Source organism: Hemibagrus wyckioides, linkage group LG06 (genome assembly GCF_019097595.1).
Source record: "Hemibagrus wyckioides isolate EC202008001 linkage group LG06, SWU_Hwy_1.0, whole genome shotgun sequence".
NCBI classification, from domain to species: Eukaryota; Metazoa; Chordata; class Actinopteri; order Siluriformes; family Bagridae; genus Hemibagrus; species Hemibagrus wyckioides.
The window spans coordinates 5436704-5508792 of record NC_080715.1 but is presented as its reverse complement, the minus strand read 5'-3'; the positions used below and the strand labels follow the sequence as shown (position 1 = coordinate 5508792).

Here is a 72089-nt window from a genome sequence, read left to right as displayed (position 1 = left end):
TCCTCAAATCTGACAGAAAGTATTAAAAGTTCAAGGTAAGAATGTGTGCGTTTGGAGAATAACTAGCAGTGGGATTGGGCAAATTTTGTATTAAAAAAATTAAGTAAAAAAAATGTTGTTGTTGTTCTTTTGGCTGCTTCCTGGAAGGGTTGCCACAGTGGATCATTTGGGCCACACCTTACGATTTGGCACAGGTTTTATGCCGGATGCCCTTCCTGACACAACCCTCCCATTTAACCTGGGCTTAGGACTGGCAGTGAGAGTTAACTCTTCAGTGGCTGGGTTGGCTCCGTGCCCGGGAATCGAACCCGGGCCATGGCAATGAGAGCACTGGATCCTGCTGCTGGACAACCAGGAGGCTATTATTAGATTAAAATAATAATAATAAAAAAACTGTAATTAAAAAGAGACCAATGGACCCTTTTCCCAAAAATCTGGTTCTACGTCGAACCCTTGAAGAGCGATGAATTTTTTCTAGTAAATGCTTCTACGACTCAAAGAATGCCTAAGGTGAAATCATTGGGTGCCAATACTTTTTTTTCCCGAATTGTATTTCTACGTAGATGTTTTGAAATGACGTTTCTGATTTTAGAAAAGACGAAAGCTGATTAAATTGGTGAAATAATTCAAAGTGAAACGATGAACCACTTCACTCAGATGGGGGAGCTTTGCTTTTATCAACACTATAGACTGTTTGTTTTTGTTGAGATAAATTTGTTCTGTGTTTGCTGTATTTTCTTGTCTAAATTTGTGTATAATAATAATAATAATAATAATAATAATAATAATAATAATAATAATAATTTTGTTGTGATTCATATCTTAGAGAATTTGTATTTATTTTTATTACACATTATTATAAATAAATAAATAAATAAATAATCATTTTATTGCTCTTAAAATCTTATGGAATTTTTTAATTCTATTTTGATTCCATTTTTATGACAAATGCCCTGCTGAAAAAAAAATGATTTGGGTTGTGATGTCATAACTTACACCACATGTATTAAATGCTGCTTTAAGTCACTGTTTCTATAGTAACAGCCCATTCATAGGGACTCTTATAGTGGACACTTCTGGTAAACAGATAAAACAATAACAATGACAAAAACATGTGCAGTTGTTTAAGATTTAAGGTCAGTGTCAGCACTTTGTAAGTCAGTTTTCCACCATCTTTGTCTGTATTGTTGCCTTTTTTTTGTCCTAACATCAGGATAAAGAACAGCAATGATGTAAGTGATATTAAGTAAAAGGTAATTAGAATGATGTACCTTTCAATAATTAATAAATTGATTGCTTAAAACATAAGGACATGCAGTCACAGGAAAATAAGAATGCTAAGAGTGAATCTGCTTCGTCCCACTATGTCATTGGTGATTAATTTCTTTTGCCAGCACTTACTTAAGAATTACAGAAGAATCGGATGTATTAAATGTTCCAGGAAATCTGGGTATATGGAATCAGAAGGGTTACACAAAAATCTTAAAATAAATACAAAAAAAATTGAAATAAATAAATAAATATAGTATAAATAAACATAAATAATATGCAAGAAAAAAACAAACAAACAAAAATAAATTCAAAATATAAAGACATAAAAGAAATAAACGAAATAAAATTAGATTTTTCAGATCTGACTCCTACTCACCTGCAGTCTACTGCAGTCTTTTTTTTTTTTATTACCAAACATGAAAATACCAAATTTTGCCACAGAGCATTCATAACATCAGATAAGAAAACATGATTAATCTTTCGTATCATCTTCCCCAAAAAAATTTATTTTATGTGATTACGAAAAACCATGAAAATAAGTATTATTTAAATCACTTTAGATTAATAGGCGTATTCCATCGTCAGACGCAAGACTATGAGAGCAAAACAAACATGACTATAAATATTTAATGCTTGAAACGTGTAACAATGTCTAGAATTTTAATAACTATTTTAATGTTTGGGTTATTATAATCTAATAGGAAATAAATGAGATAAATAATGATTAAAAACTAAATATTTTTATTTCTGATCTGTTTTTTTTTATAGTGTTTCAAATAATGACAGTATGACATATGTTAAAACATCACTATTGAACCATTTATCATTAGTTTATTCCAAATAACTTCTAAACAAAAATGCTAAAGATAATTTCATAGTCTCGCTATTTTCTAGAAACGCTTGTGTTAGACATAAAAACGCCACCACTCAAATACCGGACGTTCTATGTAACAATTTCTACACTGAAAATATTAAACGTATCAAAAAAGATAAATATTTTCAGCTATTTAATGAGGGCAAAAGTAATGGCACCCTATAACATTAGGGAGAGTTAGTGTGTCTCTTCGGTCTGAGGTTTGCTGCAGTGGCTGAGCTGCATTCCTGTGATTTAACACACATCTTTAATACACTTAGGAGGCGCTGTTCAATGTTTAGTTGCCATTTTATTGCTGGAGCGTTGCCTTTTATGGAGTTTTGTGGGCAGGGCGAAATGTAAATCAGCTCTGCTTTGAAACACACGTTCAAATCATATTTCCAATATTACAAAAACAGCCTTCTTCCATCTTAGAAATATTGCCAAGCGTAGGAACATCTTATCTGTATCTGATGCAGAAAAACTAGGTACATTCAAGGCTCTAATTGGTTTAGCTCCCACGTATCTAGCCAGTCTTCTAACACGTTACAATCCACCAGGCTCTTTAAGATCACAAAATTCCCAACTTCTAGTAGTTTCCAGAATATTAAAGTCCACAAAAGGGGGTAGAGCGTTTTCGTATTTAGTTCCAAAACTTTGGAAAAGTCTTCCTGACAGTGTTCAGGGCTCAGACACAGTCTCCCAGTTTAAACGTAGACTAAAGACTTATCTCTTTAGCCAGGCATACATCTAACACTTCCCATGACCTTGTACTCCAGTACATCCGATTAAAAGCACATTATCATCTAGTACTGCTAATATTATGAACAGCAGCTACGCTAATGCTGTTCCATTGTTTCCCTCCTTCTACCCATCCCGAGGCATACAGAGACTGTGTCGGCTCCAGTGGCATCCGGAGATGGACCGGCTCCAGCCGGGTTCTGCTTGTGAGGATTGGGATATTCAAGCAGCACCATGGACAACAACCTCCTTATTGATTTACATAACATTCTACTCATGCTGTATCGGCATCACACAATTGTCACCCAAATGAGGATGGGTTCCCTTTTGAGTCTGGTTCCTCTCAAGGTTTCTTCCTCTTACCATCTAAGGGAGTTTTTCCTCACCACAGTCGCCTCAGTCACCTCAGGCTTGCTCACTTGGGATAACATCTAGGACTGTCTGTCTGTTTGTCTGTTTATATGTTTGTTGTTTTCTTATGTTGTTTCTCATGTAAAGCTGCTTTGAGACAATGCTCTTTGTTAAAAGCGCTATACAAATAAAATTGAATTGAATTGAATTTACGAATACAGAATATATATACGAATATCTTCATGTCTGTATACCAGCTGTATCCTGGGAAAATAAAGTAGGTTTTGAGCTGTTTAGAATTTATTTCTTTAAAAAATAGCTTTCTGTAAAAGTAAATGTATAAATAAGTCTAATAACTGCGTCACAATAGATGTGCTACACACTACACACTTACACTACATGCTCTTATGTCCAGTGTACGAATGTTGGAAAGGTTTTTTTTTTTTAAACAGTATAAGCCACTTCACAGTCGATGGCAAAGGCTAGTTTTAGCAAAATACAGTGAATTTTTTAAAAATGTTTAAAAAATGACAACTTGGACTAAATTAAAAGACCTCTTTACACCGGTTTGTCGTCAGCCATTTTTACATTTTTATTTTATTTTATTTTTGTCAGTGCCTGGTAGTCCCGCCCTTTTTGTGTTTATCTGGGTGAATAAATGCGTCCTCCAGGTACATGAAATGCACTTTTTCTTAATATTGTAGAAGTATGAAATTTGCAAAAGGATTCTCCTTTTGTCTCTACAGTGAAAAGAGAACTCTTTTAGATCTTAAATGCCACTTAAAGAAAAAAATGGCACTTATTTATAAAATAATTTGGCCCGGGCTAATAAAAAAACAAACAAATTTTACAAATGTGGCTGTAACCCATACCCCCCCCCCCAAAGAAAACGTATAATAATGTGTTATAAGTATTATAATTCCTAGCTTGCTAGCTAAATGAGTTTTAAAGTGCTATAGCAACATGTAAGCATGAGGATTTGCAACTTTTTTATGATTATCTGCGATTCACCGTACGTTGTTAAATGTAAATTTTAATTTAGCATCCTGAATGACGTTTACCTGAGGAAGAGGAGATTAATGTGGAAGATGATTATGATCCCAGTGATTTGGCATAGTGTTCTTCTTCTATCTCCTTTAACCCTTTTTACCACTACACTAATGTTCCAGTCTGCCAGTGGAATGCAAATGGACTTATGGGATGTTTTCAATCAGTGTAAAGAAATGAATGATGTTGTGTCTGTGAGTCTGATCTAAACTGAGTCTGTTGACTTTCAGTGTGTTTTAGTCGTGTTAGTCTGTTGGAGAACCTTCCACAGAATTTTACTGGTTGAAGATAAAATTTGAGCGGCTTTTTAGATGAATGAGCGTTCTGAGCATCTCAGAGAAAAGAAATGGGTTTGATATCAACATTTACTGTGGAGAAACATTTGCATGAAATTAAACATATTGAAGACCCTTCTATGAATACGGTTCAGAAATACTTCTGAAACACTACAAATTCTTAAAGTCCTGAGTGTCTACTTTCATATGAGCTTCATATTAACCTCTACTGTGGAGTGGGACATGACAAAGACGTTCAATCATCAACATGGACACAACAAAAACAGGATGAAATAACATTTTTGGCTTCTGGGGAAAAAGATTTAGATGCAGTGAGTGCATTTCTATTATTTTTTGACGTAGTACATGTTAAATGCAAATTGCACCAAAATACACCTTTTTATTTTGGAAATATGTAGAAATCATGTATCCTAAATCAGTACTTTCAGTGCAGGAAAGTTTGTAGGTTTCTAAACTATATTTAGTAGAAAATGTTTTGAATGCTGCTTTGCATTCTTCCTTGAAGGTCGTGCGTGTATCCTGTGTGTATCCTGTGTAACCTTTCTATAAACAGTTTTCCCATGAGGGACAAACAGACCATGCTAGAACCTTTGTTCTCTCACAGACCCTGAAGACGTTTTAAATAATTTTGTTGTGTCCAAATGTTGCATTTATTAAACCTAATATTGTCCAGATGAACATCAGGATAACCCAAAACCTTATACACACCTCCCTGTAAAGCAGATCTTCTTCTTAAAACCTCAAACAACATTTAAAATAACAATAATGATAATATTATTAATAATTGCATCATTCTATGAGGTTTGTCAAACTCTGTCCTCTGCTGGATAGTTGGGGTATCAACACAAAAAAATTTGGAAAACTAAATGCAACATTTACAGGATTCATGATCAACATCTCTGAAATAAAAATAATTCTTTTAGCTCTTTAGGTATTTATTTAAGAAAATGACATCTGTGCCTGAATATATGGGATTAATTTTTGCAGTTAATCCCAAGACATTTCAGTGGGTCCAGATTTACAAAAGTATTATACTTATTTATTTATATTGATTTTTATTTATTTATTTATTTAATTTAATTTTTTCACTCAAACCCTGAACATCTACATTAACGTCTATGAACATTTTATTGTTATTGCATTAAAAAAATTTAAATAAAGAAAATAATAATAATAATAATAACAATAATAATAATAATAATAATAATAATAAATAACACTAATAATTGTTCAAATTAAATCTCAGATTAGCTGACTATATCTTAAGCTGCAAATAAAAAAATAAAAAATTCTAGCTTTTAGATTTTATATATATATACAGTATATGTTCAACTCTATTGAATATAATTCTACAGCATTTCATAGATTTTTTAAAATGAATTCATTTTTTTTTTTATTAGAGGACGACTAAATTTAGGACTGATCAGCAGCATGCCATGGTGAGAAGAACAGAGATTCAGGTTTATACCTACTATTTTATTTTCTGTCATGCAAGGTACGTTCTGCTTGGTACATGAGTGTTAAGTATCTAAACCAGCAGTTGTATGACTCAAGCAGTTTACCTCTGAGTAATTCATCTTCTCAACCACACATCAGTGGTCGCCTTGTGAAGGACAGTGTGTTCACACTCACATGACATCGAAAGTCACAGTGCAGTCCCGGGCGGGTGACGTATCTGACACATTTCTCTCACTGGGCCTTATCTCCCACACTATAACACGCTTTATTTATTCACAAATCATTTATCTGAAATGTGCTATTTGAAAAAAATAAAATAAAAAAGTTTCATAACTTATGTTCAGTTCTGAGTTTGTGTTAATATCCATGTAAGGTGTCATTTATTCACAGAAAGTGATCCAAAACAAAGCCATAAATTAACAGCAACTATTCGGTTAGTACAAAAGTAATGGCACCCGATAAAAGGTGAAGGATGTCTGTATTAGCTGTAACGCCACCATGGATGAGCTGTATTCCTGGACGGTTTAGGGCACGCCATGCTTAGGAGGCGCTCTTTCTCTGTTTAATTATCATTTTGTTATTTTCAGCTCTCTGAAAATAGAGTTTTGTGGACGTGGCTTAAAGTTGATCAGCTGTGATGTGACTACTTGTAGTTTCTGGCTGATTGACAATTATTACATTAGTACGAAGAGAAAACTTCAGATGAAATCATTAGCAAAGATCCGGTTTACGTAAACATTTAATGAAGTTTACTGAAAGGCCGATAAACATTCGAACTCGAAATTTTTAGGATTTCTTTTTAGCGTTCAGCGGATTCCTTGTCGAAAGCGTGGAACAAAGCGACTCTTCGATAGAGTCTCGTACTCTCTTTCTCTCTCCTCAGTGAGAAACTGTGGTTTCGTTCTGCTGACCTTTTCCGTCCGAAGCATTCAAGCGCCTCTTCAGGATGTGAGATTGTGAAGAGAGTGAGCGAGAAGTTCACGCCTGCATGCTGAGGCCGGCTGCGTGGTGCACACGTGAAGACAATGTGCAATAACACTAAATGCCTTGTACATGGTGTGCTTGTTTATTTGCATCTTCTAGTCGCAGCAGGTTGGAGTTCACACTCGCATGCACTGTTGAACCTGCTCTAAAATCCCTCTGCATCCCAGAGGCCTAAAATACCTTCTTGTCTTTGTCATATGGGTGTCAGATGCGTTGGGAGATGTCATCTTCACTCGTTTCCTGTTTTCACTTCAGTTATTGACAGCTGCATACCCATTTTTACCAAACCACTGTTTCACTGTTTTCCTCTGGTTCTCAATCCTTCCTCCCACACCTCTCCTCAACTACTGTCCTCTATCTATATATCTCTTTCTCTCTTCTATCTTTCTTCTCCATGCCACATTGCAGATGCGGCCTTTTCCACACATCTCCTTTCACTCTTTCAGCCTCCAGGTGCAGGCACATCCTCCAGAACGTTTTTCTTTTTTCTCATTTATTACTTGTAAAAAGATTTTTTTTTCCAAAGCATGTCTCAACTCCTTGACCCTTCTCTCCGGTTTTATGAGAGAAGCTAAAAGTGTGGTAGATGTTAAATGATGGATGGTAGTTTCCCCCTTGGCCGTGGCTCTGAGTCTGGTGAGCCGTAGGAAGAGAAGTGGAAGCCCCCCTTTGCTTCTCCTTCCTCCTCTCGCTTTAGATTGCGACCTAGCTCTCCGAACTGCCTAACCACAAACCTGATAGTTCAGTACCCAGAGGTCTTTGCAGCAGTCTTTTCTCTCTCTCTCTCTCCCTCTTTCACACTCAGAACAGGAAGTCGCCAAAATTGTTCGAGGGGGTGCTTGATAGCATCCCCTTTCTGCACATTCGAATCAGGCCAGTGTAAGTGTGAAACTCAGAGAAAAAAAAATAGAAATGTGTCTTTTGTTCTTGGTGTTCTGAACACAACTGTACCGCTGCTACTGTTGGCTTTTGGTTTGTGTGTAACAAAAGTAGGCGAACAATGTGCTGTCAACACGACCCCCCTCGTCCTGATCTACCGAGCGTGGGTAGGATTACAGAGCTCGGTTCTCCTTGGCTTTCCAACACCACTGGAGTTTGGATGGTCTTGAACCATGCAACCCTTCACATATCCCTTAACTCTTTTTACCCCACTGCAGAGCAATTTGGCTTTTTATGTCACAGCATAGCAAATCAGCCATCCGAGGTAATGCTTCAAAAATAAGGAAGTTCTCAGAAAGGCTTTTTCACATGAGGCAAGATTCATGATGCGTTTACTACAGAAGCGTCTAGGCTACAGGTCACATTATATTTAGCCTTTGTTCTGAGAATAATCTATGTGCAAATACATCACTTTTTTTAGTTCATAGCGTGCCTGTGTGTTGGCTTGTACCACCAGTGGATGCATTGGCCTTGTTCTCCTGCGTGAACAAGATCATTTCTGTGGTCAGTTGAGGAAAAGCCGCTCAAACAAATGGAGCTGGATGGGTGTGAGAGTTCAACCATAACCACATATACCTCCATTTGACCATGCTGCCTGCCATTTTGAGAACTGTTCAGATCAAACACAAAGCAGAAGCACATTAGAAATAATAGGAAGTCAACAAAAAAGCTTTTCAACTTCAAAGATTCAAGATTTGTGACATGTTCAGTGCAAAAGGAGAGAGTTGAAATCTGAAGTGTGTAATTTTGAATCACTTTATAGTTCTTTTTTCTCCTGTGCCTGTGCATCTTTTCTGTCAAATATTATCACCACTGGATGGAGCGGCCTTGTTCTCCAGATGGAGAGATTTCTCTGGTCAGATGCGGAAAAGCAACACACACCCCAGTGAAGCTGGATAGGATTTGAAAATGCCTCCATTAAAGAAACCCTCTTGCCTTTTTGTGTACTATTTCGCTCACCATTTTGACTTTTGAGGTCAGGGCAAATCAATGAGGTAGCACTAGAAAATAAGGAAGTTGGTAAACTGGTGAGGCTTATGATGTTTTCACCACAAAAGGAGAGTCAGGAAGCCAAGCTTAGAATTAAGGTCACTTTCTTCTTTAGGAGATACTCATCTCTGAATTCTCAGAGATCACTACCCTTTTTTTTCAGTATCTCACTTCTGCCAGGCTCAACATGTCTCTTTCCAAATCTCCTGAATCTTGTAGGATTACGTCGTCTAAAACCGCCACTTCATGGAGTGTGTTACTTCCCTGAGGCTTCCTGTCTGTGTTAAAGACTAGTATTGCTGGAAAGGCCTGAAAGCACATACCCATCAGCACATACCCCTGATTTTACTGCTTTGTGTACCATTTCTTCACACTAAGTAGGCTTTTCAGGTCATGGCAAAACAGCATGAAGAGGTAGCATGCTTCTTTTTCAGGGTGTGTCCTCTCCAGTGGTTCAAAAGGCCAGAAGAGACAAACCCCCATGCCACCAGACAGGAAAAACTGGAATAAGCCTCATTTGCTGTTGCACAATAGTCCTGGAGAAATCTCTGGTGCCAAATAACAATCAACAGAGCAACAGCTGTGAAAAAATGAGCATGCCCTTGTGTAGGAAACTTGCCCCGTTTGATAAGTTCAGGCATAGACTCACAGCTCTGTGTGGCACTTTAGTGTAACTGACAGAACTCTTTGGCAAATGATCAAGGACTTTGTGACCTGAATCAGGTCTAGGTCTGAAGAAAAAAAAAAACCTCTGCAAATGCAGATCACCTCTTGTTAGCCTTGGTATGAAATGCAGAGTATTTTTAAGGCAGGCAAAGATGTTGCTTTGAAGATTCAGGCTTATACAATTCTTTGGAAACATTCAGAATTTAAAAAAGGAAGAAGAAACCCAGAAGTGCAGGAAAGACTTACGTTCTTTGCAGTGTTTTAATATTTAGCCTTTTTTTTTTTTTGCTGTATATTTCTGCTACATGGACTATTTTCAACCATTTTGAAGAATTTGCTGAATTTCACAAAGCTGAAGCAATCTTTAATAGACCCTAAAATAATTATTAAGTTCAATTCAATCCTTGATAACTACTACTAAATAAATAAATAAATAAATAAATAAATAAATAAATAAATAAACAAACAAACAAACAAACAAACAAACATGCTCTAGGAGACTTCAATGAAGAGTTTATGAACATCTTCATGGGAAAGTCTCTGCATTTGCTGTCCAATTAAACATATATGAAGTTCACAGAACTTTAGTTTTTGTCCATTTATTTGCCTGAGAGATAGTGGTTAGAATAAGGAAGTTATCAAAAAAAGAGGCTTCTTCACATCAGTTGAGGCTCATGACACATTTACCGCAGAAGGAGAGCCGTGAAGCCAGAAGCCCCTTTCAAGTTTTGTCTACAGGTCACTTTATATTTAACCCTGTTTCTGAGAAAGGACTAATATTTGAATGCATCGTCTCTCCATTATCCCATGTCTCTAGAAACCATGTTTCTAGCAAACTTCAATTTTTTAAAAAAAAATATTTTTAAAAAATAAAAAATAAACATTTTTTTGTGCTTTTAAATTAATTTCCCATTGCACAGGACAAATCCAAGCTGTGGATTAAATGTCAAATCTGCCCATGTTCGACAGCTGTGCGAGACCAGAGCAGAGCCAGCATATGGGTCGACCTCCGACAAAATCAAAGCGTAGCAAAAGAAACAGTTAAAAAGATAAACTTCACCAAACCAGGATGTGAGTCATGTGCATGCTCCATCAGCTCAGCTAAGTCTAGAAAACAAAAGAAGAGCGTCTCAAGCAAGCTCAGAAAACAAGAAAGAGGGTAGTGCAGGAGATACAATTGCACAAGTCACATCTTATCTTAACCATCGCAACCCCTTTTAATGCAGAAACAATGTGCATTTCACATAACGCTGTGCATGCAGGTTTCTCCAAGGGGCTTCAGAAAGAGCACAGGCAGCACTTCAGAAGAGATCTTAGCATCATATGGGGGGCAAAGGGGGATGCCAAGCTTTACAAACAAGACACAGATCGAGGAGATACCCATAGTGTGGCATTTGTGTGTAGTGTAGGGACCATAAGCGCATGAAAAGGTCAGTGAAGGAAGCCACCATGATGTTGTTGTTATAGAAAGAAAGCTATTGTTCTGAGATGTAAAGCACTGCGACAACCGGGGTACTTAATAAATACACAAAGCACATTTAGTTAACAATCTTAAACACGATCCATTTTGATAGAACAAAAAGCTTTCTAAAAAGTTCCTCGGTCATTCCTTAATGTTCGATCTGATTCAGGTTTATGCAAATTAGCAATACAGATTTACAAGCACATATTGCAATTTATGTTAAAAATAATTAAGTTACGGGCTCTTTATTAAGTGTAAATCAAACATGGCCTTCCGAATCCATAGTGTAGAAACTTCAGACAGTCCATTATCAAAAAAAAAAAAAACAGGGACGAGGACAGAAACCGGATTTACGTGAACCTAAAGAACAAGAGATTCAGAAACATAGAGGTACATTATATAAGAGACCACAAAACAAAGAAGCAGGAGATGAACAAATGAAAGGTGAAACTAGAAACAGGTTCAGACATTCAGGAAACGAGCAAGGACAGGACAAAGGTGGAAACATAAGCAAAAACCAAAACTAAAGCATCTAAATGTGTCCTGAGATGAGCGAAGCACAGTTTTCATGATACAGCAACAGTTACAGAGTTAACATAGTTCTTAAGAAACAACACATCTTCCACAGAGGGACAAAATTAAAGCAGCCTTTAGAGTTCTAGATTTAACCTGAATTTGACTCATGCCTTGACTCAAGCATGCAACTTCCGTGCATTTGAGCTAAAACTATGTTTGTCTTTTTTTTTAGAAACAAGCTAGCCAGCTAACTGTGATGAACAAACCATTCTGGAGGAGTATGCGACCACAATTTGTTCGAACATTGTACCTTAAAGAAGGCGGTGTCATCTATAAGGATAACACACAATAAAACTGGCAACAGTGTGGTTTGATGAACATTGATGACCACTGGCCTGCACCAGTCACCAGATCTGAAGATTACTGAGCCATTTTGGGGTGTTTTGGGGGAAAGATTCAAGAAACAAAATCCCCAAATTTTTCTGGCCAGTGTGCAGGACTGGTATCTGTTAAGATGACCTGATGCTACATTGGCTGTGAAAGGAGGCCCTATAATCACACTAATAAATTATTGTGGTCTAAAGGCAGGTTTTTCAGTTTAAATGCCCAACCCTGTACTTGTATATATAGTGTAAGCTATATAAAGATAAAGATAAAGCTTACCGTAGATGCCATGAGCTGCCATTTTGATTACATGTCACTCCTTGACCTCGAAGTTGAAGAAATGATCTGGAATTCTGAGCTGAGATGCGTATTCTTTGTTTTTTCCTGGTCAAAGTTCTTCTGACTTCTGTTTGAATAGTGGATTATTCCTTTAGCTGATGCTATTATTGAACGTGACTGACAATTAAAGACGTGGAGATTTTACAACATACAGCACAGTTGTTCAGTTGATGGTTAAGGTTCTTCCTCAAAAACCAGCCCTGTCTTTTGGTAAAATCTTAGGAGTTTTCAGTGACAACTCAAAGCCTCACTGAGCTGCTACTGTATTCAAATTATAATAATACTATTTTTTCCAAGTTTAGTCATTATCAGTTGCTGACTACAAGCCTGTTCTTCTCGATACAAACAGCTAGCCATCCAAAATGTTGAGGCCAAACACATGCTTACTAAACGATGCCACGTTTTGATCAACACTAACTGATTATAGATCTCTGTAGCTCACAAACATCCTCAGCATAATCCAAATAGCAAGCATGAAGATGCTAGTTTGTTTTTTTGTGAGCATGCTCTGGAAATGCTTCTAAAGCTGAGTAAATAAACACAAATAAACTACTAACGTTTTAATGTTAGAAAAAATTTAGCTTTGTGCTTCATTAACAGTTTAGCAAAGCAAGCTATCTCGTACTAGATACACACACTAAACAAAGATACACACACTAAACAAAACACAATCTCTGCTACTTCCTTCCAAACTTCTTCATAGTTTTTTTTTTTTTTTTTTTTTTTGCAGATTTGAGACTCAAAGAAATAATTGCATGTAGGAACAAAAGTGAAATTAATTAAACATCGCTCCACATTGGATCTGAGGGCCAACTAGATTTGGTGCACAGAAGTGGGGGGGGGGGGATCACTTCACAAGTCAGGAAATATGGTCACTACCTTCTCGAGCAGCCCTTAGGTGAAGAGCCGTTAAATAGCCGGAGTGCTAACAAGCTCCAGGTGAGAAGGATTAGTAACCATGGCAACGAGTGAGCCGCAAAACCTCTGCAGGACAAGAGAGATTCAACAAATGATAAAGTGGTTTTAAGTAAACCTATTCACACTTAAGCACTATTAGAACAGAAATTATGATCGAGTTATGATGTCAGAGATGGGCGTGTCTTCACCATGTACACAAAATACCTGGCCTACTTCATACACCTCTTCCATCTGTTCTCTACACTGGGTCATGGGAAACTTGGAGCCTGGAGCCTATTCTCAGGACACAAGGCAGGGTAACGGCAGTCTACTGTAGGGCAGTCACATACATACAACTCATTTCAATTAGAGTCTATTATAAGAGCTTGTTAAGGGGCAAGGGTGGTGGTGGTGTAGGGTTAGGGGTCATTTATCAGAAGCTAAAATATGCTGAAATCTTTCACTGTATGTAATTACCTTCCTGTGGGATTCAGACAGGACTAGGTCATACTCAAGGGAGATGTTGTCATGTAGGCAAATTGGCAGACTGTTCATTCCTTTAACACTAGTGGCACAATCTCAATGATTAAATAGCTGTTTTGTGTGACTTCTGGCTGCTCTGAGCACATGTGATGTTCATGGTGTGGTTTACATACACCATGTTGGCAAAAGTTTTGGGACACCCCTCCAAATCATTGAATTCAGGTGTTGTTTTTCAGGGTTTGGGCTTGTCCCCTTAGTTCCAGTGAAAGGAACTCTTAGTGCTTCAGCTTCATACCAAGACATTTTGGACAATTTCATGACCCCAACTTTGTGTGAACATTTTGGGGATGACCCCTCCCTGTTCTAACATGACTGCACACCAGTGTACAAAGCAAGGTCCATAAAGACATGGATGAGTGAGTTTGGTGTGGAGGAACTTGACTGACCTGCACAGAGTCCTGACCTCAACCCCATAGAACACCTTTGGGATGAATTAGAGCAGAGACTGTGAGCCAGACCAAAACTGGGTGCCTTTACATGCACATGAATGTAATATGGAGTTGTCCCGCCCTTTGCAGCTATAACCGCATAAACTCTTCTTGGAAGGCTTTCCACAAGGTTTAGGAGTGTGTTTATGGGAATTTTTTACCATTCCTCTAGAAGCGCATTTGTGAGGTCAGGCACTGATGTTGGACGAGAAGTTCTGGCTCACAGTCTTCACTCTAATTCATCCCAAAGGTGTTCTATCAGGTTGAGGTCAGGACTCTGTGCAGGCACTGAGGTTTTTAAAACTGAAATCCAATGTTAAGTTAAATGTAGCCTTGAGATAAAGCACACATCAGTTTGGGGCAAGTTGACACGTGGCAGCGCAGTAACGTAGCCCTTGTATACTGTATAAATTGACTTGGCATATAAACAATCGTATATTCTCGAATCTGATTGATCAGAAGCTCACACGAAGCCCCACAACATTTAAATCTAACGTTAGCTCTTTAAGATGTGAGATGTGTCATGTGGTAATAAATTAAAGCTTGTAATTGTTGGCAAATCGCTGTGGTGTAAGCGGAACGAAAGAGGTGGTTATGTGGTTATTATTTCTGTATAACATTACAGTCTGTTGTGCGTTATTCTGAACATATAATATACAGTTATATAAGTATAAGTATAAGTATATTTAAGTATATATAAGTATATAAAATATATAAGTATATTTTTATCTTACACGTATCTACTAAGCTGGGGTGTACATATATGGTCTATTAACACTTGTCGGAGGGGTATATCACACACTTCACACACACACACAGACACACAGACACACACACACACAAACACACACACACACACACACACAAATATGCCACCCACCCTTCCTGCTCAGGCCCTGTTGCTTCTGATGAGGCAAACTGTTACAAGTGCAATCTCTCTTAACTAACTTATCTAACTAAAACCACTTACGGAAATAAGATATGACGATAATAATAAATATAAAATATTTTCCTGAGACTTCATGCTTTTATTTCGTATGACATTCATGCAGAATGTGTGTAGGAAAATGTGAAAAATGTGCCTGGGTCTAATATTACACTCTCCCTGATTGACAATCAATGAATCAAGGAATCGGCGAATCGACAAATCAGTGGATCAACGAATCGATGGATCTGTGGATTAATGAATCAGTGAATGAAACTTATCTTTCATTTTCAAGAACAAGAGATGAGTGCAAAAGTTTGTACACCCTTTAAGAAATTTGTTATATATATTTTTTAGTATTATTTTAAAATAGCAAATGAGAAGTTTCGTTTTTATTACTTTTGCACTAATACATGAAGTGAATAAATGAGCAGACAAAAGAAGATAGATAGATAGATAGATAGATAGATAGATAGATAGATAGATAGATAGATAGATAGATAGATAGATAGATAGGTCCACATTCACACCCACACACACCACAAACAATAGTAACTGATGAGAGACATGTCGAAACACGTCCACAAATATAAACGAAAGGCAAGAAAGAAAGAAAAGAAAAGAACACAGATGCCACGACACGCTGAGAGTTTAAAGGTATTTAATGCAGAAAAAGTCCATGCTTTAAAATCCAACACCTTACATCTTTCCTTCAGAGGGTTAAACGTTTCACACGTTGTAAAAAAAAAAGAAAAACCCTCCTTTTTCTCATAAAAAAATCACGTTCTACTGTATCAGTTCGTTAAGATGCCACTTTTTCTAGGCATCTTGGCAACACAATACCTGAGAAGGCCCAAAAAGTTTAAACACGCACACAGAAAAAAATCAACTGGTTTAACTTCTGTACCAAAATATACTGCATTTCATTTATACATTTAGTCACTATATATATATATATATATATATATATATATATATAAATGGATGTGTATATATATATATATATATATATATATATATATATATATAAATATATATATATATATATATATATATATATATATATATATACATAGATATACATATAGATATATACACTGCAAGGCCTTGTTTTTGCTGATTGTAAGGCCCATAGTCATTAAAAAAACACTTCTTTCACAAAAATATATATATTTACAGTAATGTTAAACCCCATACACATAAATGTAAAAACAAGCAAGACTCGGAGTGCCACTGATTTAACTTCAAGTACGTTCCACTGATCCCAAAGTGTAGATTTAATAAACGAACACTCGTGTGCTTGTGACTGTAAACATAGTCTTTACGTCGATGCGTCCTTCACCTCCTTCTTTGGGTCCATTTTTATATCCTTTTTTGTTCTTTTTTTTTTTTCTTTTCCTACATAATATTTTCTTTTAAAACACAAGCCAGACAGTAAGCCATCATGATATGTAACAAATCTCCAGATTCATTTTTACAAGTAATCTACAATTATCCAGGTAAGCTACAGTGCACAAAATGGACAGAAAAGATGATTCCAATAAAATACATACAACTGGTCATTTCATTTCTGAGTTTCAATACTTGTGTTTGTTCAAAAAAAAAACAAAAAACATTTTAACTGCACATTACACACGTAACTCTGCTCTATGTAAAAAAAAAAGAAGAAAAAATTAAAGGAATGTGTAAGTTCGATCAGTGCTACGACTCACGGCCTCGAGATCATTCACAGTTTTTACCCATAATCCATTTGGTAAAGGAGAGAAAATGTGAAAAGCAACATGATGCTAACACTGATCACCATGCAGACGGAAAAACACCCCAAAGTGAGAAAGAATGTTCGAAGCACTAAAGAAACAGGAAGCAATAAGGCTATAAGTGTTAGACCGCCTAGACTTGTTCAAGGTATCCAGGCTGTAGATTTCCTACGCTTAGAAGAGTAACGAAAAAAATCAAAAATCAAAACCTTTTTAGCAGAAACACTGATGGATAATTCTGTCTAAATTTCAAAACGACAATGAAGTAAGGAATAAAACCGTTGATGGCATGCTGTTCAAGGAAAATAATAAATGACAAGGTGTTTATTATTACCAGAAAGTTGATTCATTTCCCTTTACAGCACATCCTGGAGTGTTTTATTCCTCTACACAGCAGTTTGCTAACGTTTAATGACCTGGAACGTCCAGGAGGCACGTTATAGCAGCTACAAACGCTCGTTTCCCTTTCTCAGATCTCTTTTTAAAAAAATGCGGCTTGTCATGTTAGAGAGAAACATCTGACTTATTCCACAATTGTTGAAAAAAAAAACCGTTAAAATAAGGAGCTTTCACTTAACACAACAAGCACATTATTATTATTACTATTAAAATGAATAATAATAATAATAATAATAATAATAATAATAATAATAATAATAATAATAATAATAATAAACAATGACTGGTCATGTAACAGGATAAACTTTTATAGAAATTAAATCTGACCAATCAAATTAGAGAATTTAACCAAGCTGTGGTATCGGATTAGATGGCATAATTAAAGATTTCGCTTTTAAAATTGATTTCCAGGGTCAAGAATGTATAATATTTGGTCTGAGAAATGCAAGGAGGGCATGTGCTATATGATAAAGAGCTAAAACTTAAAAAATGAAAAAACATATATGTAATATTAATCATTTTTAGCGCATTACAGGCTTCTCTGGTGTATTCAGGTCTGTTTCAGGCCCAATTTTAGGTCCATGCAAACAGCGGATCGGATTTATCTCAACTAAATCTACAATATTACAGAGACCTGCTTTTTTTTATTTAAAAGTAAGAAGTTAATTAAAAAAAATCCTGAGGTGTAAGAAAACAAGCTAATACCCAGCTCTGTAGCCTAGAGCTTTTGTACTGTAATAACCAGCATCATAAAGCAGCGTAATAAAGTGCGAGCTGTGATCGTTACCTGCTGAGTGAGTGGGTTAGTGACAGAGAAGCTACACCGACAAACGGATAAGACATCGTGCTACTGGCGCAATGGAGAGGCTCGTTAAAGTGTGCGCAAATGCAGAAAGGAAGAAAGAAAGAAAGAAAGAAAGAAAGAAAGAAAGAAAGAAAGAAAGAAAGAAAGAAAGAGAAAGAAAGAAAGAAACCTGTCATAAATTGGTGCTTGGTGGTTTATTAATGTGGCTACGAAGCTACATCACAATGCCAGCATGGGAAGCGTAGTAGTTGTAGTACACAAGCATGACGGGGAGAGTGTGATCCTGTGTACTCATGGTGAAATAAAACAAAAAATAAAAATAAATAAAATTTAAAAAAAAAAAAAAAAAATCTAATGCTAAGGCTATAATAATATGACATGGTCTATAAAGATGATGGAAAAAAGGCAAGCTCTAAATCATAACAGTCCAAACATCGGCAAGGCACTGAGAAAACACAGCAGCACAAAAAAAAAAACATTTATTAGTCTTTTCCCTATTCCCCTGAAGGTCCCTTGTGTGCAAGCGCACTTTGTTCCTGATACTCTCATATGGCGACATCTATAAAATCTCTTAAAGTCCTTTAGTGACAGGAATGACAGCAAGAAAAGACTCACTAAAGATCAAACCCACACACACACACACACACACACACACACATACACACACACACACACAAAAAAAAACCCTTCATGACGTTTAAGGTAATATAGCTGCTCTGTTTTTTTTGGATGGTGCAGGTAAAAAAAAAAAAAAAAAATCAGTAATAAAAGAGTGAGTGTCTGTCTATGCAGAGAAAAATTCGATTCATTCACATCATCTACATGTTTAAACTAAAACCCTCTCCCAAATATATCGCCTTCAGAATCAAAATCATAACCTGCTGGAGTAAAACCTTCATATACGTATTTGCTAATGTGTGTGTATATATTTATATATCGCGGTGTCTCGTATCTCCATCGAGTCCCCTTAACGAAAGGTGTGCACTCCGCGGACGATGTGCGAGGAGAACTCGTAGCGATCTTTGCAGCAATGGCCGCAGATGTTACACTCGAGGGGGTCTCTGTAGCCATGGCAACCCATGTGGATGGTGTACATGACGTGATCTAAAAAAAGGACGCGGCAGTGCTCACACTGGAACACTCGCACCTCGTTTCCTTCTGGGCCGAACACTCGGATCCCGTCTCTGCCGCCTGGCTGATGGGCGCCCTCGTCCGGCCGTGCTAGCGCCGCCCTGACGCCGGCATTTGTCTGATTCACGAGTTTGTCTCGTGGGCTGCTGCGAGCCGAGTCGGCCGAATCGTGCCCGCTGTTGCTCGGAGAGCGATCGCGCCCGTCGTGCACCTCCCCTCGCATTGCCTGGGAGGTTTTGGGCCGCGTGAGTGCGATTGCACCATTGGCGCGGGTGGAAAACTCCGGTTGGTGGGACGGATGGTGGGGCAGATGGAGAGACTCGCGGCTGCTCGGCCGCTCCAGGCGCGGGCCGAGAGGGTAGACGGAGTGGAACAGGGGGTTCACCATGGGCACCACCTCGGGCATGGCCAACGACGGGTGAGATATTATGGGACGCAGAGTCTCTGTGTTCATATAAGAGATGGAGTTACTGAGAGCCTGGTCCATCATGTGAGCCTGCATGATCTCTGCTTCCTTTTCGTACTTGAGGCCTAAATCAAAGTTCAGGTCGGGGTAGGAGTAGCGCATCATCTTCTCTCCTGCACAACACATCAACAAACGTTTGAAACCAGTACATTTTCAAAAGCCACGCTGGCTTGTATAAAACATTGGCCTTAAACAATTAAATCTATCAACAGTAAGTTCTGGTTGCTAAGCAACAAAAAGGCTGAAAGAATAAGATTATTTAGCCTCCAAAAACACAATCAACACAAATCCAGTGTTAGATCTTTGGTTTCCCTCGTCTCGGGGTTCAATCCGTACGTGTGTCACATTTATACAGAGTAATGTTTAATGGCTGTGATGTGGTCACGTGTGTTTATCGAGCGTTTGCTTTATAACGGCTTTGAACGCAGATCAGATTTCAGAACTGAAACTGTTTTTCAAACTTGTTTGGGTCTAAATTACATTCTTTAAATATGCACTAAAGCGCAACAGCAGCAGCAGCAGCAGCAGCAACACCAGAAACAATAACAGGATATTGTACATTCTTGGTTGAATGTTTAATTTCATCAGCCTCAGGTCTAACACCGAGTTCTATTAAGAAATTAAAAACCAAAGTGAAAATATATCTTACATATTTGATATATTTTAAAATGTATTTATTTTCATATTTTTTAAGTCATAGAAGTTTGTCCAAATTACAAAAAGTCTGATTTAATTCAGGCTTAAGTTCAGGTTCTGGATTTGAGCATTGAATCCTTGATTTTTATTTATTTTGCTTTGTGTTTAAAGTCATTGAAAATAATGTCCTTGTAAATACGAAACAAAACAATGTTTTCAGTCAGTGTTACATTTCTGGTCTTTTATTATAAACTCTCATGCAGCTGCTATAGGAAACTTTGTGATTTTCAATTTGTCACATATACATTTCTGTACAGTGAAATTCTTTTTTTGCATATCCCATCCTTGGGGGTTGGGGTCAGAGCACAGGTTCAGCCATGATGCAGCACCCCTGGAGCAGGATGGGTTGGGGGCCTTGGTCAAGGGCCCAACAGTGGCAGCTTGGCAGGGTGCTGGGGCTTGAACCCTGACCTTCTGGTCAATGACTCAGTGCCTTAACCACTTGAGTTACCACTGCCCCTGTTTGGTGTGTCTACATTAATTATGTTGCTATTATAATATAATTCTGGAATCTGATTGGTCGGAAGTTGTTGATGAAGGATCTCTAACAGCAGCTCTGACACAGGTTTACATTAACACACGGTAATCTTCAGATCTTTTGTGTTTTGTTTAAGTTTCTCTGTGGATGTTTATTTAACATTTACGGAAGGGTTTGTGTTTTTTCCCAGAATTACGTTTGTTATGTTTATTCTTTACATATCTGAGATGAAGTTCTGGTTACATGCTTATTAATGAATATATTAATAAATTCCTAACTATTCAGTTATGTAATTATAAATTTTGGTTAATTTTAGTACTACAAAATAATTAATACAAAAAATCGCAACATTCAAAGTTCAACACCATTTTCCACCAGACACGGACATTGCGATGAAAAAATGAAGCTGATATATTTTTTGAGTTTCGATCATTCTTGTGTTTTCATGTTTTTTTGCTCTGAATAAAGTTGGAAAGCCCCGTGTGAAGAGATGGGTGAGCGAATTTAACCCCTGACTAACGTGGATGTGGTGAGCGCATTGCTCGATTTACAGGTGTGAAAAAACCACAAGGGGAAAAAACATCTCCAGTCTGTAGCAAATTAGGCTCACTCTCTCTTTCGCTTTCCTGCAGTGTTTGGATTTAGCAAACACTTTCACCCCAAGACCACACTGCACCAAACATTTTACATGAGGATTTGCATAATGTGCGCATCGTAGGACCCGGAATATTGTAGAAGAAGAAGAAAATGCATATATATAGAGAGAGAGATTTTATTAGTCATTATCGACCTGGCTACTGTTTACCGATTTTCATATTTTCAAGTCGAGTACGAAACCTGTTTTGGCTCTAAGCCCATTTTACTGACATTATGATCTCTGCCTCGAAAGGAAATATTTGTGGTTATATTTAGCAATCAGTTCTCATTTTGACTAAGGCTACAGTATTTCCATTGGTGAGGTGACTGCTCTCAAACCTTTGTCATATTACCAGTGCATGCATACATGTTATTAACTCTGTAAGCATTTATGGAGAACGGATACTCACCAACAAATTTTTGCGGCGTGGTGCTCTTCCTCTTGGCCACGTTAGCCTGCAGTCGCTCGATGACGGGTGGCCGTTCGAAAGGCGCTAGGTTGGGGACCTCTCCCAGAGATCTCGGCTCTTTAGGAACCTCTGCTGTAGAGAAATGAGGAATGTCATGCAGGTATGCTATGAAGCAAGCTACAGTCAGCTAAATATTGGCGTTAACGATGTGCAGGTTCATCCATAAGCATACTACGCTGCAGGGATTAAGATTAGCATCGATTGTGGGGATGAAATTAATGGAAATTAAACCGATTTGTTGGTATCGAGTTGTGAAATAATATTGGTGGAAGATGGTAAATGACAGAAGACAAGTCTACTGAGGTTGTGACCCATTTTGGGCCCCTTTCACCTGCCTAAAGGAACATTAGGGGCGGGGTTTAATTTAACATCAAAAACTACAATACCTGACTATATCTCAAAACAAGGTACTGCGTAAAGTTTTTAATGAGCATCAGTGCAACAGTTTATTTGTCATATACAATTTGCTTAAAGGTGTCTGAGACCAACAGCATGACTCAGATTAAGATGGAGTTGTATGACGCTGCCATGAAAGAAGGGCTTGTGAAATCTAATCAAAAGAGAGATTGAGGTCAGACATTTAGGTGTCCTAGTTATATCATGTGAAACAGGCCTGTAACACAGACTAACCAACATGGACAAGCATGTGGCTTTACTCAGTACAGATCGAAGAATATATATATATATAAAAAATCTGCAATTGATGTAAGTCTTTTATATATTCTTATTAACCTAATCTGAATTTCATTTATGTAATGCTCAGATAAAAGTGTTAGAGTGGCATTGTTTGAACCTTTTTTCATAAATCTAAAGATGGATGAATGGATGGATGGATGGACTGATGCACTGACAGGTGAATGGACAGATGGATGGATGCATGGATGGGCAGGTAGATAGATAGATAGATAGATAGATAGATAGATAGATGGGTGGATGGATGGACAGATAGATAGATAGATAGATAGATAGATAGATAGATAGATAGATAGATAGATAGATAGATAGATAGATAGATAGATAGATAGATAGATAGATGATTAACGGATGGTTGTAAGGAAGCCATATCTATCAAGATAAAAGACCTACAGTGGTGTACAGATGGATGGACAGACAAATGGATGGATGGATAAATAAAAAGACATTCATACTGTCAGACAGATGAACAGATGGGTAAAAGCTATTATCCACTAGATAACAGCATGATTCTTATGGCCTTCAACAGTGTAGAGATGGATGGATGGAGGGAGAGATAGACAGAGGAAAGGATGGAGGGATCGAATATAAATCTCAATCTTTGCCAGATTTTCTTTTTTTATATTTCATTTTCTTTTATTAATATTGAAACTTTTTATAAAAAAGGACATTCATTAATCTAAATAAGGATTGCTCTAATAAAATATAGATACATTTGCATATATTATATATATATAGATATTTTAAATATATCTTTTATTTTTATATATTTCTGTCTAACGAGTGAAATACATTTTAATTCCTTTAACTTATTTCCTTTCCAACGTTATGCATATGCAATTAGATGGATCCTCATTTGCATAAATGAATACACATGTATGAAAACATTGAAATATATATAAAAATATGTTAATGGCTTATATTTTTAAAAACAGTTTAATGCACATGATAAGACTTCAGTATAAATAATTAGATTTTAATAATACAATGTGATTTCTTAGCATACATTGTGGTCTATTAGAAATGCAAATGGACACACGCCGGTCATAACAACAACTACGCTGTTTAGTAGCTTTTCAGTGGCATGCGACACTTTGCTTCATCAAAGTTGCAAAATTTAAGAAATTAGACATAGAATAGAATTAAGCATATTACTTCTAAGCTTCAATTACTTCAATTACTTCATTATAAGTGTATATGTGGATTAAACACTGATTATCGAATGCATTGGATGGCGGTTGTGACTCTATCTCTCTCTCTATGGTCAGAGGACCTGGTTTGTGGGCAGGGCTTATTTTACTAAACTAATTTAAATAGAATTTATTCATAATAAATACAAAGACTGTAGGACCCAAGATGCTTTTTTTCTGTGTTGGCACTTGGACTTGTCTCAGTTTTGCGTATTAGTCTTAATATTCATGATCTTGGTCTTGATGAGCGTTTATAAAAATAATTTTTGTCGCTTCTGTCCCTGGATGAAGCCATAAACGAGTAGGCATGGCCTCGAATAACGTGTTTCTAACTAGACCTTAAACCCCTTGCTTAGTCCTGGTCTTAGACTTGACAAACGGTCATCATGACTACATCCCTAATGACTAAAATTGCTAACGGATAAAATTCCCGAACCACTCACCTGAATACGGACCCGGATTAGGGGCGGAGTCCATGCCTCCGCTCTGCAGGTAATTATGGCACCTCTCTTTGTGCTCCTCCAATGACGTGCGCTGCTTGTAGCTCCGCCCACAGTAGTTACACTTGTGTGGTTTACCCACTAAAAAAGAGAGAGGACATCAAAGGAGAGAAATGTGTCTATTAGTAATACTACGATGCAAGTCATTCAGACTGTACGCACAAGAGCAGTTTCGCTTTTTGAGGTAGTAACCAAGAGAGTGGGCATGTTCTCGTGATGATGCAACTCAATATGTCTGAGATGGGTCAGCAGAAAAAAAAAAGAAAAAAAGGGTGAAGCTCAGAGTGGAATAAATCCCACACAGAAATAAAAACACTACGCTTACACTCACAACGTAAAAGCTAGTCTCTCCATGAGGTTGGCGTAAGACGTGCAGCCTGTCACACACCCAGTCATAAAATCAGTGCCATGGAACAAATGATATCATTTCAGAAGCGTAGAAGAGAACACTTTTATTATTTAATCAGAAACTTTTACACCTTCCATTTTGATTTCTCAGCAGAAACACCGGCATTAAAGCGTATTTTCATCAGAGCTTCACGCAGGGATGTAGGAGTTGAGCCGGAAGCCAAACGACACAATTAAAAAATAAATGTACCAAATATAGATATATATTTCCAAAATTTTCTAACATCTCCATTCGGGTTATGCAACTTATTCTGAATTATATATTAATCATTTTTTTATTATATCTTATGTAATTATAGTTCACATCTCCCGCATGATTTTTCTTGAATAGAGGAGACGGAGTCTGGGATTTTCAAGAAAAACTGGGATTTTTTCCTTTGATGGCAACCATAATAATAACGATATGACTTGATCAGAAGCCAAATGACACATTAAAAAAAAGGACTATATAAAGATATATCTCCAATATATCTAACCTCTCCATTCGGGTTCTTAATTATAGTTATTAGTATATCTTATTAAATTATTGTTCACACCTCCACCTGATTATTCTTGCATAGAAGTCTGGGATGTTCAATAAAAACAGGGATTTTTTCCTTTGCTGGCAACCATATGATAATATGATATGATGTGATCAGATGTGCAATAAAAACAAGAGGTAGCTTAATGATAAAAATGAAAATATATAGTGAAAATTAAAACTGCCTATATCTATTTATTGAATTCAAACTGTAATCTTAAAATTATACATAAATATATATATTTTGGATAAACAGCTAATTGTGCACACAACGTAACAAAGCCAGGAAATTACAATTAAAGCATGTTGGTTATTCTGTCATTCTTTTACTCTTCACTATTTCGACTTAAGTAAATAATAAATAATAAGCATTATTATTTATTAAAATAATAGCATTTGGTTTCCTTCGTTAATTCGATTTTAAGGACTCCTTTGAAGGATAAGCTAACTGAACCTTCATCTGCTGTACTGTTAATGTTAAATTAAAAATATATTTCAGGTTTTAACGTACAGCGATACAAATTAATATCCGATTAAGACACTGTGTCTTTCATGCAAAAACTAACTAACTAACTAACTAACTAACTAACTAACTAAATAAATAAATAAATAAATAAATGAATAAAAAAAACCCCAATGATAAACCACTAGAAAATTTTGAAGATTAAATATTTTAAAGATTATTAAGGAACAATGTTATTAATAGTGCCATATTTAGGTGTTTTGGAGGGTTTTTAGAGACAAAAACATGCATTTCAGCATGACACATAGATCATCTGACATCACTGAAGTTTCTGTATGATCAATATATTTTAAAAAACTGTATATATATATATAGTGCTTAAAACATAAGAAATACTATAGAGACTGCGTACATTTATTCATTTTCTACTTCATTAAGTATGACGGAAAAATCACTTAAAAAAATGTAAACGTTTCACTTTAATATACAATATTATAACAAATTTGAGTCTTATTCAAAGAGTGGAATTAGTTGTGACAGCCCGAGCCACAGGAACACGGGCTTCATCACACACAACACCCACACTCGTGTAGTAGCTGGAAAATCGCTCAGAGCAGCAGAAAGGAACAGAGGGAGGTTTTTTTTTCTGCTTAGCCAGAGCAGGTGTGAGGTGAATCATTGTCTCAGTTCCACTGACACTAAGCCTCCATACACACACACACACACACACTAGGATGACACACACACCAGCCCAAACAGCCCAGTGTTCCAGTGTGGGCCAGCACAGCAGGATGAAAAGGAAGAGGAGGATGAGGAGGAGGATGAGGAGGAGGAGGAAGAGGAGGATCCAGTGCCTCCAGGAACACGTCATGTTCCATGAATCCACGCAAGCTTCATTCATTGTTTTTGTTGAGTCATTCATTAACCCATACACTTTCTTTCATTCATTCACATGCGAAGCTTTGCAGGCGCAATAAGGCCAACGAGTTGAGTCAGCCAAAAGCGTTTCCAATTTGAAGGCCCGCTTCAGCCTCTGTGGTGTCAGGCACTTTCAGTATTGTTCATCAAAAGCCGCTCGACTGTGAGAATACGGACCTGCACGTGAGAACGTATTCTGAACAAAAAAAAAAAAAAAAACCTGCCACCTGTTACGATCAGACTCGTGCCATTACCTGTAAAGAGCGTGGATTATGAAAACACCACTGACGCATTTCAGGAAGGGCGCAGTGAAGCTGATAGTGAAAGCGAGACGGCGGAGGGATGAGACGAGGCTGAGGCGACTTTTCACAGATGAAAATCTGCACCGACTTTGTCATCTAACACCGTGAGAAAAGATGGATCAGGATGTGTGTGAATCAGAGACTGAACCCAAGTGTGTTTGTCTTCCACAAGGGCGTGATCAACTGATCATGAGTGAAATGGAGAAAAGAAAACTAAAAGAGAAATAAACAGCACTTCTGACCAGAGGTGACAGGATTCTGCTTGTGCTGTTCAACAACACACATGTACGACACACGCGTTCTTCTTCTTAATTAAAATGTCCTGATTTTAATGAAAAATGTCATGTTGAACTGTATAATAAAATATTTTTACTCATGGTGATAAAAAGAAACTATAAACCATACATACAATACTCTAAATACCAGAAGTTTATAGTGCTTTATAGAACTAGTGCTTTCTTTCTGCCTGAATATGTATTTGTTCCTGAGATTATTGGATAAATGAGATACGAGAGACAATTTTTTTCCAACCTTACAGGTATAATAAGTAAAATTTATTCTTTTCCTAAGATACATGAAAGTATTTTTTCTCAGAGAGTATTCTACTCCTGAGGTAAAACAGAATATTTTTCTCCTGAGATAAATGAGAGTATTTCTTTCTCCTGAGATAAATCAGTGTTTTTTCTCCTTAGATAAATGAGAGTATTTTTGTCTCCTGAGATTAAGGAAGGTTTTTTTCTGAGATTAAAGAGAGTATTTATTTCACCTGAGATAAAGGAAAATATATTTTTCTCCTGAGATAACGGAGAATATTTTTTTTCTCCTGAGATTACGGAGAGCTTTTTTTTCCTGAGATAAAGTAGAATATTTCTTGCTCCTGAGATAAATGAGAGTATTTCTTTCTCCTGAGATAAATCAGTGTTTTTTCTCCTTAGATAAATGAGAGTATTTTTGTCTCCTGAGATTAAGGAAGGTTTTTTTCTGAGATTAAAGAGAGTATTTATTTCACCTGAGATAAAGGAAAATATATTTTTCTCCTGAGATAACGGAGAATATTTTTTTTCTCCTGAGATTACGGAGAGCTTTGTTTTCCTGAGATAAAGTAGAATATTTTTTGCTCCTGAGATAAAGGAGAGTGTATTTTTTCCTGAGATCGATGAGAGTATTTTTTTTTCTTTTTTTTCCTCAGTTAAATGAGAGTATTTTTTTCTCCCGAGACAAATGAGAGTTTTTTTTTCCTGAGGTAAAGGACAGTATTTTTTTTTCTCCTGAGGTAATGGAGAGTATTTTTTTTCTAAAATAAATGAGAGGATTTTTTCCTGAGATAAATGAAAGTATTTTTTCCTGAGATAAAGGAGAATGTTTTTTGCTCCTGTGATGAAGGAGAATATTTTTTCCTGAGATCTATGAGAGTATTTTTTTCCTCAGTTAAATAAGAGTATTTTTTTCTCCTGAGATAAAGGAGAGTTTTATTTCTGAGATAAAGGAGAGTACTTTTTTCTCCTGAGATAAAGGAGAGTATTTTTTTTCTAAAATAACTGAGAGTATTTTTTCCTGAGATAAATGAAAGTATTTCTTCCTGAGATAAACGGCAGTATTTATCCTGAGACAGTTGGCCCCGTTTAATAAATGTGTGTGGAAATGTTCGTGTAACGAAACTGAACTAAAAACGTCTTCTGGATTTGAATCACCTGTAAAGAGCCAGGTGTGTGTATGTTACAGCTGATTTGCATTTGTTGACGCCCACAAAATTCCATATAAGGTATAGCAGCTGAAATGATGAGTGAAAGACAAAATGGCAGAAGTGAAAGTTTTTATTTTCACATCTATCTATCTCTATATATCTGCTGTACCGAGAAAGATGTGAACAGCGAGCACACTGCACAGTTAATTGTCTTTTTTTCCAAACTGATGCATTTTAGAGACTCTCAGGCGGAAATCCCTCGCTCCCTCACCGATACTGTGTTAGAAAAGCAGAAGGGTTTTTGTCTGCAGGAAGTAGATGATCCACAGCACACTAGGGAGCATACAGTATGTTAAAGTTTGAGACAGACCGGATCGGTCACTCATCAGTCACTCAGCGCTAGCGTTAAAGGAAAGTGTTGAGATTTATAAAGTGCCTCAGTGCATCCTCTTTCAGACAGACAGACAGATAGATGGGCAGACAGACAAAGAGACAGACAGAAAGGCAGACAGACAAACAGGTAGACAGACAGAGAGACAGATGGACAGACAGAAAAAAAAAGACAGGCAGGAAGACAAATAGATGGACAAACAGATGATAAATGAAAAATATATGGAATGGTAATAAGTGGTATAAATGGAAATAAACAAATAAGTAAACACATGAGTAAATAAATAAGTGGATAAATAAATAAATAAACACTAAAAAGAAATAAAAATGAATAAGGCAATAATAAAAAAGTTCATTATTAAATGGAAATATAATTAATAAATGGAATAAACACCAACAGATAGATAGATAGATAGATAGATAGATAGATAGATAGATAGATAGATAGATAGATAGATAGATAGATAGATAGATAGATAGATAGATAGACATCTTTAAGTTCGGATGAAAATAAAGGCCTTTAAAAACCCAGGCGAATGTTGAGCTGGTAGCCGCTGACGTCAGAGACTGACGTGTCATCAGATCAGTGTTTGGAAAACTGAGAGATATGAGTGGGTCATGATGACGATACTCCTGTCTGGTTCTGTCACACTTTCAGTCTTTGTACAACAGGAGGATTTTTACACACAATTCGATCATTACAGTAAATGGGAGTGTAAAGTGGCAGCTTGCGGCCGTCTCTGAGGAGATTCCGTCTCCACACTCAGAAATGCACTGCACCACAAAATGGAAATGAGAAGAAAGGCAGTGGTTTGGTCCAGTGAACTGGGACAGCACCTGCACACTGAGTGTGTGTGTTGGGGTAAAACATATGAGTGTCTATTGCAGACCTGTATGTGCATGACTTGTACAAAAAAAAGTTGAAACTAAAGTGGTGAAATGTTACTGTTGCTACTCGACATCCAATCAGACGACGGCGTGATGTTGGATGTGTGAAAAAAATCCCTGCATCAGCGTCTATTCTTGATATGCAAATGCCTTTAGTGTTGCATTAAAGCCCACTTAACCGCATCCATTCGGGTTGAAAACAGGAAATTGTGAGATGAAGATGACATTTCACTTCATGTCAATGTCTATCAACTGCTGCTCATCAGCACAAGTGCCCAGCTACACACACACACACACACACACACACACACAATGATTTAAATATCCACCGTCATCCTTATTACACTTAAAAAAAAAAGGGAGTAATCATGCCTCGTCGGTTTCTTGAGAGTCAGTGGTTTTAGTTGTTACGTGGTTCCACACAGAACCGAGCGTTCAGGGGACAGAGATCTGAATCTGAAACAAGCTGATTTGTACTTTTGGGCTTTTTTTCTGTTAGAATGGAGACATTTTTTATCCCTAAAGACACACAGTCTAACACACACACTAACACACACTAACACACACACACACACACATACTCAAAGAATGAAATAATTTAACCTCATTTTTCCTAGACATGCAGCATCACACACACACACACACAAACACACACATATATATGTGCACTCACACACACATATATATGTGCACACACACGCACACAAACACACACACACACACAAACACACACACATGCACTCACACACACACACACTGTTCATTTCCTGAGCTTTTCAGCACTAATTCAGTGTCAGGTGTTTCACTGTGACGACACATTAGTACATCTCCCTGTCTGTCTCTCTCTGTCCTCTCTCTCTTTTTCTGTCTGGCTCTTTTACTCTTACTCATTTGCTTTTTGTCTAGATCTCTGCCTGTCATGTCTGTCTGTCTTTCTCTCTCTCTTTCCTCTCTCTCAGCTCTCAGCTCTTTTTCTGTCAGTCTCCCTCTTTCTTCCCCCTTCTGTCCTCTCTCTCTCTCTCTCTCTCTCTCTCTCTCTGTCTCTCTCTCTCTCTCTCTCGCACTCTATCATTTGCGTTCTATCTTTATCTCTGTCTGTCTATCTGTTTGTCTACTCACTTTTCTCTCTTTATCTCTCTCCTTTCTCTCTTTCTGTCTGGCTCTTATGCTATCTTTTTCTCTGTCTATTGTTTTTTGTTTGTCTATGTCTCACTCACCTTCTTTCTAGATCTCTCTCTCTCTCTTTTTTTCTCCCTGTCTTTCTTTCCTCTTCTATCCTCTCTTACTCTTTCTCTCACTTCTCATTTGCTTTTTGTCTAGATCTCTGTCTTTCTGTCTGTCCACTTCTCTCTTATTCTCTCTCTCTCTCTCTGTCTCGATTGCTGTCTCTTTCTCTGTCTGTTTTTTTGTTCTTTGTCTGTCTCTGTCTCATTCACCTTCTCTCTCTCTCTCTCTCTCTCTCTCCACTTTTTTAGTCCGAGGTGGAAAGTCCTTATTGCACAACATGCAGTCTGACCTGCCCTGAGTTCCTGACATTCCTATGAGGCGCAGGTGGCAAATGGCTGCTGAGGGAGGATCAGGACAATGATGTCCTTTTCTCTTTCTCTCTCTTTCTCTCTCTCCCTGTCTGAGACGCCGAAGCATCACGTCGTGGGAGGAAAGTCTGATGTAAAGTCTGAAACTCTACAGCTGCAGTTCTGTATGTAGTGTGCGCTCTGTCGGGGGAGGGGGTTAAAGAGCACACTCCCTGTTCTTGGACGAAATGCATCCATTTCTTTATTTAAACTGTAAGAAAAGACAGAGAATGCTAATATCTCTTTTGACGTGGAAAAAAAAGAAAGAACTAGCGCTAAACCACGATTAATAATTCAGCACCTGAAGAGAGCGTGTGCAGAAATGTGACATATTAACTGCCTGGCCTAGAAACTCAGCGTATCCCAGGTGCTCGGAGCGATTAGCGCTGAAAAACAGGAAATGAGAAAAGACAAAGAAAAACAGCAAAACATGATGAGTGAGATAGAGCGCTCCTGCTCTCCCTGCGACTCACAACGAGTCTGTCCCAGGGTGACTGCGGGCTCGGCTCGCTGCTCCAGGTATCCGATGACCCCCCCCCCCCACACACACACACACCATGACAGTGTGACAGAATGACGGATTGATGGATTGATTGATTGAGGTAAAGAAACTATACAGAGTGACTGAACTGAGGCAGAGAGAGGGAGAGCGAGTTATAGAGAGAAAAAGAGAAAGACAGTGAGAGATAAAAAGACGAGAGAAAGAAAGTAAAAGGACAGAAAAAAAAGAAAGTGTGTTGAAGTGAGAGGCAGAAGAACAGAAGAGGAAGGAAAGAGATGAAGGAGACTGTATTAAGAGAGAAGAGGTAAAAGGAAATGGAGGGAAAAAGAGAGGAGAGAAAGAGAAGAAAGGGATAAATAGTAAAGAAGGTGGGGAAAGAAAACTTGAAGAAGAGGAAGAGAGAATCAGCGAGAGAGAGAAAGGGAGGATGAGTAGAATGACAGAGAGGAAGAAAGACAGAAAAAGTGGAGGGAGAGAAGAAGAGAGTAAGAAGAGAGCAATGGGGGAAGTGGAATTGGTGAGAAAATGAGATACAGAAAGAGAACGGAGAGAAAGGAAAGCAGAGAAATGAGGTCATGAGAGGAAAAGACACAGAGAAAGAGGGAGAGTAAAAGAGAAAGTGGACAGAATGAGAAAATGTGAAAGCAAAGGAAAAATGGAGAGAATGTAAGGCAGATGGAAGGAATGAGAAGTAAAAAGAAAAAAGGAGAAAATTAAAGAGAAGATGAGAGTGAGGGAGAATGAAAGTGGAGTGGAAGAGAGACTGAAAAAAGGAGAGATGAAGATATGACAGAAGAAAAGAATAAAAATTGAAAAAATGAAAGGAAAGAAATGCAGACAGCAGAGATATGAAGAAACAGAAAAGAGGTATGAAAGACAAAGAGAAAAAAAGAGAAAAGTAGAGAAAAAGAGGGGGGCAGTCGAATAACAAAGAGATTGATGGACAGACTGGAGGAAGACAGAAAATAGAGAGAGAGAGAGAGAGAGAGAGAAGGAAAGACAAGAGAGTGAGTGTGAAAGAGATGGAAAGAAAAAGTGAGAGAGTGTGGAAGATAGTTAGAGAGAAAGGGTGGCAGTGAGAAAACAGCACAAGTGGAGGAAAGTTTCCTCTTGCGGTTCTCTGTCTCACAGGCTACAGGACGAGTTTGTCCTGAGTGGCCTAACCACAGAGTGGACACACACACAAACACTCACACACACACATTCACACTCACACAGACACACACACACACACACACACACACACACACTTCTGCAGAAAGAAAGTGGCTCGGTCACAGTGAATACCGTCATACACACTGAAATCACTCACACTATAGCGACAGCTCACCACTACACACACACACACACACACACACACACTGACCTTATAGACAAAATATATATTAAATGTTAAGATTATAGCTGGGCAATATGATGATAATAACTATATTGTGATACAATTTTGATTAATGTATGGATCGTTCTTTAGGGTTTTTTGGGACAAGAAACAAATAAGCAGACGGTGGTTTTAAAACAATCACCATTTCTCTTAATCCCTCTTTAGCTTAGAGACTCAAGGGAAAAAACATGCTAACCTGAACCCCGCCCTTTAATGCTCACCTTTGTTACTATTCCTAAGAACTCAGTAATAATAGTTTTCAATCTCCAGGAGAGAGTTCCTTCGAGAATCTGCCACTGTTTTTCAGCAGGTGTGAGTCATGTGTCCTTGCTTTCGTGTAAGAATGATTACGTGTATAGGATTAGAGTGGTTTCAACCGAATCGGATCAGACACGGATGCCTCAGCATGTCTGTCAGACATTTCCTCAGGGATGGCAGCTTATCAGCTGACACCCTATCCCAGCAAGACTAAGCTACTATACGTATGTGCCTAGAGACGCAAGGTCATGACAAGATCTCGTGATCTCTGTGGAGAGCTCTAGGATCATGCTACACAACCTTGGGGTTAGTCCTGGACAACCGACTTCAATCCTTCTTGCCCCATATTGCCGAATTGGCCCAGTCATGCAGGTGTCTCCTTTACAATATCAGAATGGCTCGTCCATTTCTATCCACAGAGGTCACTCAGGTGCTTGTTGAGTTCCTTGTCATGTTAGGACTGGTCACTCCTGGCAGATTTGCCTCTATGCCCCTTCCAAGACCTGTAACTCTTGTCTTCAACCTCCCAAACCTTCCTGTTGCTTCATTTCCTCAACTGGTTTCCTGTGGAAATGGATCAGCACCCATATACCTTAAAGCTCTTCCTGCACTGCGCCATGCTCCCTTTGAGGATCTGGCACTGCCTTACAGTAAAAACAGGACAGTGCCAAGTACATTTAAGGTTTAAGAGCCTTGCTCAAGGACCCAACAGAGGAAGGTTGGTGGTGCTGGGATTTGAACATACAACCCTCCAATGAGTAGCCGAACCACTGATCTACCAATGCCCCCAGCCTGGTACACCACTTGAATAGAACTAAACATAATGACAGAGACAAGGATATGTGGAAATGTTCAAATCTACCAGTCTTGACAAATAACTATAGTATTATGGTATGTCCCTCAAGTGAACCCTTAAAAAACTTCTTGAGTAATTCCTGGAATATCCAAAGGACACTTGAGTAACTTTGAGTAAACCCATCAAGAATGTCTGGATGCCGTTTTAAAAAAGCAGAAAGAGTTTTTTCACTTGATGACCCACATTTCTGGTTGGGTTTAGGCTATTTTTTCATACACTGCATAGGGACAATCCAGCTCAGCCTTGTAAGAGGTGAATGCAAGAGTTAACAGATGATTTGGACAGATGATGCCACTCTGATGAATGCTGGGAGGAAATATATTCACCTTGACCTTGTTTAAGTTGGCCTTCTTCTGCTAAGCATCTTATAACTGAGGAACTGGGTTGAGGTGGAAAACTGGGTTAACTCACCTCAAAGCCCAAGCCCAGAACTAAGCTAAACCTCAAACAGCCTTTATAGTTTCTTAAATCTAAAATCTGTAAGAAGTGAATTAAGGTAAAAACAGGAGACGTACCAGAGTGTGTGCGGAGGTGTCCGGTGAGGGCGTCACGGCGGCGGCAGGCGTAGCTGCAGAACGGGCACTTGAAGGGTTTCTCGCCTGTGTGAAGCTTGACGTGTCTCAGCAGGTTTCCTTTTTGGGTGAAGGACACGCCACACTGGCTGCACTGGAATGGACGATCACCTGCATGGAAGGGAAACCAAGCAAGATCTCCATTTGTGTGACTAGAAAAAGTTAGAACTCAACCTAAGCTAGTGGTTTAAACCTCACGCTTCCTTACAAGATGATCTTGATTTCAGTTCTTTCGATTCTCTTCGGTTTAGTAGACTCCGAACAATGTGAACAACTTCTAGAGTTGGTCTACTGTTGATTTGTGAATGATGACGATGTAGGGAAGGCATATTTTAAAAGTATCAGACGCGCCTATTCAACTATTTTCATGTTAGCATAAAAATGTATTTACACACCAGCCCGCTTGTCCATCCCTTTTTGATAATATTCAAATTTTGATTGTTGCCTCGATTCATTTCAACTGCTATCTTTAAATTTAATGCCTTGTTCCAAATCATCTGATTCTTAAATCTTCATTTCAAATGATCTGATTCTTCATTCCAAATCATCTGATTCCTGATTCCAAATCATTTGATTCTTCATTCCAAATCATCTGATTCCTCATTCCAAATAATTTGATTCTTCATTCCAAATCATTTGATTCTTCATTCCAAATCATCTGATTCCTGATTCCAAATCATTTGATTCTTCATTCCAAATCATTTGGTTCTTCATTCCAAATGATCTGATTCTTCATTCCAAATAATTTGATTCTTTATTCTAAATCATCTGATTCTTCATTCTAAATCATTTGATTCTTTGTTAAGTTCTCTTTGATACTGTTAACTGAGTTAATTAAGGGGAAGAATACAAGAAAATGTATCTTCCAAAGACCTAAAAATCTGTCTTTTGGGACTTTTTAACTATGGCTGAACAACATTTTGCTTATTAATAGTTAATGCAATATTCAATACCAGCCATCACTGAAGCCTGCAAATGCACATTAGCACATCAAATGCTTCACTAGTTAAAAGAGCGTTTAGAGTGTTTAGTCTGATGAAATTTCCCTTTTGGTGACAAAACACATCAATAACACTGACCAAAATAACCTGTTTGAGTGAGGTGCTCTCGGTCGGCTTCCAAGAGAACTCTAGTGTCTTTTTAAGCTAGTAAGAAAGCGATTCAACTCTGAATCGAATCAGTTGAAATGCAGGAAACGATTAAAACATTTTTGTGGTTTGGGATGGGACACATACAAACTGAACCAAAGCACAGAGCTGTAGTGCTGTAGAAATGTGTGCTGTGGAAATTGGGATAAACAAATTAGCATGCTAAACTGAATAATCACAGTTTGTTGTGTGATACACAAAATGTCTGAAACTAGATATTTATCTAATGACCTATTTCTTTTTGATTTGATTTTTGATTTCCATTATATTTGCTTTAACTTTTTTTCTGCACAGTGAACGTGATTAATTACCACATTGTGATACCAACCCAGAAGTCAAACAAACAAGCTAAAAGAATTGTTTTCGCTCTGATTCAGACTAGATAAATGGATTAACTGCTGCAAAAACGCCCTTACAAACCGGGTTCGAAGATATAGGAGAGGACTTTTCATAAGGAGTAGTAATGCAAGCTTTTTTGAGAAACCCAGTAGCAGGAAGTTATGATTGCACCAGTACAGAATAGATCCGCTTTAGAGTATATGAAATAAGAACACTGCTTGAGGCTTAACCAAAAATGGTAATATAAGTTGTCAGTTATGGTATGTAGCCGTGTTTTGTGTTTTCTCGCAAAGTCAAACGGATAATTAAAATCGATGAATTTCAGATCTACATCTAAAATGTTTTACATTGCATGGAATGCAAAGATTGAGGCAAGCACTCAACAATCCTAGGACAATTATCCCACGTCAATTAAATTTCTTTCTTAACCTTAGAAAAGGAAAATAAACCTTAAAACTTCTAAACTAAGTGTTGGTTCATTGAAACATCATAGACTTTCAGAGCCTGTTGGTGTTAAGTGATAGAATAGATAATAATATGTTAAAAAATTCAGTCTTGTACAAGACAGTGGTGTACAAGACAGTGGTGAGACCAGCCATGCTGTATGGTTTAGAGACAGTGTCACTGAGGAAGAGACAGGAGTCAGAGCTGGAGGTAGCAGAGCTGAAGACATTGAGGTTCTCTTTGGGTAGGACACGGTTGGACAGGATTAGAAAGGAGTACATCAGAGGGACGTTTGGGGGAGATTAAGATGGTTTGGACATGTCCAGAGGAGGGAGAGTGTGTATATTGGTAGGAGAATGTTGGACATGGAGCTGCCAGGCAGGAGGAAAAGAGGAAGGCCAAAGAGGAGGTATATGGATGGAATAAATGAGGATATGAAGCTAGTGGGTGCAAGTGTTGAGGATGCAGAAGATAGGGATAGGTGGAGAGAGATGATTCGCTGTGGAGACCCCTGAAGGGAAAAGCCAAAAGAAGAAGAAGAAGAAGAAGAAAAATAATAGTTTTAGGGTTTTTTTGTTTGTTTTGGACCTTTAAAGGATAGACAGAATTTGAGTTTGATTCTCTTGGTCAGTAATGCTAACAACAACAATAATAATGATGATAATAATAAAGAAGTCAATGCTTCTTGAGATCAAACATGACACAAGGACTAACAACGACCCTCCAGGGGCAATGCAATAGCACTTTAAGACATCTAATGTTGCAAATGTGAAGCAGAGAAGTACGAAACCCTGCTGCACTGTTGTCACTGTACAAAGCTTTTTTTTTTTTTTTTTTTGTATTTTTTTTTTTAAAATGGTTCCACCCCTAGCTGGAAAACCATGAGATGTTGGTTTTCACTCTGAGTGCTAACCACTATCGAAACACATTCTCAGAATGCATCGTTGGTCCTTTTATAAATAGAGTAGTGGGATGAGAAAGTGTTAGATCATAACAGCGTAGCCCCTTCGCTGTCCTTTTTTTGCAGAAACTGGCTTACCACACAGGCTTTCCAAAGCACCCTCGTACACAACTTAAAGGTCGTTTGGCTGCTTAACATGGTAACACAGAGTGCCAAGGTTTCAACCCAGCTGTGAACTTCTTCTTCTGACTCCTTTTCTTAGCAAAATTTTTAAAAAGATGGGATTTTATTTTAAATCTCAAAATTTGTTACCGGCTTGATTTTAGCTTTCCCATGGCAATCATGTAGAAAATCCAGAACCAGATAAGATCTAAACGTGTCTAGAGATGCTACTCTAGGTGAGTTTTTTTTTTTTTTTTTTTTTTTGTTCAGTAGCTGTACGGAAAGTTGAAATCTGAGCCTGGAGTTCTGATGAACACAATTCAGTGCCAGATGAGACATCCAGAACAGGTTGTGGAGGATTCCTGGGATAGTGTCCCTGAGAAAACATTTAAAACCTACGCTGTTTTTTTTTTCCTATCACGCATATCTGCTCTTACCCTGATCTATACTTCAGTACACTTGAACCTTAATGCAATTTATGACTTATGTTCAGGTTAAACAGGCTGTAGCAAATCCCTGAGATCTAAATGTTCACAAAGTGCAATGCTGAAGTAAAGTTTTAGTCACAAAAAAAAAAAAAGAAAGAAGAGAAAGCGAGTGTAATGTTCTGCAGTCTGCCTTCCTCTGAGACGCCAAAAACCTATTTATTAAGAATCAAAGTGAGTGTGTAGGATTATTTACACAAATTTTTCCACAAGTGTGTTCTAACCTCGAAGTGCTTTTTGCCTGTGGTTTAGAATTTCACAACAGCTCTGTGCATCGGTTCATTTCTTGCTTTGTAGCCAAACATGGAACGCACAGCAAGTATGCTGAGAGAGTGAGCGCGAGGCAAAGAAATGAACGTCTAAACATCACCTGGAAAAACGCATCAGAAATGTTTTGTTTGCTGCATGGTTTTTTGATACTCCTTGATATTCATATAGCAAGGAGTTAACATTGCAAGCAATCAGGAAACATTTTATCTCAATGTTTATGTTGTGTGTTGTTAAAGTTTTTACGTTCCCGTGTTTGAACTCGATATTTAACATAAAGCCTGATGACATTCCATGTAAATGGACATGAAAATGAATGCATGGTGACCTTGAGTGTAAGAAACAAGAAGTGCGAGTGCTCAGTACTCGCTGATATGAAGTACTCAAACATGATACGGTTTCTATAGTAACCATGAGCTCATTCTCGGGGTCCAAAGAAACACGAATGTTTGTTGATATGCTAAAGCTTTCTTTACGTATGCCAGTTACATTTATGGAAGGAGTCTCTGGTGTTTTTGTAAGAATCTGAGGTAAAACTTTTCATTTTTTAGAAAAATTCTTTCTCAAATGTATACTTTGTGGAAACGTCGTAACATGGAAAGCCGCATGTTTATAAAAAAATAAAAATAAAATAAATAGTGTGAGTGACTTCTATAAATATCAGTAAGAACAAGAACTTGTTTTGTCTCATGGACGTTCCACAATGATAAAAGTAACTATAAATGGATAAAAAGTACACCTTTAGGCTCTTAAGTGTAGCAGCTGCTTAAACTATGGTTTAAGAGGAATAAATAAAACACTCTGGTGTTAAAGGAAATTAACTTTCGTTCATATCACACTCACCATTAGGCAGCCGTATCGCAGCGTCAGGCGGTGGCTCAGCCCCTCCTCCGACATCCTGGAGGTTGTTCAGGCTGTCAATCATGGGCTCTTCCAATGCCGAGCCTTCTTCCCCGCTATGGGCCATCTCATCTTGGCTTATGACTCTTCTCTCTGCCTCCTCTTCAGTTTCCTCCTCCTGTTTGACCTTATGTTCTGGAATAGAAATAACCAAGAGGGGATCATTAACATTACGGCTTCTGATTGACTATATATCACACACACACACACACACACACACATTTGTTTGTTGTGTGAATAAAAATTTTCTGATTCCATTTAAACAGGTTTTAATCATGACTGTAGAGTGAGATCGTTTTCAACTATTTCAATGTATGCAACACAGACACACTCACACACACATGCACACACACAATCCGGAGCAATCCACTGTGAAAAGTTACTATGACAGCCAAGCATGAAAAAGTTTCCTTGTCCTGATTAAAACTCTGATACACAGCAACAGGAGTCTGATCTCATGAGTAGAACTTAGATGTTGTCTGATTTCACATAACAATAAGTCATAAGACATGCTGCGGAAACAGATCAGACTCCAGACCTCAACTTTAACTCTCATAATTGTTCCACTTTACCCCTCAAAATTTATAACTAATATGCAAATTATGCAGAAGTGAGTTCCGGATCCTCGTCCCGGGATCGAGAGCCTCCTTTTGTTTTTGGGGCAACATTCCATTTAACCATTTAGTCTCCTCCTACTCCTACGCCTCCTACTCATGATCTGACCGAAACTGAGTCGCACTCGATTCCAGACAGTAAGCTATTGTGTAACTCAGATGGCAAAAATTGATTAAACAAAACAAAACAAAACAAATGTCATGTTTTTCATTATTTTTATCTCTGGGTTTAGTTCTTAATTAGTCTGCAGTTAACTAGTTAAGAAAAAAAAAAAAAAAACGTTTATATAAGTAAACAATTCAGTGAACATAAATTTAAATGCAGTTCTTGATACTAATGAACTAAAATTTAAAATCTATATTATTTTCATTTTTCTTTTCTAAGATGATAAGAGTAAATACTCCAATTATAGAGTTTAAATTATTCCCTAAAACCAAACAAAATATTATTTTTTAATTCTATTGTAGAATTATTCATAAAAATAAAAAAGTATTACTGAAACCATTATTAAGATATAATAATAATTATAAACACTATTATTTTAATATTATTTATTTATTCATATATCTATATTAGATATATGAGATTAGATATAATAATAATATAAATAGATTCTTATAAAATTTGTCATTATTATTATTATTATTATTAGGTATTAATACATACTTTTTAGGCAAGTTTAATGTGTGTAGATATATGCATATTATGCATATATATATAAATGCATACATATTAAATGTATCTATAAACAGATAAAACAATCTTTATCATTTGTAATTGTATTTGTTTGCAAATTGTTTTCATGTGTTTTCATTTATTTAATTTCTTACTTAATAAGAGAGAAAGAGCAGAGGTGGAAGTTTCACATCAAATAAGATGCATTTTTCAAGCTGTAAGTTTTCTGAACTACATATTTAAAACAGAGGAGAGATAAGAAGAGGTGTGTGCAGCGCCGCCCTGCTGTCTGACCTGAACAACTGTCCCCTGTACTCATTTGGGGAACCATCCTCACACCACACCACACACACAGAGCCAAAAATAGACGCCGTAAGACACAAATGAGACAGAAAAACAAGCAAGACGCAAATGACAAGCGGCCAGCCTGCAAGTTTTCCGTCTCGACTACACAGGAAGAAAAAAACAACACCTCTCCACGTTCCTCTTCGATGCATCAGGTGGAGAAACGTCCCGGCTCACTGTGTTAGCGCACCATCCGGCCCAACCTGTTCTGTTATATCAGCTCTTTTTTCGCGCTAATCTCTGAGCAGGAGCGGCTTTGAGTCACCGAGTGAAAGATCAGAGGAAGACTGGATCAGTCGCTTCCCTCCTACCCATAATCCTGTTCTGCAGCATAAGGAACAAAAAAAAACTTCTCTAATGTAATGTCTCTAATTACAGGGGTCAGGAGAGGTTTGCTATCCTGTCCATGTCCTTCAGGCAGATTGAGGCATGTCAGAAACACACACGTTTATAAAACTAATCAAGCGTAAGGCTTATGCTGAACGCAGAAAATATTTCAGCAGCACACGCCTCTTTTCCTTCAGCACCATCAACAAGTGCCGGAGTGCCTGAACGTGACATGCCCTTTAGCGTAGCCACATGAAATGTTCGATTTGCCTGCTGGCGTTTCCAAAGAAGTCTGACGATGGTGTCAGTGGATGTTGCGCAACACGTGTGCTCCTTCGCTTTCAAAGAAACACCCATGAACGCCTGGTACGTGGTGGCATTGCACATGCCACAACACTGCACCTTGCATCACAGGTTGTTCAATCAACTCTTCCTCAAAATAAAACTTCAATTCCCGCGTAAACATTTCACGCAATTTCGACGAAGGATCTTGCAACCCGAGCTTGCCCTTGGGTGACACCGAAAACAGCATTCGTGGAAAATAAAACTGATATGAAGAAGAAAGAAGCAAGGCAGATTTCCTTATCAGGGACGGTCGTGTCAGGTGATGAGGAGAGCGACACGCCCTGGAGATTCCAGCTCTGATATTTTTTCACACGCATCCATGTCATGGACAGGGACAGAGAGAAAGGCATGGATATGAATTTCGATTTTATTTATTTTCACCTTCGGAGCAGATTATTTTGATTAAAATACCAAAAGATGAATCGTTTTGCGTGTTTTCTTGGCTTTTATTTCTGTTTACTGTTCAGAGGAAACATGGTACAGAGCCCATAGAGTGCTACAGACTTGAGAAAAGAAAAAAGAAAAAAAGCACAAGTGCAGCTGCCTATGTGTGTGTGTGTGTGTGTGTGTGTGTGTGAGATGCTTTTCCCCAACACTTACTGTACTTATTATATTGCCAAAGAAACAATAAGATAATTATTGGTAGAGATTTTGTTTTCATTGCATCGTCTAATCTCAGCACAACATCAGATAAGATAAGATAAGATAAGATAAGATAAGATAAGATAAGATAAGATAAGATAAGATAAGATAAGATAAGATAAGATAAGATAAAAGGAACTAATTAACCCCTCGAGTTATTATAACAATGCAATAAAACAGTTGCATTGTTATAATTTGAGCGATATACAGCATGAAAACTAGCAACCCTGAGGTAAAGTAAAGACTGAATCCAATAAAAACACATTACATAAGCGTTCTAAACGAATACCGACGCAAATCCTGACATTTTCTTTGTCAGAATAAAAAAAAATCTTCCTTAAAAAGGAAAATCAGCCACTCTGATTGAGATTAAACGCTGATTAAAGCTTAAAGCACTCGATCCTGACTGTGAGCTCAGACGACGTTCCGGATCTTTCTGTAGTGTAACCCGTCCCGACGCTAAACTGAATCTGATCGAATAGAATGAGATATTATTCGATATTGTTGTTTATATTGTTTAGATATCGTTTAGCTTCTCTAACTTTCTAAATTTCCAGAAAGTTCCACGAAGCGTCTGGTTCCACAAAGAAGCTGAACAAATTTACTGTATGCTGCAGTAAGACGCTGTAATAAAAATCATGAACTTACAGAAAAATCTACACAGATTCCACTGTAATGGAGACAAAAACAGGAAAAAAAGGGGGAAAAAAAGTAAAAGGAAAAAATAAATAAATTAAATGCATCAACAGTCTGAGCCACAGTCATGCATTTTTAAAAGAAAATATATTTTTTTGTTTGTTTGTTTGTTTTGTCCTTGTCTGAGCATCTTGCAGAATGTGCCACAGTTTTTCTGGACACTTTCACACTTTTTTTTTTCTCCTTTCACTAAAACCTGACAGTCAGCATTATGTTAGGAAAGTGGCGAAGAAAAAAAAGTTATTTTTTTTTGTACTGAAAACATTTTTCAAGAATATTTATTTATTTATTTATTTATTTATTTATTTATTTATTTATTTATTTATTTATTTATTTATTTATTCATTCATTCATTCATTCATTCTGGGGAAAGTTATATTGGGAGATCTATTTTAACTGGCGCAATCGTGGAGTCATAAAACAAAACATCCGAGATAGAATTTTGTACTAGTAAATAAACAAATAAACAAATAAACGAATAAATAAATAAACTAGAGTAACTAAAATATTTCTAGAATATTATATATAATAAGAATATATAATATTCTAGAAATATATAATAAGAAATAAAAAAACATTAAAACATATGAAAATGGATATGAATATTTAAAGTTTTATGTCCCTAATTGCTACAGTACTATGGAGAAATATTTAATTCATTTCAAGAATTTTGTGTGATTTATGACCAACACCAACAATGAAAAATAATATCAAGAGTATTTATTTAACAAAAAATAATCTACTGTTGGAAGTTTCGTATTGTAACTCCTTAATATCGAGATGCATTAATAAGCACCGCATGGCCACTGGACTGAAAACAAAATGGCCGTCTGTGAGCTCTGTGTCTCGCTGTACGCACATGACGTGAGGATATATTCATAAACCCTTACGCCTAGGAGAGTTTCACTTTCAGACTGGTCATGATTAAGAACAGATCACTCTGACTTCTGTTCACGGTGCACCATTAAAAAAGAAAAAAAAAGAAAGGCAGACAGAGAATCGCGGGTGGCTGCAGCTGGGTGAACTTGAAACGGTTGCCGGGACAACGACAAAGCGAATCCTTCAGCCTCCTCGTCCTCAAGCGATCAAAGAGGCCAAATGGAGTGAGAGAGACAGACAGTTCGCCCACACTCAGACGTCTCTGCTTGCTACACACACACACACACACACACTAGCACAGCACTTGCTGTTGGAGCATCTGTGTGTTTGTCTCAGGGGTTTAAAAGGAGTGTGGTTGTAACGCTTAAACCTGACCTGACTCGAAATGTTTATAACACTTAATATGAAGGTCATATCGATAATAAACCCTGACTATGTTTCTTCGGGGTCTCATGCGTTCAGAAATGTAGTTATAATTAGGAATGTAAATGCTTTAGACTATTATGAGTTGTTCAAAAGGTTGATGCTTCGTAAGTAGTGTTCATAACATGTTATATCACCATTAGCAAAGAAACAGAGGACCACTTTGGGTACTGCATTAGGAAGCCTGGTTTGCCTCTTCATGAAAATAATAATAATAATAATAATAATAATAATAATAATAATAATAATAATAATAATAATAATACTGTATCACATAAATAATTTATTCCTGTATTTATTTTTTATTAATTATTAATTATCATTTATTTATTTATTTATTTATTTATTTATTTATTTATTTGAAATAATACATTTCAATTGTAATGTGGGTTTTTTGGGCCGCATTTAATATATTGATTCATTTTTATGTATTTTATTTATTAATGTTTTTGCCTAAAATGTTTCGATTTATTTACTACTCACGAATAATACTGAGTGATTCTGTATCTTACTACATTTTTTTCAGGCATTGTGGGTAATCTTCCATGTTTTTCTAACAAGTACATTTTTTAAATGATTTATATATTTTCCTAGATTGTTTAGAATGATATTTTCAGCTGTATCGCACCTCTAGGTGAAGAGAAAATGTAAGAAGATGACATCTTTAATCATGGAATGATGATGACGTTCTTCATCATTACTTAAATTTAACGTAAGATTCCATTTTTTAAATCCTTTTTCTCCGTTTTTTAAAAAAAAGGAATTCGACCTTTTGAAAGGTTTTGACAGATTCAAGCAGGGCGAGGCTGAAGAAGGAGGACCGGGAGATGATTATGAGTTAACATTCCAGTGTGTAAGTGTTTAACGATGCAGACTTCAATCACCTGTAAAGTTGAAGGGTCAGGTTTTAGGGAAGGATTTTGGAGTTAAAGGGCATGGTGTGATTATAAAGCACCGCCACATTTCCTGTTTCTCCACTAAGCTTAAAAAGCTTTCTTGATAAATCACCCTTCCTGCGGTTCTGCTCCGGGATGTTTCAGGTTTTTATTAATACGATTATTTTAGTGTAGAATTGATATCGAATCATTTACTTTGTTTTTTTTTCCATTTTTCTTTATGATTCACAAGAAATTGCACAACATTTTGTGATTCTGAAAACTACATTATTGTATTTAAATCGACAATCTTTAAATGTGTAAGGTTTATTTGATATATTTTTAATCCAATATGAGCAAAGGTCCAACAAAACCTAAATAAAATAAAATAAAATAAAATAAAATAAAATAAAATAAAATAAAATAAAATAAAATAAAATTGCATTTAAATAAATAAATAAATAAATAAATAATTTTTACTAACAAAACAAGCAAAATGTTCAGATTATTCATTTAAAATAATACAATTTTCGAATTTGCTTCATTCCTTTTTTTTATTTATTAACAATAGATATATTAACCGTTTTTATTTTTTATAATCCGTTTTTATTTCATTTATAGTTTATACGTTTAATTTTAAGTTAGTTCCTGTTTTCACAGCTATTAACACCATCGTTCCCTCACCCTCGACTTCCCTCGATGTTTCATAAACGTCTCCTCACAGAAAGCTTTCTGTAACTGCTAGCCGTTACTATAGAAACGATGATGTAGCTGCATTGCTGTCCGAGCTGCTGTTAGTGCAACTTAATCAACACTACCTGACCAATCAGAATCGAGAATCTGGCATCGCTATGGTGCAGCAAAAACAAGCTACAGAAGTTTGTGTAGCTGCAAGAAATCCAAAAAGCTGAAGCAACTTCTCTTTGCTCAATATGAATTAGAAATTTCTCAACTCTCGCTGTGCAACGACAGTTGTGTATCTGACAACAGCTTCATGGGATTGTGGTGTGTGTGTGTGTCTGTGTGTGTTTGTGTGTGTGTTTGTGTGTGTGTCGATGTCGATTCCTCAGATCTGACAGCTTCCCTTTTCTCTGTACACCAGCTCACGATGACGAGCCCCAAAAACGGAGCTCACGTCTCTCACGCTCACGATTTTGAGGAAGGCAGATGCCTGTCCCATCACACTCGAGATAAGATCTGCACTATTCTGAGTTTTTTTTTTAAACTTGGTAAGATAAAGTTTCTTCCTCTATCCATTACACACTGGTCCGCCAACAGTTCTCCTTTTTTCTTGTGTGACTTTGGCAACACTGTTAAAAAAACAGTCAGGTCCTGGGAGTAAACGTATGTACGGCAGCTGTAGAATTGATCGAATAAATCTAAATATAAAAACATTCGACGATTAAAGATGCTACGGATTCATGTGCTTGTGATGAAGCTATTAAAGCTTCAGTAGCAGCATTCCTCCATTCTGATTGGTTAGAAGGAGCACCTGCTTTTACACAGGTTCCTATAGTAACGCTTCATTTACATAGACTCACAGAGCAGGCAAGTCGTATGTCGGAAAAATCGTATTTACAAGTTGAGTGCCACCACAAAGTCGTAATTATGAGTGGGGAAACTTGATTTTATTCAAGTTTTGAGTTTCGGTGCCAGGGGTGTGTCAGTAAGAAAACATGGTGGAAACGCAAACGCAAATGCAAACAAACATCTGTAGCTGAAACTGAAGCTGATTTCAGGCTTACAATTCAATAAAAACTTGAATGTACTATCACAATATAATACGTAACGATAAAGGTTTCATTTTCTAAAAAACTGTCTGTATTTTTTCTTATTTAATTTACAGAAGGTTCTCCTCCATCTCTCTCTGACCAAAGTGACCTTGACGCACCCGATGTCGTAATTACGACTTCCTGACTCGTAAATACCGACTTCCCAGGAGGACTTGAACACACAGTAAGCTTAATAATGAATAAATTAGAAGGTGAGATTCAAGGAAGGAGTCTCCGGTGTCAGAGCTTAGATTTTAGAGCTTAGGTTTTTTTTGGATGCTCATTATCAGTTTGGATTAGCGTTAAACCAGACAATTCTCTACAGTGATCAAAAACAACAATAAAAAACTAATGCGAAGATATACGCAAATATATCTGTGAATCCAACTAAAATTTCTATTTATTCGATTGTTTATGAACAAATATCCAACAAGAGACATATTTCTAGACTTTTCAGAAATCTAAAATTAATAAATATGTCCGGATATAAGATTAATAGTCTCATATTTCTTAATTTATTCCTTAATTTAATATGTTTTATAGTTTGAAACTTAGCCTGCCTACAATGCTGTTCCTAAAAAGACAAAAAAAAGGAAAAAACTAGATTACAGATGTAATGAGGTCAGGAAGAGAAACTGCTCAGATGGTTCGCAGTGCATTATGGGATTGATCGCTCATTTCCGTGTATCTTTTGTCATCAAAGTGGCAGTAGTTCCTGATTCAGTGGTTTCTTAAAAATATCTATATTAATCAACGTGAAAGAAACTTCCGGAAATGATGTTGGTGTAAAAGTGGGCAGAGCCTTTTTTCTCGGTATAAAAGCCCAATTAGAGCAGATAAGAGGACCACTTTGATAAGTAATTAATGAAGTAGGTGAGCAAAAAGGCATGCGTGTGTTCCTGTATGTGTGTGTGTGTCTGTGTGTCTGTGTGTGTATGCGTGTGTGTGGTGGAACAGTGCACAGGGAGTGTTCGTGGGTGGAGACTTACCGACGGGAGATGTGGGACTTTGGGAATGTTGCCCGTTGTGTGTGTGGAGTGACAGGTCCACCTGCATTCTGCTGCCCTCCTTCCTGGGAGAGCACTCGCCGTTACCTTAGAGACACACACACACATACACACACACACACACACACACAGAGAGAAAGATAAGCACGGTGAGGTCTTGCTCAGGGGAACTGAGTGGAGTGGCTTTGAAGATGGTAATGCATATGTGTACAGCGTGCACACACACACACACACACACACACACACAATGCACAACCAGACACACATATACTCTGATTTGGCAATTTAAAACTTGCACAGAATGATTTTGTTGATTTTTTTTAAAAAACGGTGTTTAATTTGCTGACCAAAAAAATCCACATTCTACCTTTATGTACACGAAATACGTCTACTTTAAACACGTCTGTTAAAATATATTTTCCTTTAACCGAGTAACTTCTATGTTAAGGTTCACCCATCTAAGGGTTATTATTTTTCCATATCAGCACATCACAAACTGTTTTATTCCTCTTAGACGTCTGCAGTTAACCATTTTTCATTTCTTAATAAACCACACACTGTACTCTGGATTCGTTTATCCATCTAACGCTGAGGAAGTTTCTCTCTCTCTCTCTTTCTCTTTCTTGATGTTAACAAGAGAAAAAAATGCCCATCGGAAACTTTCGGAATGTTACAAAGACACTAAATGACAAATAAACATAAACGTACGGAATTGGTTTTACGTGGATTATCCATCATCCATCACTAAACACACACACTAACACACACACACACACACAAAAAAACAAAACACTAGGTCCAGTATGTTGTTACTATGGAAACAATATAATGCATTGAAAGGACTGATCAGATTTGAGAATTCAGCAATATTAAAACATAACAAATAATACACTGTATATTAACACAGGTAATATTAACGATGAAAAAAAGTGACTTCATGCGTCTGTAAAACTTTACTTAACTTGACTGTATCCAGGATATCAATTAGCATGAAATGAATTACGGAATATTACTTAAAATTGGTATAAATACTGAAACCTCAAATTTGTATTCGGCCAATTAAGCACCAGAAATACGATCATTAAGAAATGAGCTCATTAGTGACTGTGGACTTTCTCTAACCGGTAAAGCTTTGAGTAACTTTGCAGATGGTGATAACGTTTTGGAACGTTAGTTCAGAGAAGGTTAAATCTAACTAACAATGAATCAATTTTCTAGTTAAACTGATAAGAAGTAAATGATATTACACAGGATATGTAGCTATCCCAGAAAAATTCTTGATTCTGATTGGTCAGAAGTGTCCGATCAATTGTCTGCGACGAATCCCGTTCGCTCGTTCTAATACGTTTCCATAGTAACAACATACATATACACATGCACTTGTACGGTCGAAGCTGGACAACATGTGACGGATTCAAGGCTCAAGAAAAAATGGAAGGAGTCTCCAGTTTCAGACCGTATGTCAAAATTAAAAGAAAAAAAAAAAACAGCGCTATTGTCTGTGTTTAGATGCTGGTCATGTCAGTCATTCTATAGACATAGTAGTTCCTGGGGGCGGGGCTTCCTGAACACGGGCAGGAATGAAAGGCAGTAGTAAAAAAAATTAATATATCATTTAAATGTCAAACCCACCTACTTAACTGTTAGTGACCTAATCCTGTAAGAGTCATACCTAATCGTACCTTGAAGTAATTCACATTGTCGTGCCTACACACTTATAAATACACACACACACACACATAAAACGGGATTGTCGTGTAGGCGGCCCTCTGACTAAACCAGTGCGTAATGTTAGATCAGGAACATTTGATCAGCGAGTGTGTGCGGATAAAATAAAGCGGAGGCTTTTGTTCCACTTGTCAAACAGTGAGACTGAAGCAGCGGTGTTCCAATCTTCCGACCTCCTACTGCAGTGCACACTCGCTACCTGTTCTTACTCTCGCCTCTTGATTTCAGCCACAGTGTACACTACAGCCCTTCTCCGATTGCTCAGGCTCACTCGTGCGCTTTGTTTAGTGATGCGTGTGCCAGCGGGACGTCCTCTCCTCTCCTGCAGGGAGAGCTTGTTAACCTTTCAGCCACATGCTTGACATCTAGATTGGATTTCATCGTCTCTCTGCACCGTGAGCTTGAAACGGCTATGCGCCGTGGCCCGCGTTCGCCCAGGGGGAGCGACTGTTTCCTGACTGATCTGTTTTCCTCCCAACCCCATCAGAGAAAGCCTCACAATACACACACACACACACATACATACACAATGCCCTCCTAGTTTATAACTTACACAATACACCCTCAGCGTCTGTCGGTTACTGTTTCTGAGTTCGTTCACATATGAATGATTTACCACACTTGAGTTAAACATGAAACAAATCTGAATTAAAAGCGAAACAAACTTCCGCTCTCCAAGCAATCCGAGTCCACTTACTGTTTTGTTGTATGACTGGCTGCATGGTTGAACTCCACACACACTCAGAATCATCCACAAGGACACACTGTTGCGCGGCAGAGAGCCTTGGTGCTTAGCTCATGTTTGATAATGAGTGGAAAGCACCTGCGCTGTCAGTGTTAAACTCTCTATTGTAATGGAGCCCTACGTGTCTAGTCAGACCCTCCTTCAAACAGGTCGGAGCGGCTGATTCAGAATATTACAGGAAGCCGATCGCTCAGCCTGGAGTTATCTATTCATACTGCTTCCAAAATGCTTCTGTTAAAATGTCTGACAGGGCTTTACAGAATAGAGTTATGACTGTGCATAGAGTTGGAACAGAGCACCGAGAGTGCTGTAACAGGTCACAGATTTGTGACATAGTATAGATAAAGTTATAACAGAGCAGGGAAAGGGTTACAAATGAGTACAGAATTGTAATAGAGGACAAATAATATTATCACAGAGCATAGATAGAGTTATAACTGAGTAAAGGTTTGTATTAGAGTACACGTAGAGAATTATAACAGAGCATAGGTTTGTATTAGAGTGTAAGTAGAGAGTTATAACAGAGCATAGCTTTGGAAGAGTATAGATGGTGTTATAAGAGAGCATAGATTTTTAACAAAGTATATATGGAGAGTTATAAGAGAGCATATATCTGTATTAGATTATACGGAGAGAGTTATAACAGAGCATAGATTTGTATTAGAGTATATATAGAGAGATATAACAGAGCATAGGCTTGTATTAGAGTAGATATAAAGAGCCTTAACAGAGCACAGGTTTGTAACAGAGTACAGATGGTGTTATAACAGAGCATAGGTTTGTAACAGAGTATAGGTTGTGTTATAACAGAGCTTAGGTTTGTAACAGAGTATAGATGGTGGTATAACAGAGCATAGGTTTGTAACAAGTTAATCAATCACAATAGAGCATAGATTTGCAGCAGAGAATAGATAGAGAGATATAACAGAGCAAAAGTTTGTAACAGAGCCTGCATACAGTCATAACTGGTCACAGATTTGTATCAAAGTATAAAGTTATAACAGAGATATAGTAAGTCAAAAGTTTGCATCAGGGCATAGACAGCTTTATAACAGATCACAGACAGTGTCAATGACGTGCTACAAGGCTGAGATAAAGTAAAAACAGAGCTTGCACATATAACATACAAATACTTAGAACACATACATCATAAGCTTGTAATAGAGCATATATATATATATATATATATATATATATATATATATATATATATATATATATATATATATATATATATATATATATATATATATATCACAGGTTATGACATGTTATAACAGCCTATAAATCACTGATAGAGAATACACAGAATTAGAAGAGATTATAGATTTCTAACAGGTCATAGGCTTGTAACAGAGCATAGAATGATTTACAGCAGAGCTCATATTGCTTTATAACAGATCTTGACAGCATAGAGTTATAATGGAGCATAGATGGAGTTAAAGCAGATCCTAGCTATGAAGCATGGCATAGATAGAGTTATAGCAGATCATAGGACTTCTAAAAAAATATATACTGAAAGATCAGATCATAGGCCTTTTATTTAAGCATATGCAGAACAGTGACTTTTAACAAGTTTTTGGTCTTGTTACAAAAGTATACTGTAGAAAAGAGTTATAACCGATTTTGTTCTGGTATGTAGAAGAGCAAGGAGTTATAACAGCATAGATTTGTAAAACGCCATTGATAAATGCTGTAAATGTGAAGAATGAAAAGAGAACTCAGTGTAACAGAGTACAGAGTTATAACAGATCATAAGCTTGTAACAGAGCAGGCACAACTTGGAATAGATTAAAAGAAGATCATAAGCTTGTAGCAGAGTTAACAATGATAGATTCATAACAAAGCATATAATGTGTTATGCCAGAAAACATGAGTTATAACAAAAGAAAGAGTCCCAACAGAGCATAAAATGAGTTATAACAGACAAAAGACAGAATCATAACAGAGCATATAAGGAGTAATAATGGAGCAAATAAAGTGTTTTAACAGGAAAGACACTTATACCAGAGCATATAGTGAGTCATAGCAGAGCATAATAAGGAGTTATGACAGAGCACAGACAGAGTTTCAGCAGATATAGAGATATGCTAGCAAAACAGAGTTATTACAGAGCAAATAGAGTTATAACAGAGCAAGAAAAGAGTTATAACTGTGTATTAGTGTTATTACAAAGCAGAGTTATAATAGAGCAAAAAGTTATAACAGAGCAAGGACAAAGTTATTTAGTGTTATAGCAGAACAAAGAGAGTTATAACAGAGCATAGTCATAGTTATAACAGCATATATAGAGTTACGAGGGTATAACAGAGCATAGTCACAGAGTTAGCAAGGATATGTTATAAAGCACAGTAATAGCAATTATATAAATAAGAATGAACAGTGTTATAATAGGGGATAGCAAGGCATAGATAGAACTTCATAATCACAAGGACAGGAGTTATAACAGCACATTTAGTGTTAAAACAGAGCAAGGACAGAGTTATAACAGTGCATACTCATAGTTACTTGGTTGTAACAGGGCATAGAGCTTAGAGTTAGCAGGAATATGTTATATAGCTAGTAATAGCAACATATAAATGATTATGAACATTGTTATAATAGAAGATACATAGAGTTACCATAAAGAATAGAATCTAGCAGAGATAAAGTAATGAGAGAGCTCAGACATGACAGATTGAGGTAGATAAAGTCAGAGTACACATAATGTTAACAGAGCATAAATCAAACTATAACACCATGGATGGAAAAAACAGCCGAGCACAGATGGGCAGATTAACAGAAATACAGTATAAGAGAGCACAGGTAGTTATAACAGAGCGTAGATCGGCACCGATAATTATAACAAACCCCCCAACTGGAGTTAGACCAAAGCGCAGATAGAGTTATAGCATAGATAAAGCTAACATATATGCAACTGTAGAGCACAGGCACAACACTGCTATGTTATAACTCTCAGAAAACAGTTGTACAGAGTTATAGATAGTTATAACAGAGCGTATGGTTAACGTAGACAGGTACATCAAATGACTGACTGCCCTGATACGACTTTACGTGCAGCAGAGACTGGAGAGTTATAACAGAACACAGAGCTGATGTAGATAGTCAGGCCACAGGACACACAGATGTATTAAAGGCTTTCAACAAAGACTGAACAGTTATAACAGAGACTACATAGTCATAAGAGTAAATCTTCGAGGCCTTATACACTGTTACTGTATAACTGCCTGTTATAACCAAACTGTGCTGTGTCTATGCTCTATAACAACTTTTTAAATAATAACTTGATCCAGGTTCTAACGTCAAGCCCTGTTATTACTCTATAATGCATTATAACTTCCAAACTCTCTGTTATAACCAAACAGCTTTGAATATAATAAAGCAATCCTGAAAGTTATAACATATGACGTACAGATGTATTAAAGGCTTCCACTGCTGTTATAGCAGAGCTAAAAGGAAGCACACATGTAATATCTTTTACATATTACATTGCTATAACTGTTTATAACTCTCTCTTAGAACCATTGCTAAGGATGATATTTACAACTTCATTTATGCGAGCATTATCTATGTTCAGACTCTATGCTCTGTTATTATTCTATCTCCGCTACATTATGACTTCTAAACACTATGTTATAAGCGTTCGCTGCATGTTGTAACCTATCAGTGCTTCATGCTCTGCTGCAACACAATTTTTAACTTTATCTATGTTCAGCTCTTCTCTTGTATTGCATCACAATTGCAGTATAGGTTCTCTGCCATAACCATATACCACCTGCTATAACCTGTTATAATCTGTTCACTCTTAATGTGCATTTTCTTTATTAAAGCAGAGCACAGATATGAGGGAAAGGGCTAACAGGCCACCGACTGATTTAAAACACACTGAAGCTTGGAGTTGTCATAAGAGGTTATAAGACTTCATAGAACATGTTCAACTTTCATGAGTATGTTAAGAGAGAGAGAGAGAGTCGGGAAGAGAGTCAATGATAGACAATGACCCAATCGCAGAGTCCGTGTCTGGTTTCCACGCCGGGGTTGAGGGAAATCTCAGGTGACCGTCAGTCCCCTGGCAACGGGAAACGAATGAGTGCTCCGATTTGAGTGACGGAGAAGGGGAGGATTTTCCATAACAGCACAGAGAGGTAGCTGTGGCCTCCCACTCCGGTCTGCCTTTATAGGGAATTAGATCGGTCTTGGCAAAGAAGAGCGACTTGTCAGCCCAGGGCAAAAAGAAAGAGAGAGAGAGAGAGAGAGAGAGACAGCTCAACCAGATGACTCCAGTCCAGAGATAAGGACTGCAAACCACGGAGCAAAACTAAGCTGATATCCATCAAGCACACTGTCTCGATTATCGCTCTGAGGAGCTATGACACACTCCGTCCTCTGAAACCGTGCGGTTTTCACGGTTTTACAACTGTTCCACTTCGTGCTGATTTCTTGTTCTACTCTACAAATGAGCATTCAGTCCACAAACACACACACACACACACACAGACTCCCATGGGCCAAGGGTGCATGGATAATATTAAAAAGGCGAGTGGCTGCCCCCATGCTGATGCAAGTCGAGAGCTTGTAGGAAAGCCCAATGGAGACTACAGGAGTGAGTGTGGGACTGTGCTGAGTCATAATTGTTCACTGACTCACAATGCATAAGTCGAAAAAAAAAAGTAACGAGCAAAGGCATTGTTCCATGCACTTTCTTAATCTTAATGGATGAACGTATGGAGGAGGATGATAAGAAGACGAATGCACCAGACAACTAGAATATTAAAATAAAATTTAAAAAAAGACACAACTGATTTGGACAATATATATATATATATATATATATATATATATATATATATATATGTGTGCGTGTATATTCGGCCACGAGGATAATGACAGCCAGAGTGTTGATGACATTAACACTTATCTACTGCATACGATTATTCGTCTGATTCTTTCTTCTTTTGCTGCTCTTGAAAGAAATTGTTCAAAAGTTTATCTTGGCATGTGGCCCGTTTGGGTTGGGCAAAGCAGCAACAATCTCAGATCAGTACAAGAGAGGAAAAAAGAGAGGTTTTTTTCTTTCTTTCTTTCTTTCTTTCTTTCTTTTTTTTTTTTAAGACAGGATCCTCTCTCCCGGCGTTGGTTGCAGCATGTTGTAGACACGCAGGTTTTTGAGTCGGGATCTGGTTTTTCCTGTCCCGGCTCTGTGCCTTTTGGATCAAAGTTCCACAAGCAAACCACACTCCTACTTTTCTTTTCTTTTCTTTTCTTTTTTTTACCGCCCTTCATTAGGCAACGCACTAACATGCTAAGTGTCTTTTAGTGTCTCGGCAATTTGCTAAGAAGGTTTCGATATAGTTTTAAAATGACAGTGAAGACATGTCTGAAGCAAAGATGCCTTGATAGATGATAAGAGATGATAAAAAAATTTCTTTGAATTAAGGGAAAACAGACCACAAACTAATTATATATATACGCACTAATATTTGGCACAAGCAGTTTTCCTATTGCTCTCAGATACACAATTATTTAAATATATTTTTTAAATATATATGCCAAAGTATTTCAATTCAATTCTGATTTTTGTATTTATTTTAGTGCTTTTAAGAACTGATATTTTCACACACAAAAATGAATTAAAAAATTAATTAATTAATTAATTAATAATAATAAAAAAAAGATTTACTTATTTAAGTTATTTAATCCTAAATAAACAAGTGGTGGTGATGAGAAAAAAACTCAAGTGAAAGAAAAAAACAATTTCTGAAACTAAAAAATTCAGTATGTATTCATGCACTCACTTTATTAGGAACACTGGACAACCTGCACGTTCATGCAATTATCCAGGAAATTCCTGCAAGGCTCCGGTTTTTGCCCTCTGTTCTCCTGATCAGAATTGCTGCTGGATGTTTTTTTGCTTTCCGCACCACCCTGACTGCTTCTAGTTTCAAACTGGAACGAAATTGCCAGCCTTGTGCATATGGTGGATTTTTCCCTTCGGTTCAACCTGATGAACATTAGCTGCAGACGTGTATTTGCACGATGCCTCTTTAACAGATGAGGACGTTAAAGTCAGTTGGAGGAAAATAATAATAAGGTGTGATTCGCTGGAAGAAATTCCATTGCTGCAAACTGTCATTAAACATTCTGGGGTTTGTCAGAAAGAGAAATACTGGCTTATAAACTGCTCAAAATCTCTCGGTTTAACAATTGCACTTCATTTTATAATGTATAAAGTTATATTGAGGAAATTATTTATAATCTCACTCAGATCATGAGGTTTCTTCCTCCTGTCATCTTGCGGAGTTTTTTCTCACCACCGTCACCTCTAACTTGCTCATTAGTGATAAATATAAATAAAAAAAACTTTAATTCTGAATTTTTATATATTCCATTGATAAAATGAAATTGAACTGAATTTCTTTATAATGATGTTATAATGAGACATACCTTAGAGAAAGTCATTTGTTTAATGGATAATAAATAAATAAAGAATAAATCTATAAATCTTCCCGTAAAAATATGTTTTGATTTGCATTTTGGTTTTGATTTCATTTAAGCTTGAAAGAATTTCATAATATCCATAAATGCGCTCTTTACATAAAACTATCCGTCCACGTCTGTTACCAGTGTATTGATTTTTTTTCTCCCTCCTTTCCTTCCAGGACAGAGCAATGACTTGAAACTGACATTACATATGTGTCAGAGGGGAAAAAAAACAGAAAACCACAGGAGTAAGGATGTTGAGCTGTACCATCTCCTCCAGCCCTCGTCTGGACGTCTAGACCTCACATGGATTAGGATAAATAATTTATCAACAAGGTTCGTAGCCTGTTCACTCGGCCTCCTAGCAGTCAGGATGCTGGCATTAAAATTGCAATACGGGACACTAGGTATGTTTTTCCTTCTGTTACGATCATGTGAGGAAGCAAACAAACGGACTAGCAAATCACAGTGACCTTTGATCATGCTAAGGTTTTAGCGTCAAATAGAAAGAAACAAAAAACATTTGGTGAATAAATACCTACAGTCTGCCTTGTGGATTAAACTGAGAGCTTGCATACTGAAACAGATGTTTGGATTGCGCCAAGTCATTAAGTCATTTATGCTACAATTACTGCATTAGTCAAGCTTAGCTAACCCTAAACTACAGGTTTGTGAGGTAAAAAAGTGAGTTAGCAGACCTAGAAATGTATAGAGGTTTATTTAATTTGTGTGAATTTGAGTATTGATTCAATTCATGACTGAAAATATGAATAAATGAGGAAAGAATCTGCTAAAAATGCTGCTAAATCATGTCGCTAAATTCTGAATGCTGAAGGTGTAAATGTTGGTCTTTCAGCTTTAGCTCTGAAATTTTCTAGTCAACAACTGCAAACATGTTCACAGTGTTGGTTTTACTCAGTGGTTTTTATGAACGTTATTTAGTGCAGATGATTATTTCGCTAACATGGTTTCTTTCTGTTGATATCTGAGGAGCAGATCGTAAATGGGTAAAGGTTTGATCTTGATATCAGCCTCAGAAAAGCGTCTGATCAAAGCAGATGTGATAGAAATAGCTTATTTATTCAGGTAAAAGTGCAACTCCTCGTGAGAATAAATATAAATACCGTGGTAAACATTGAACAGCTTCAAATATTTCGCTCTCTGAGGAGAAATTCACCGACTTTCACTGACTGAAAGGATGAAAGTAAAAGCAAAGGCGCCGAAACAGACGGCTTGAACGTTAGCTCAAGTTAGCCGAAAGCGAATTATCATTAGCTTTGCTGCTCTCCTTTAAGCTGTTAGCTAGCAAGACAATCCAAACTGCAGTGATGAATCCAGCGTATGCGTTTACAGCGACGTGTATTTAGCTGGCATTCTCAATTTAACACGTTTAGATTCACGAATTTATATCCGTTAGCTGGGTTAGAAGCCGGAGTTTTCCTAGCTGATGCTAAGATGTTAAAGACGTGGCTATGGAGGATTACAGTGCAGAACGTAGAGATTTTTTCTTTTGAAATTAAAGCAAAAGTGAAAAGTATCGTTCGGTGATATGAAACCGTGTCAAGTGTTTCGTTTGATCAAAAAAGCTAGAAACGTTTCACGAGATACTTTCTATTTTTGTTGTCACATGCGTTAAGATGAAATACTGAATACGAAGCCGAGGCGCTGAAAGGAATTGAAATCATTTTAAAAAATGAAGTCGGTTTAAGCCGTCCTCTTAACTCTCTAACCCGTCCACATTTTTGCTCTTTTCCACTTCCACACACACACACCTGCACACCTGTTTGAGGTAATCAAGAGTTGCAGAATGCTGAGCGTCAGGTGTGTTAGGATCTGGAAATAGAAGCAAAAAAATGTGGACGGGCGATAGGGAGGTCCCGCAGGAGACGGACGAGCGAGAACCTTTGAAACAAAACCCTAGACGCAGAGGTGTAGTCAAGAGCATGATGTTGATACACACTGTCATTGTTTCCTCCGTTTCTGGGATTAGGAGCTTCTTTGGGTTGAACATTTCTGACATTCCATGATCGAACGTGAAGCTCGCCTACGACTAAAAAAAAAAAAAAACGTGTTTTATTCCGTCCACGCTCTTAATCTTAATCTTTCTGCTTTTGCAACTAACTGTAAAAACTCGTCTCTGTTTTCCAGAACACCTGCATGAATTCACTGATTTATCAGACTGTTCCATCTGAGGGAATCTGCAGGGGGAGGTGGGAAGGTACCACTGCGCACCTGGTACCGAAGGTGATAAGAAGTCGTACGAGGAATCGAGAGCAGAACGGAAAAGAGAGAGAGAGAGAGAGAGAGAGAGAGAGAGAGAGAGAGAGAGAAAGAGCGATAGACAGAGAGAGAGAGAAGAGAGAGTGACTGTGAGAGACACAGAGACAGAGTGAGAGAGAGAAAGAGAGAATGTGTGAGAGAGGAAAGAGAGAGAGAGAGAGAGAGAGAGAGAGAGAGAGAGAGAGAGCGAGAGAGAGAAAAGAGAGAGAGAGAGCGAGCGAGCGAGAGAAAGAGAGAGAGAGAGAGAGAGAGAGAGAGAGGTTAGCAGGATATTTCCACAGCTCAGTGTTTATCGAACGTCAGTTGTGTGACAATACATGACTAGACTTGACATTTCCGAGGCTGCAAATAAATAAATAAATAAATAAATAAATAAATAAATGTTATTTACTGTTTCCTAATTGGCTGATAACTGTACGCTGATTTGCCAGTTCAGCTCAGTGCATAAGCATGTATACTTTCGCACCGGCCACTTGAATAGGAACACCTGTACAACGGCACGTTTCCGATCAGCGAGGAGGAGGAAACATCATGCCAGAAGTTAAGAGGTTTATTATATTTATTCAAAGATCGATCAATGGTCTGATTTTACACACACACACACACACAAAAGACTTCCAGAAAGACACACTGTACTGCATCTGTAAACGACTTGGTCATTTCCATCGTGAGCAGTAATGCATCAAGGATGAAGGACCTCTTATTGGAAATGTTCTGTTTCTATAGAAACGTTTCATTTAAAAAGGTTTCGAAAAAAAAAATATTAAATTTGTCAGAAAATGTTACAAATAAAATAGATAAAAGTTATTTACGGAGCAAAATTAAAAAAAAAACAACAACAACAACAAAAAAAGCATCCTCAATTAAAAAGAAAAAATAAATAAAAAAAGAAGAAAGAAAAACGTGTTCAGTTAGGCCACGCCCACTTCAGGTTTAGAATATAGATAAAGTTATTTGGAATATTAAACAGATGCAGATACACATAGTGTCACACGGTACTACTACTACAAACACACACACGATGTAAAGCAGTTTTATTTCTATCCCATATTTTTTTATTTATTTTATTTCATTTTTATTATGCACAACTCAAAACTTTAGGTCGTTCTGGAAATAATGACGACTGAAAAAAAAAAAACAACAAACTTTCCTTTTGATCTGCAAAGACATTTTTTTTTCCAATAACAACGGAACGCAAACTCTTTGAATTGCGCAAGCGTCACGTCACACACCAGCATCATCATCATCATCATCATCATCATCATCATCATCATCCAAAGGAAAACAAAAAAAAAGCAAAAGAAAACAACAATCCCAAAGATTTTACACCCGTTACAAAAATAATCAGGCGTTGAGATTCATTTCCCAACTGAAGCAAAACATGGCAAGACAGAAAAGAGACAGAAGCCAAACTTACTCGCTAGATAGCCATCAGTTGCCTCCATGACCGTGATGCGGGGGCCGAGCTGTGGAGAGGAGAAACACAGAAGCCGTCAAGAGATCTGAGCTGTGAATCTGGGACGCGCAACCAAATGCTCGGTCTTTGTGTAAACGTGACCACACACGCACTGGGTTTAGACGTATGAGATGTAATAATGACCACAGGACGTACTGTAAGGAGGATAGAAATGGCTAAGCAATGTACGATGATGAGGAGAGTGAACTCTTAGGATTTCACTAGATCTACATAATATAATATAATATAATATAATATAATATAATATAATATAATATAATATAATATAATATAATATAATATAATATAATATAATATAATACAATATATCACAATCTTCTACTAATCTTAATCATGTCCCTGTTTATCTCATTAACTAAAGTCACACGTCGATGACATCATCATCATCATCATCATCATCATCATCATCAGGACCGAACCCCTGCCTCAGGAGTCAATGTATGACTTAATAATCTAAAAAAATAATCCATATTATGCACCATATCGATGAAGCACTACGAGATGACTCATATCTTCTACAAAACTAAGACTAAAACATCTCGTCTTGCACTATATATAGTCCACACGTATTTCACAGAGGAAAAAAGAAAAAAAAAAATCGAGCTGCGGGCCATCGTACCTTTCACTTTTTTTTTTTTAAGGTTTTCACACAGTAGAAAATGGAGGAGGTGCAGGTTAGAGAAGGTAAAGACAAACTGTCATCTCTGTCTCTCTCTCTCTCGCTTTTTGTTTCTCATGACATTCTCTTCACCATAAATTCACAAATTACTGAATAACATCATCTAAAAATCCAGAACAGAGACATTTCTCCAAGTTCTTATTTTCTCCTTTTCCCATGGTGTCCAAACAAAGCGTTTTTAAATCTGACGTCATGACGTCAAGAACGAGGCCTTGATTTTTTATTTTTTTTATTATATATTTTGATATTTATATATTTATTTTCCTCTGTTACAGGATAAAAGATGTCTCGCTTTCTTACCCGCCGTGAAAAAAAAACTTTCCGTTTTATTAAACGAGGCCTTGAGGAGCGTTTGTTATTAGCGAAGCCTCACACTAGGTTCACTAAAACGTGTCATTTTTTAAAAACACCTGAATTAATGTCAAAGCAACAAAAAATAAATAAAAATGAAGCAAAATGCGAATGATGAATCATGTCTTCCGTCCAAATAAACCTTTATATAATAAATAAATAAATAAATAAATAAATAAATAGAATTTAAAAAAATAAATAAATTAATATCTTTTTATAAACTGTGATTGAAATTTAGATGCTGGAGTTTATATCATTACCATGATGAATGATAAAGTAAGTAATGTCGATTATTTTTTAAAAAATAATAATAGAGTTTTTAAAGATGATCAGTATATCAGGTGACAGCGCTCACAGCAGGACTGGCTGCATGCTCGATGTTTTCGATGTTAAATAGATTTCAAAATCGAAAGGATGTGTCTACTTTAGTCTCTCACACGTGCACAGGCACACAGACAGCGGGGCCTCTGCACCTAGAGTCTAATTTGCTAAAGGAGTGTGTGTGTGTGTGTGTGTGTGTGTGTGTCGTTTAAGAACCTGCATGATGAATAATTCCTACTTTCACCAATCCTCGTCCAATCTAAGACTCTTTACTACACAGCTGCGAGTTTGTGTTTAAAAAGAAATGAAAGCTGAATAATTACAGGATCATTTGTAACATAATAGAAAAAAGAGGCACGTTAATGAGGCGAGGATGAAGAGCTCCACGGCCCTCGAGGCACCTCGACCACGCACGGTCTGAAGGTTCACAGTTTAGGAGTTCCTAATGAGTTCCTGAATAGGATTTCTGGTCGTTTAAAACGAGCGCTAATTACCAGCTCATGTTTTTCACCACTCCTTCGGTGCAGTTTATGTGACATGGTGTTCCATGTGCTGTAAAAAATTGACTGTCCAGTGCATCATGTGTTAAAACACGGTCCAATCACGTTGCGGCCTACTGTTTGCTCGCCCTTGCCTTCGCCTTAGTTGTTAGAGAGTTATTTATTTATTTCTTTTTATGATCCAGGGTCAGATTGGTGATGTGTGAGTTAAAAAATCTAAATAATTCATTAGCAACTAGATTAAGAGGGTAAAATTATACACCTAAGTCTTCACCTAAAGCACTGGATTAGAATCTGCCGTGTAGAACTAACACCTAAAACACTGGATTATAATCTATAAAGTGTAGAATTAGCACCAAAGACACTGGATTATAATCTTCAGTGTAGAACTACCTAACACCTAAAACACTGGGTTATAATCTACAAATTGTCAAATTAACAACAAAAATACTGGATTGGAATCTCTAAAGTGTAGAATTAACACAGTAAACACGAGTCTAATCTCCAAAATGTAGAATTAATACCAAAAACACCTGATTATAATCTGCAATGTGTGGAAATAACACCCAAAACACTGGATTATAATATACAATGTGTAGAAATGACACAGAAAAGACTGGATTATAATCTGCAGTGTGTAGAAATAACACACACACACACAAAACACAGGATCTATAATCTACAACATGTAGAATTGACACCTTAAAAACAACTTGGATTATAATCAACAATGTGTATGTTCACCATCCAACACACTCGGACGCTAATCTACAAAGTGTACGATCAACACCTAAAACTGGGTTACCATCAGCAACCTGTTAAATTAGCACCAAAAACATGAGATTATAATCTACAGTGTGTACAATTAACACCTAAAAGCCTTGGAACGATAATCTACACAGTGTAGAATTAACACCTTAAAACATTGGATTCTAAAATACAGTAATGACTTAAATTTTACAGCACTGGATTAACACGTAAGGAACTGGATTATAATCTGTATTGCTGTATAAAGACCCAAAACACCTAAAGCACACAGTTACATCCTACAATGTTTAATCAACTCTCACAGCACTAAATTACAATCCGCAGTGTTGAAGCAACTCTTAAATCATTCGATCAACACCTAAAGCACTGGATTAACACCTGGATTATATAATCTACAGGGTTTCAATTACTCTCAACTAAGACCTAAAGTACTAAAGGAAGACCTATAGACTTGGATTAACACTTAGAGCACTTAAAAGCATTGAAAATTCCTATATTATGGGCATTAATTGCAGTCCTGAAACACCTACATTGTTGAAATAACTCGTACAGCGTTCAGTGAACTCAACAAGTGTTGAATAGACTCTCAAAGCTACAAAACGTTCATTACAGTGTTAAAGTAAAGCCTGAAATGGAGTCGAATTAACATTTACACTGTTCAGGATCGAATTAACACAGAATCTGGATTTCAGCACTGAATTTTACGTCTGCATATTCACTAACATTTTGTTTAATTTCTTTTTCTCAGCCAGATTCATGCCTTAGTGTTGGATTAACCCTTTACAGCATTACAGAATGAACACCTAGAGAGCATTGGATCAACTCGGTGTTAAACTCACTCTGAAAGCAGATGACGGGTTAACACGCGTATGAATAAAGCCTGTGTGGTAGGATTTTTACGAAATAAATGTACATTTAAAGAGTTTGTGGATTAATTAGGTGGTAGGTTGGAGCTGAGAGAAATTGTGCCTTACACATTGTCACTCTGCCCAGGAGGACCATGACACCTTCTCCTGAATACTGAATATTAAACACTATTAGTGTTTATTAGTGAGATCTCTCTCTCTCTCTCTCTCTCTCTCTCTCTATATATATACACTGCATGTATAGGATATGTAATAGGCTTTCATTATAATAATAAGTACAAACTATAACAGTATGCAAAGCTACTGGATTATAAAGAAAGTGTTTAGAAATGCATGTCAATCTGTCAGTAATAAAATGTTTACCTTGTCTGGTCTCCCCCCTGTGAAAATGCTTAAAAGGTGAATGGATAAAGGATCCCAAAAGCAGAGCAAATAAACCAAATAACTGCCTCTGAGATAATTTCCGAAGACAGACAGCTCCTAAATGACTCGGGTGTCTTCCGATAAGACAGTGATCGGGACGCATTCATTAGGAGATCAGCATTGGTCACAAATGGAAAAAAAAAAACTTCTCAAAAAAAAAAAAAAAAAAGTTACCATACAGCGCTTTTTTACGGGTTGCCAGATTCGGGTCGATTTACAAATCTTTAAAAGCACTGTTTAAAAAATGACCCCGACTTTCAAATAGCTAACCAGCTTTGTCTTGATTACATCCGTAACCTTTTGGAAAGGACTAGTGATATATGTTTAGCACAAGAACCACACGAATCAAATTTACATTAACTGGAAGATTATTAAAGTACAATCTGGCAACCCTATAGCTGACCGACTTCCTCTTTGCAACCTGTCAAACTTTTCCACTTTTCCATCTCCGCACCTGTCTCGTTTATTTTTCCACCTTTCCTCGGATAACTTCAGCTCTTCTTTCTTTCTTTCTTTCTTTCTTTCTTTCTTTCTTTCTTTCTTTAAAGAGTTTGCTTGTTTTTCATATCCGTGATTCCACTTCGTGAAATCGGTGATAGGAAGCAGCTTTAAACAGAAAGTATGACAGAAGGAGGGAAAGAGACAGAGAGAGGGAAAAATAAAGAAAGAACGAGAGAGCGAGATAGAACGCCGAACTGGATCCACCGGTTCCTTTTGGAATTGGCCATAAATAAGGAAACAGGAACAGCCTCATTAAAAAAAAAAACCCAAACAAACTCGGGACTTAATTTTAACGTTAAGGGATTATATTACAGACAGTTAGTGTGGGTTGCTAGCCACAGGTTTTGGTCACTATGGCAACAACTTTAATCTGCATCTGTGTAAGGTTAAATATATATATATATAATGTGTGTGTGTGTATGCATGCTTTTTTAATCTACTAGTTCTTGAGACAAAATTAAAACGATGGATATGACAAATGAATATATAAATTAAATCACGTGAAATATCGCGATATTTCGGCCTAGGACTTAAATTGGATAAATTTATTGGCTTGGGTTTATTTCGGCTATTCTCTCTCTCTCTCTCTCTCTCTCTCTCTCTCTCTCTCTCTGGGTTAGTTTGGCCAAGGAAAAAAAAAAAAAAAAATAAAAAAATATATATATATATATATATATATATATATATATATATATATATATATATATGAAAGACGTATTGTCAGACATGATTTCTTTAGATTCACTGCTTGTATCGAACATTATTATTATTATTATTATTATTATTATTATTATTATTATTTGTGTTTCTTAATATTTTATATTTATACCTAATGCTAAGTAATAATAATAATAATAATAATAATAATAATAATAATAATAATGAGCTGGAATTTATGTTTCTATCAACTATATAAAATATCCAAATAATTTGGGGTTTTTTTTTTTTAAATATAAATCAGGTTAGTCCGTCCAGTGCTTTTCCTTTCCACACAACCCTCCATTGACGTTAAACTCACTAAAATAGACATTCCTGAAATATTAACTCTGCAAATCCCTCCCTGCAGTGCTCCGATTGCAACAGGTGATCCGATACCCGCACTGTCCGGGTTGCCAGATTGACATCACAACATCCAGTATGGTTGCCAGATTGTACGGTCAGTTTTGCATCGGAGCTTCTCCCTGAAGCGCAGTCTACCCCTAAACACCATTACAGTTAAATGTTAAACCTAGGTTATTTTTTAGAGTCTTAAGTTCTTAAGTCGTTTTCTGTTCAATGAATTCTGAACAGGAAAAAAAATCTATAGAGGATTCGAGTTAACTCTGGCAACCCTGTTGCGCACAGCAAAGCGTTCGAGACAGCGATCTGAGCAATAAACCCTGCAAATGGCATCGTGATTATAATAAAACGAGCCGCTGTGGATTCATTCTACTTAGTTTGTTACCTCAGCAGTGCAGATGAAGGATCAGTGCCATCTCCTCCACCGATAAAGAAGAAGCAGATCATGAGAAATGAAGGGATATCAGAGTGTAGACCAAGCTGATCAAAGCCCTGAGAAACAGATCCAACAGGCAGAGTTACACAGGGACAGGGTTGCCAGATTGACGGTCAACCACACATAATCTGGCTATCTTGTATTTTCACTGGTTTATCAGACTCTGTTGAGGTGACAAACACAAATTTATCTTACTTTGTTGATTTGGACGTGTTTAAATGTCTAACATTATAAAATATACCACAGTGTTCTTCTGTAATCTTCTGATTGGCCAGTTCTGACATAGCAGATACAAGGCATATCCATCCATCTATTTTCTGAACCACTTATTCTACACAGGGTCACAGGGAGTCTATCCCAGGGTATTTGGGGGCGCAAGACGTGGGACACCCTGGATGGGATACCAACCCGTCACAGGGAACAAGTGCACACACAGTCACATACATACACACTACAAACAATTTAGAGATGTCAATTAAACCTGCTATGTGGTGTTTGGACTGGGGGAGGAAATCGCTGAACCACAGTTCCCCTTGGTTAGAACATATGACTATGCGGAATTTATTTATTTATTTATTTACTTACTTCCAGTTTCTTAGTCATTTTTTTCTGCCTTATTATCATTCTAAGAGAGAAAAACAAGAGAGGCTGATTAGGACGCTTACCTGTTTCCCACATGTCCCACAATATTAAATGTATATTATTCTATAATATAAATTATTATACTATTCTATAATGTATAATGTATATTATATTACTATAATATACATTACAATATACTATTAAACAGATAAAAAGCATAATGTATATAAACAAATTTCAAAATGTAATCATTAAAAAAAACCTCTGGTATAATAGGAATGAAACACTTCAGGATGAAAACTATTATAAATATTGATTAGGAGACAGATTTATCTGTGTAATTGTATTTGGGAATATGTAAACTAACTGGCTGTTTATTTCTGTTCTAGTAATGTTTACATTGTTAGATATGAAGGCACTTATCACTTAAAAATTTATCCCTAATGAGCAAGCCAGAGGTGACGGTGGTGAGAAAAAACTCCCAGAGACAATATGAGGAAGAAACCTTGAAAGGAACCATCCTCATCTGGGTAACACTGGAGAGTGTGATAATAAATCATTTCCCTTCTCTAACTGTGTAGTATAGGGTCCAAAAGTGCTGAGCATGTTAATAGGAACTTGAAGACGAACGTCAGAGATAAATTCTGTTGTATCGAACTGAAGCTATTAACTGTTCAGACTTAAGTGTTAGCAATTGAAGCAAGGCTATCCAAGAAAGAATAGTGATCCTTAGCATTAGCTGATTCATTGGCATGAAAGATGTAGATTTTGAAGCTTAGTATACAGATATGGAGATGACTGGAGTTTATCAGGTAGTTAAACGGCATTGAGGGTGATGAAGGAAACCATTAACCCAAATATCACTCAATTTCATTCCATAATAAATATCAAAGGAAATTTTCCCCACCAGCTATCTGGGTAGTTCATATGAACAGGCTATAAAGATTTTTAATCTAATCAGATATAAACATTTAAGGCACTAGGTCCTACATCCATTTAACTAATAAACCTTTGACTCCAGTGTGTGTTAAACAGTTTATTGAGAATCATTTCTTTATTCTTCAATTACACAATGCACATGCAAATGTTTCCTTTGTTGTGGTGTTATACAAATTAAAGATAGAATACAGTAAAACAATATGCTCCACAAATCAGCACTGAAAAGGATGCAATAACATATAGTATATACGTTAAATATTCAGCATTTACAAAAAAAAAAAAAAGTACAATGAAATCTGTATATTATATGAGAAGGCACAGTTACAGTTATCTCCGAGAGTTTTCCATACATATGTGAAATGTGGTGTGTCTCATTTCCTATGTAAAGAGGTCAGCTAAACAGGTCATTTACATGTAGCTGAATGCAGACATTTAGCGCAAACCTGTCAGCATCTCTAGTTATTAGCATGCTTAAAAGGTTCTTCACAGATCATTTATGTATTCCTCATATACAGTGTTTAATAGTTCAAAACCATCAAAATGCACTTGCTTTGTGAAAACATGAGAATTGAAGTTAAAAGTCAATAGGAATCTGAATCTTTTACTGATTACTTTGACTGATCAAGGTGATGGGGAAAGCTACATAAATAGTATTCATTCATGCATTCATTTATCCATCTATCTATCTATCTATCTATCTATCTATCTATCTATCTATCTATCTATCTATCTATCTATCTATCTATATGTCTATCCATCTATCCATCCATCCATTCACCAGGATTCCCCAGATATTCTGCGGAAGCTCCGGATTAGCCATGGGTATCTGTCCACTGGAATGTGCCTAGGGACATCCTTGTAAGGTGCCTAAAATCAAATCAACTGGCTCGTCTTGATTTAAAGAAGCAGCAAGCCTTTTTCAGATGCTCTTCTGGGTTGTCAAGCTTCTCATTCTTTTACAGGAGCCTTAAAAAAAACTCATTTCTACAGCCTGTACTCATTACCTTTTTCTTTCAGCGGCCTAGCTGGATGGCCTCATAGACGGTCTTGGGTTGGTGACACCATACCCACTCTTTGACACTGCTGAGTAGGCGAGAGATGAACTGGTCCATTGTCACATGTTCTAGCACTCTGTTCCTGATCTAACATTGGCTTCAGCAATAAAAGCAGGCAGGCTGATTGCTTGTGTGCTGAGTCCATATGCAGCAAGGAAGAGACTCCAGCAGCTCCATTCACAGCCTGGTCAGAAATTACTTGAGACAGGAGCTCCTGCTGATTTTCCTGCAGGCTAAAGAGATCCTAATACTGCTGCTGCAGGGTGACAAATGACTGGAGGAGCTGAACTAATGGGCTTTGATCCTTTAAAACATTTTTTTTGCTCTCCAAAGCATGTGTAACAGATTGTAAGGCCAGGAGAACACAGGAAACTCAGGTACACTTTTAGCCTTTCAGCTTCTTGAGGTTTACACAGAAATCAAAGATTGGGAAACAATAAACATAAAAATTGCTGTTTCACCTTCGTGTGAGGGAACACAAAGAGAGGAAATGACATTTTTAGTAATAGGCTTCAAAATCATCATGACAAGGTGAAACAACTCAGAAAATTAGCCCTCCCCTCATCCCACAATATATACCTTTTCTCTAAAAGTCTTTCTCTTACAGGAATATTACTTCTAGTGCTCCATCTCTCCAAACTTGTCTTGATTTCAGGTCTCCATGAAACATTAAAGAGGCTTATTAACTATTTCAACTAGCACCTTCAGCATTCCTGGACAAATCTCATCCACACATGTAGCCTTGTAGCTATGAAAGTCTTTAACTGCCATAGTAAACTTAGCCACAGTGATGGACCCTCATAAATGGAGGGTATGTCTATTAGACTAAGGGGTTCCTTAAAAGCACTTCTTCCATTGCCCAACAATATCTGCAACAGAGGTCAATACTTACACACACTTACTGTGTATGGTTTCATCTCCCTTTCCTGATGGAAGGCCTTCTTCTTCATCCGATGGTTATCCACACCACTGGTGTAGACAAGCATGTCCTAGAATACTGCCGAGATCCTTCTAGCCACAACGTTTAGTAGCTGTTTCTATGATAGAAATCTTTCTAGATTCAAGGTACTTGATAGACTTGGGAAAAGTCCATTTTAGAAGTGGATTTACATGAAGTGGTATTTACATTTCCAGCATTTGGCAGACACCTTTATCCAGGGCAACTTACATTTTTAACTGAGTAATTAAGGATTAAGGGCTTTGCTCAGGAGCCTAGCAGGGGCAGCTTGGTGGACCTGGGATTTAAACTCACAACCTTCTGATAAGTAATCCAACACCTTAACCACTAAGCTACCACATCTTCATAAGTTGCATTTGTCTCTTAAATAAGCTTCTGTCATCTCAAGCAACCTATAGGACTCCTATGAATTTACAAATCAAATCTTGTTGATGTTAGGTGTGACAAATCCAAGATACCAACTTATAATCAGCTGACAGCCTGCCCCTGGGAGTCCAAAGCATATGGCCTCAAATCTCAAAGTGCAATAACAGAATCAGTGCCTCACGGTGCTCATGTGACAAGTAGACTTATAAGCTACCTTGCCTACCACCTGACTGGCATCAAACCTGTTCTCCATCCTTCATCTTGCAAGTGGCGAAGTCCACACATTGCTGTTTAAAGTTGAGCTCAGCAAGGTTACGTGGGAAGCCTGGTCACCAGGACTGGCCTGGAAACCCCTGGCCTTGCTCCAGACAGTCTATTCATGAGTGTCTTTAGGATCAGTTATGTCCTTTTGTCTGACCATTTACCTAAGTTCTATTCAGCAAGGGTGGGCCATAGTGAGAACCTTGACATAGCGCTAAGTTCACACAAGCCCTTACACCATGATGAGGCACTGATCCATGAAAGAGGTAAATATATCCAATTGTTAAATGCAGATACTTAATTTCTTCTCCTAAATTTAAAAATCATAGCATCAGTCAACAGAGTTGCAGTATAATTGTGCAGTGCTAACTGCTGATTTGGGTATGCCACAGAAACCCATTTTGACCGTTTGTCTTGCTTACATTTGCAGTATTAATTGGGCAATTATTTCAACCACTTCCTGGATTGTAGCTATCATTGTGGGGCAGTGGTTAGAGCTCTGTCCTAATCACCGGGCGGTTCTAAAGACAAAGTCAGTTACTTTTACTCTTTTGAGTGTTTATAGGAATCCTGTCATGATCGTGCAGTCTTCATGTGTTCTCTGATATACAACATGCTGTGTTGTGCTGCAATATGAAGGTTGTAGAAAGTGGCATTAATCTTTAACAGCGCTATCAAACAGGATAGCAGACACAACAATACTGAGTTGAATGGGTCACATGACTGAAAATACCTCATTGTTTTTGAATGTCTCCTTTTGCTCTTGATTGTCAAATGTCAAATGTATCCACCTGGGAGATATTATATCACTCTCTCTCTTTATACATATACTTAAAAATAATCATCATTTTTATCCATCTGTAGGTGTGTAGCATGTTGTGGAACATCTGGGAAACAAGATGAGGTACAGTACAGCATTCTTCAGGGTTTTTCTGTATTTTGAGGTTAAGAAATCATTAAGAAAATGCAGCTTTTCATGTTATGGAGACTTAACAATGCCCAAAGATCTTTCTTTAAGGGAAAACTTACCAACTGCTAA

At 37.2% G+C, this 72089-nt stretch overlaps 1 protein-coding gene across 5 annotated transcripts; it reads right to left on the bottom strand.

The window, feature by feature from the left end:
- Nucleotides 1-16191: 16191 nt before the first annotated feature.
- Nucleotides 16192-66976, bottom strand: ikzf2 (IKAROS family zinc finger 2). 5 transcript variants are annotated; one of them, XM_058393298.1, is made up of 8 exons: nucleotides 66839-66976; nucleotides 60926-60974; nucleotides 48258-48362; nucleotides 39618-39809; nucleotides 34972-35139; nucleotides 24256-24393; nucleotides 21870-22001; nucleotides 16192-19762 (listed from the first exon to the last, which is right to left on the bottom strand). In XM_058393298.1, exons 2-8 carry the CDS (start codon nucleotides 60951-60953, stop codon nucleotides 19020-19022), a joined length of 1506 nt encoding a protein of 501 aa, XP_058249281.1. In that variant the 5' UTR covers nucleotides 60954-60974; nucleotides 66839-66976; the 3' UTR covers nucleotides 16192-19019. The 5 variants fall into 5 exon arrangements, with proteins under 5 accessions (XP_058249281.1, XP_058249282.1, XP_058249280.1 ...); XM_058393299.1 differs by lacking the exon at nucleotides 66839-66976 and adding an exon at nucleotides 65348-65538; XM_058393297.1 differs by lacking the exon at nucleotides 66839-66976 and adding an exon at nucleotides 64834-65032.
- Nucleotides 66977-72089: the final 5113 nt, after the last annotated feature.

What these genes read in the sequence shown, in the direction of transcription:
- ikzf2 (XM_058393298.1), bottom strand. Translation starts at nt 60,953, where the DNA reads ATGGAGGCAACTGATGGCTATCTAGCGA. An exon ending in AACTGATGGCTATCTAGCGA is followed by an intron (nt 48,363 to 60,925) that starts GTAAGTTTGGCT and finishes TGTGTCTCTAAG; the next exon opens with GTAACGGCGAGTGCTCTCCC. An exon ending in ACACCTCCGCACACACTCTG is followed by an intron (nt 24,394 to 34,971) that starts GTACGTCTCCTG and finishes TCTCTTTTTTAG; the next exon opens with TGGGTAAACCACACAAGTGT.